The 60,918-nt window shown below is 38.9% G+C and overlaps 3 protein-coding genes across 4 annotated transcripts in view; 1 reads left to right on the top strand and 2 right to left on the bottom strand.

Moving 5' to 3' along the window:
* Positions 1–1,480, bottom strand: part of LOC108678701 (splicing factor 3A subunit 2-like) — an 8,758-nt gene extending 7,278 nt beyond the window's left edge. The window contains exon 1 of the mRNA XM_018167160.1: positions 1,454–1,480. Coding sequence (XP_018022649.1) covers positions 1,454–1,480 — 27 coding nt within the window. The remainder of the gene's footprint in view (positions 1–1,453) is intronic.
* An 11,782-nt stretch (positions 1,481–13,262) lies between these two features.
* LOC108678705 (putative fatty acyl-CoA reductase CG5065) lies at positions 13,263–42,994 on the top strand. Of its 2 annotated transcripts, none has more exons than XM_018167164.2 (8): positions 13,263–13,664; positions 20,821–21,030; positions 37,998–38,162; positions 38,538–38,621; positions 38,856–39,114; positions 40,036–40,234; positions 40,610–40,852; positions 41,053–42,994. In XM_018167164.2, exons 1-8 carry the CDS (start codon positions 13,602–13,604, stop codon positions 41,522–41,524), a joined length of 1,695 nt encoding a protein of 564 aa, XP_018022653.1. In that variant the 5' UTR covers positions 13,263–13,601; the 3' UTR covers positions 41,525–42,994. The 2 variants fall into 2 exon arrangements, with proteins under 2 accessions (XP_018022653.1, XP_018022654.1); XM_018167165.2 differs by lacking the exon at positions 13,263–13,664 and adding an exon at positions 17,726–17,794.
* A 4,101-nt stretch (positions 42,995–47,095) lies between these two features.
* On the bottom strand, positions 47,096–58,237 carry LOC108678711 (probable serine incorporator). The gene is made up of 8 exons (XM_018167172.2): positions 58,099–58,237; positions 56,571–56,738; positions 55,204–55,339; positions 53,882–54,010; positions 53,296–53,436; positions 52,348–52,515; positions 51,918–52,046; positions 47,096–51,707 (listed from the first exon to the last, which is right to left on the bottom strand). The coding sequence occupies exons 1-8, from the start codon at positions 58,153–58,155 to the stop codon at positions 50,938–50,940; spliced, it is 1,698 nt and encodes a 565-aa protein (XP_018022661.1). The 5' UTR covers positions 58,156–58,237; the 3' UTR covers positions 47,096–50,937.
* Positions 58,238–60,918: the final 2,681 nt, after the last annotated feature.

The following is a 60,918-nucleotide window of genomic DNA, read 5'->3' as shown; positions in this document are numbered from 1 at the left end:
AAAACTACTTGAGGCTCGCATGTATGTACTTCCAGTAAAATTAGTCAGCAGCTCACGCAGTCGAGGCAGTGAGTAAAATTCATAAGGCGCTGCATGCGACCATGGAAGTGGACTGCTCGCTCCTACGCAGCTTCTACGCAGCGCCTGACTTCCCTGAACATTGAACAGGCGGCAGCTGCGGGCAAGCATGCGAACGATGTTACGTGCGGTTGACAACGTACGTGAACTGCAGCACGACTCGTGATGTGCAGCAGTCGCCCCCAGCCTTCACAAAGTACGAAAATACTAAATCATCGCAAAGTAGTACAAAAATACTAAATCATCGCAATGTAATAGTTAAGTGTACGATTTGTTTGTGGCTGCAGATAAAATTATAGCGATTTCTGGAATCGTCGCAAGATACAAATCGACTCGCGCTTGGTGTATCTACGTGCTCGGCTGTTTTGTAGCTTTGACTGCTTTGTAGCTCTTATGGCTGTTTTGTAGCCTTAAATAATCTTATTTCACCAATTTTTTTTTTATGAATAAGTAAAATATGGCATCCCTGCCTACAGCCCCTAATCTCAAACATGTCTGTTAAACAAACATTTTCGTGTACGCTTAAGCCTGCTCTTATTTTAATTTCCAAGCTTGTTTTTTTGGGTTCTGGAAGCTTGTTTCCAAGCTGAAGCCTTATTGCGCTGCTAGTACACCGAGCTGCGGACTTCGATCCCTTGGGATTTCTTTTAGGCTTATCATTTCTAGGCTCGATGTATCGCAGCTCCCATCAGCTCCTACACTAACGTCAGCCCATGACTTATTTTTCAGAATTTGTGCTGCTAGTTTTTAGCGCATTTTCTCATTTATGAAAAAAAATTCAATTTTGTGCTCGCCATGTCCGTCTGTCCGTCCATCCGTCCGTCTGTCTGTCTGTCTGTCCGACCGTGACTTCACGTTTTCGTCGACGAGAAAATGCGCTCTCTGTCACTCACTGCAGTGAGTACTGAGTTATATTTTTATATTCTTTATTTACTTCAATTTTATGACTCCGACCGTTAGGAAATTATCATAAGGTTTGCACAAAATTTTGAAAACTAAGGCGTTGAGTTGTTTAACTCTTATTGCTAACATAATATTATCTCTCTCGGTTTTGAGAAATTTCGTCCTTGTTAAACTTGCATATTTAAGAACACGACGCGGATGTCGAAACTTGAACTTTCGATAGGTAAACTGATAATTTTCTTTACCAGTTGAATGCATCGAAGGTTGACTAATTTTCTCCCTTAACTGGTCTCCAATTGCATAGTTAAAATTCTACTGGATTCAGTAGATTATAACGTTACAAAATTATGCTAGTCTGACATTGCTAAAAGATAAACTACAATAGCTTGTAGCAACTGGCCTCAAACTCATGTTTAGTTTACATATACTTGCACCGGAAAAGCTTGTGCTGTTAAGAATGCACACGACATACCCTCGTATCTTCCCCACTGTCCTCCATGGTGGAGATTGGCTCGTGCTTACTTGAGGAAGTTTTATGACTGTGCATTTCCTGCTTAATGAAAGCTTTGTATGCTAAAGTTCGATATTTTGCAAATATCTGCGTCATTTGAGCAATGATCGTAAAATTGTCATGATGAGGAGGTCATATCACTTCTCAACGGATTTCATTTGTATGCTTCGTGAAGTTTCTTGTTTTGCCCACGTGATATATACGTTGTCCCCCAGAAATATATTTGAGCAGTCCATCACTGAGAACACAATGCAGCCTTTGCAACAAGAATGCAGCTTTTTACGTTATCTTCACAAGATTATTTCATTATGTTCTTTAATTTGTTGGTAAAATAATATTCCATTGTATTTCGTCAGTTGGCCTGACGACGGAAGACTCACACCTTGTTGCCGGTGTGTCTCGTGTATCCGCGAAATTTGCGCTATGCTGCCTTGAACACACACGGAACACTTGTCAGAAGTTTTTTTTTACATAATGCAATGTATCACCGATTGCAATTAAATGATTTTGTGCTGAATTAAGGAACGTTTAATGTTGCCGTAATTTTTGGCAGTGATGACACCCGTTTGTCAAGGCGGGAAACAAAAAATCTGGATTTAGCTCATAGTTAATGCGTCTTGCTTTTTTTACTCTATTTATGCATGACTAGAATTACGAGCAGCTAAGTTTGGTGATCTTGGAGCAACAAGTTATCACTCCGGAGCAGATTCTCCATCCGTGTTCAAGGACATTTATCTCTGCAGAAAGTTTGATTGTATCTTATGAGCTTTCATACTACCTCCACATTTTTTTAGAAGGTCCGGCTTCAAGTCAGATTTCCTGTGACCTTGCCGAGCTTCCTGTTGGCGTCACTCGTCGGATCCCAACCTTCACTGAAGGTACTTTTACTGTTGCTTCACACGTCCGTCCAGCACTCGTCGCAAGCGTTCCCTACGATAGTGCTGCAACTGCTGGCGAGCTATAAAGGGATTTCCGTGCGTAGGGTAGCGCGCTCGTCTGGCCTTCGCTATAATGCGCATGACATTGAAGGTTCAGTAAAGTAAATATTGGTAGATGGGTACGGGGATAATCTCGACCTAGACTTCGCACAGAAGTTGAATTATCTAGTCGTTAGGAAAATGATGTTAAGTTGAATTATCTAGTCTTTAACTGATAATGTGGTTTTAGCTGTAGGTACTGAAGAAGTTTCTGTTCATCTAAAATTCATAGCGAAGAAAGTTTCTTCGTAAAGGTTCATTTCAAATGTAAAAAACTTTTTAAAGGAAGAGTTACATTTCATGGCTACAGCGCCCTCAGCGCTATGTTCCTGTGATACGTTCAGCACATTCTGTTCAGCACATTATCTTTTGTTCAACACATTTCCGGCAACATTCAAACTCATGTTAAGTCTCAAGAAACATTCATGTTTATAAATAGTTCTTGCGCAACATTTATGAAGCTCTTAGTAAGTCAGCACGTAACGTTCACGCTTGTGCTTAGTCGTTCGTCGTAACGTTCATGTCAGATCTATGTTCATGTACAACATTTGCAGGCGTGCATATTGATTACGTAACATGCGCACCAGCTTATTCTTATGCAACAACTACTCTCGTACAGTTTTCGAATCTTTTTCTCCAGGCAAATGACGTTGAAACAAAGTCGATTAAGAGCTGATTTTGTTAAAGCAATGTTTAATGAACGTTATTTCGACGTCAGAAGCCTGGTGCGTTCATGCTTACATACATAGTTCCACCACATCAACTATACTCGATGTACTTTACTCTAATGTAATTTATGTTCTTAATTAATGTACTTGCAATTTTGTATCATTTGCATAAGTATTATATACTAACATAACTTTTGGAAAGATTACTCTGGGATTTTGAATTGAAGTGCAATCGCTGAGCTCGGCCGGGGAATTCCAACGACTGCCCCTGACCTCCCTGGAAACCGGACGACGAGCCGGTTCACCGCTACCGCGTCCTTTGAGAAGAAACCGAACCGATCTCGTTCTTACTGGTAGTAATGGGATCTTATTGCAGGAAATGCATAAAAAATTGACTCCTTTATTCATCGTTCCAAGCGTCATCGTTTGCTTCCACTTTTTACACATAGACTCGAAGATTGAAGCAACTGTTCGCGTCATCCAGGTTCAACTAGATGTTGAATATATATACCTGTGCGTGAAAAAAATTTAAATTATGTTATGCTTCGTTGGTTATTTCCCGTTTTTCACGTGTAGAATCAGCTTAAATCAGCTTTTATTGTCCAACCTACTGTATGTGTTAACAAATCATTAATCAATCAAAAAATCATCATTTTCTAATACTTGTGTGAGGTTTATTTAACGATACCGCAAACGTTTGAACGAGGAGACGCCCTAATGCCAGCTCATAATTTCCCCCAACATCAAGTTTTTTGTACAAATTTTAGAGTACGTCAAGCGCCCGATTCCGGGTTCTTGTCCGGGGATTGCACCAGTTTTAGGTGGTTATGCGCAGTAAAGATTTTTGCGGATGAAAATGAGTTTTTTTGCGGCGTAATTTCTAGTACAGCTTCGATGTAATTCAGAACTTTTTTGTAGTCGAATGAAAGGGTACGTGACTCGTCTTTACACGCCTTACATTTTCGAAATTTTCATTCGTGCTTAGCAAATGATCAAGTTTACTTTACGTATGCGTAGTTAATTTTAAATTCTGAATGAATCCAAATTTGTTCAGTTTCGGCTGCGCATCAAATTACTTCATTGCAATTATAGCCAAACGCTGAGAAATCTTACGATGCGTTTGCCACATATGGAGTGCACTCTTGTATGGAAGAAATCTCTCACGTATATAAATTCACTAATATACGGAGAAAGATAAACACTTCGTGTGTGCGACAAACATATTTGATTTACTCTAGAAGATTATGGGTACAAAGCGGTGCACATGGAATATACGTATTTACTAAATCTACAGAACCCTATATACGAGTGACTAAAACCACATTTTTTGTTCCTTTATGAAGATAACGCCTTACAATTATTAGAAATGTAACCGCGACTTTTCCGAATCACATCACTGTCGTAAACCCTCGTTTGAGGCTGCAAATTCAAGCACGGTAATCGTGACGGTTTAAATAAGTTTTGTTCCGCAAATCTTTTGAACTTATCGATGCCTTTGTCGGCTGCGTTGCGAAGGATTCGGACAACGGCCAGGGTCAGAGGAATTGATTTAGATGACGCAGCAGCACAGCGTCTGTGGGCTAAAAATTGCTCAGTTTAATCGCACAAGTCACCTTGAAATGCTGCGGTCACCTAAGCTAAAATAATAATATTAGTTTAGAGAAGTTTGTTTCGAGAATAAATGAGGTGTAAGAATTTTTATTGGCCTCAGGTAAACTGAAAAAGCGCTCTGCAAATAGCGTATCTTGAATGCAACTAAGTATTGAATTTTCGCCTATTTTTACATAATCCATGAGTAAATTATCGTTGATAGTTAAAAAATTACTCGATTTCTCGTAATTTTATTCCCATCCATTCACAAAAAAAAACTTTCTTACTAATCGGCTGATACATTCAAGGATCGTTGTGAGGCAGGACCTATACGAGTGAAGATTTTTTGGCAAGCTCGTCCTTGCATACCTTTTTGCTTAGTGCCGTCTTCGATTCCTCTGGGCCTCTAGTGAGGTCCCCATAGGTAATAATTATCAGCTCTAATGTATGCATTCTGTTTATTAAACTTCCGTGGTTGTTCTCAGATACCAGGCACGTAGGTGCAACAAGGGTGCATATGTCCGATGTCCAATGACCTCCTGACACACTTTCTGATTGGTACGGGAATCCCTGTAGGATATATGCAGTATATGCACACGTTTAGCAGCAATTCAGGTAGGATGCTCACATTGCATCAGGGGTTCAGGTAGGATGCAGACGTGGCAGCAGCGGTTCAGGTAGGATGCAGACGTGGCAGCAGCGGTTCAGGTAGGATGCAGACGTTGCAGCAGCGGTTCAGGTAGGATGCAGACGTTGCAGCAGCGGTTCAGGTAGGATGCAGACGTTGCAGCAGCGGTTCAGGTAGGATGCAGCCGTTGCAGCAGCGGTTCAGGTAGGATGCAAAACATTGCAGCAGTGGTTTAGGTAGGATGTACTGTACACGTTGCACTATTAGTTCAGGTAGGATGTGCAGAACGTTGCCACAGGGGTATAAGTAGGATCATGCAAGAAATGACAGTTTTATTGGAAGTTTTGCAGACGTTATTACAGAGGTTCAGTACGTAGCGCTCCAATACCTGCGTAGTTAATTATTTATTTCACTTACATTTATTTGGATCATACAAAATTGAAGTATTTTTTTAGGGAAGTCAAGGAATAAAACTTTTTCGGCGCAATATATAAGTTTTTAATTTACGGCGTTTCAAAATTTATTAACAATCACGTGAAAGGTAATTCATTCAGAGGAAATTTCCTGCATGAGTATAAATAAGATTTAGAACGCAATAACTCGGAAACGATGTTATTGAGTTCGAAATATGTTTCTTTTTTCCATTTTACATCAAAAACATATTGCATATTAAATAATTACTTGTATTAAATCATTACTAGCTCGAGTAAGGAGGAAGACGTTGCAGTGGAGGTTCAGTACAGGACGCTGCAGTGGCTGTAAGTAGGGGACAGACGTTGCAGTACAAATTCAGTATGTGACGCTGCAGTGGCTGTAAGTAGCGGACAGACGTTGCAGTACAAATTCATTATGTGACGCTGCAGTGGCTGTAAGTAGGGGACAGACGTTGCAGTACAAATTCAGTATGTGACGTGGCAGTGGCTGTAAGTAGGGGACAGACGTTGCAGTACAAATTCAGTATGTGACGTGGCAGTTCCTGCAAGGCAGGATGCTGACGTCAGAGCATAGGTTCAGTGACACAGCGACTTAGGCAAAAAATCTTCCAGTGAATTTAAAGCGCAAAATATGCCATTGCGCAATCACACACCATGGACCAGAGCATTGCTTTTGGCAGTAAGGCGATTAGTATAATGTCCGATGCGTAATTGTGTTAAAATCTTAAATATGTTAACTTCAAGTTAAAAATCAAATCGAATTCATCTCAGTCCAGATGGTTAGCTCATTAAAACTCGATAAGTCGAAATTTACTAGCTAAATCTTATTTTTAATTAGGCAAAAGTAAAAAATTACACGAATATTCATGAGTATTGAGAAACTATATATATAGCTTTTATGTCCAGTGTAAGTTTATAGATTAAAATAATAAACAAAAAAAAGTAGGCCCAGTGTCATTATTAAGTAGCAAAATAAAATAAGAAACGAAATAAATTCACTGAGAAGCTAAGAATTAAGAACATTTCTTACTTGTATAATTTAATCTTCACTAGTAAATCAAACTAATTGTGTTCTCAAATAATTTCAACGATCAAGATCGGAGAGAGTATCCTTGAATTAAGTGATCGCTGGAATTCAAATTATTTCTGTTCCCAAATAACATCAAGGAGAGAGATCGGAGGTATCATCCTTCAAGGGATCGCCGTGAAGAAACTGGCCCAAAAATTCGGTAGCAATTTAAAATTTTCTGAAGCCTCCGGGGCGGATTTATAAAATACCGCGTCATGGAAACTCATTGCAACGATCATCTTTTGGGCGGCAAATGTGTCTGAAAAGGATGTTTCTGAGACTCATTTGTACAACCAGTCGAAGTATATTTACTCGCGTGTACCCTTTGTCATGCACTTAAATTTCTGCATTGTGATAGCTTCGAAAATTTATCGTGCAGGAAATTCCTTCGTCTGATTGATAATAAATGTTGTTAAAAACAAAAATATTTTATTTCAAATACACGTCAAATCAAATTGTCAATATGAATTAATTAAAGGAAAAATTAGCATATGTAAATGAAGCATTTGAGTTAAACTGAAGGAATATTGTTTGATAGAATAGGGTCACAGCTCTTCAACATAAAATCTACATAGTGTAACACGTAGCTATTGCATCTATTGAAATAAATAAATAAATAAACAATTTTGCGTCAGCTCAGATTTTCAGTTTACCTCCAGCGTATGCAGACATCTTCAGTCTCATTGCATAGCATCTATCCTAAGTTTTACGAATCCTATTTCAATCCCTATATATAACAACCTTATCTGTGTTCATATTAGACTCTTCGTATATGACATGTGCTCATATTAGACTCTTAACATTAATGGTTAAGCCTTTTCCACTACATATCTTATCGCAGCAACGACTGCAACTCGCACTTGGGCCATAATTTTTTAAAATTTATTTGAAGTTGTTGATACTAGTTTTTTCGATGCTCAATTTGAAATTCCATTCTGTGTTAAGTAAAAAATTTAATTATTCACTCATTATCTCATTCCTTCAGGCCTTGTTTGGCAAGGCCATTTGTTGTTGTACTTAATTTATTTTTGGGCGGATAGATCCTGAGAATTAACTCTCATTCCAAATGGTTTACGTCAAACTCAAACTTATTAATTCCAAATCAAATTTTCTTCTACACCTGTTCACTGAAGCACATACGGAGATCAGCCTACAAAAGCAAGGTTACAGCCTCGATTGGCTCAGCGTGCTTGTATGGAAACGGACAGCTCGATTTACCTGCTAATTGCAGGAACCGAAGTGAATTGCAGCCTGAGTCACAACGAGAGGTGGAGTTGGAAGTAAGATTGGTGGGAAGTTCTTTCTTGTCTCATTCACAAAACGTTCGCAGTGCTGTGTAAATTACAGGTTTTCTGTGACGCAGTCAAGGTCAAAACCGAGACAACGCTTCAGCTATATAGAGCCAACAATGCAATAAAGAAATTGGTTAATTTTTGTTCTTGGGACTGCATATAATTAAAGGGCATTTTAACAGTGAGCGTAAACAAAAATTTTTTGAAAAATATTTTGTACCGTTTACTGTTGTAAATTGTAAAATGTTCAGCGAGTTAATTTAAGGAGATGAATTTTTTTGGTGCATCAATTAAGCAAATTTAATTTTGATGCGACACCTTCGTGCGACATTTGTTGACAAACATGACCTACCTGTTGGTGTCAGGAGGGAAGAATTGTGCAGACGTGTTAAGTGACATAGTTCTTTAATTTTTTCTTTTCGTTCTTGCGCTAATCAATTTATTTGCTCGGAACAACGCATTATTGTTGAATGTGCGGCGCTTAATATTGTTGGATTCTCATTGGATTGAGAATTATCCCTGGTATATCAAGGTTATTTCTTACAGTTAACGGTACTCACGAAGGCCCTTCTTAAGATTTAGAATAGTGCCAGTGTATGTAGATTTAAATGTTCACTGGTACGCTTTAATGTCCCTCACCCACATCTTTGATCGCTAATTCCGTTACTTGTTAATGCACGTGTACGGAATAATATTAGCTCGGTTGTTGAGCGACGTGACTGCTTGGGAACGCGGACTTCAGGCGGCAAAAACTACGAAGCCGTGGCTGTGTGCAGCAAAATTATCTTGCCGGTGCATTAGAACAATAAGCGTCGACCAACCAAAATATGCACCAAATATCCTTGCAAGCATATAAGCCAGACCTGACGTGATCTTCTGAAGGTCTTTAGTTCCGAAAATAAGTTTTTTTTTTGTCACGAGTATGCCGCCTTCATGGCGGTCTACTCGTGCTGTTTAGACTCACCGTTTAGAAGTGCTGTTTTTGTCTCAACATCTGGTAAAAACTTAAATTTGATATCTTGTCCTCGTGCATACTATATGAGGCTCGTTCGTTTCCACACTGATCGTGATGTGGTTGCACGAATCTTCGATCATCCATGAAGACGTACGTGTTGCTGCACGCATTCCTGATCATAAATAAGACGTGTAATAATAATTATATAAAATAATAATAACATAGCGGTTTCAGCATTTAATAGGCTTGAGGCCTGTCACCGATTCTTAACATTGCAGAACACCCACAGCTTGTTGCGGGCTTGAACGCGCAACTCACTGCTACAATTCTGCTGTGCTTCGCCGGTCTCCTTGCCGATTCTGACCAGAAACTGGCGCACAGAGCTGGAGGCTCGAACCCGCGCCTCTCTGCGCCAATCTTGGTACTCTGAACTTTAACCACTGGGCCACCACTCGTTTTAACACCTTAACCCACTGGGCCACCACACGTTTTAACACGTTAACCCACTGGGCCACCACACGTTTTAACACGTTAACCCACTGGGCCACCATACGTTTTAACACGTTAATTAACCCACTGGGCCACCACAGGTTTTAACACCTTAACCCACTGGGCCACCACACGTTTTAACACGTTAACCCACTGGGCCACCACACGTTTTAACACCTTAACCCACTGGGCCACCACACGTTTTAACACGTTAACCCACTGCATGGGCCACCACACGTTTTAACACCTTAACCCACTGGGCCACCACGCGTTTTCAATCAGAAATAAGACCTGCATGTGGCTGTACGCATTTTAATCACATTTAAGATATGTGGGTGCACCCATTTTGATCATATATAAGAATTGTGGCTACACTCATTTGGATCGTATATTATGTGTGTGGCTGTTTGAATTTTTAATCACATATGAGACTCGTGCATGGCTACACTCAATTCTTGTCATGTACAAGAGTTGTGGCTGCACGCATTTTGATCACATATATGAATTGTGGCCGTACGCATTTTTATGATATACAAGACGTGGGCTGCGAGCGTCGGAAACGATCCAGCAAAGTGAGGTCAGGACGGCAATATGAGACTGGCTAAATCACGGAAGCGGATGCCGCAGTTCTTCCAGGTCTTTCCGGGGCTGATGCACGTTCAAGTTCTTGCATGCGTGTTGATCATCATCATCATGCGTGTTGTACAGATCATCAAGTTTTTGATAGCGTCTAGTCTACCATGTTCAATTTAATTTTTTTTGCAACATACTTCTGAAAATCAAAAGAGGTCGAAGTCAAAGTCAACCAAGCCTACAGATTCGGTTTACTGCTTGTACGATCAACTAGTCATTAAATGGTCATTTTTTAGTCTTATTTTCCGTAAGTTTAAATCTGTATGATGGCCCTCTTGACAATAATGTCCTCCATAATTAAAAAAGCTGTTCGATAATTATGATCCAAGTTTTTGCACAATGATTCATATTTCACTATATCGAATTAACTTGCCGAGAAAAACGAGTCATCATCAAATGGTAAATGATAAAAATCACTCGAGAACTTTCAAAAGTTTTGCCGCGCCGCCGGTACCATAAATAATGCTACACGAAGCTCAGAAAACTGTTATTTCTGCAATTTCAATTGGATAAAATTTAATGTTTCAAAAATTATCTCCTAATAGGGATTTCCCCGAGAAATTTTGTCTGATGTAGAACCCGTTTTGAATCTGAACGCAACGCAACAAAGCCGCAATTATTCAGTTATTCTGGTGGTAGGCAATCTGCTGGTTCAAGTTTTGCCACCGAACGTTTCTTCTGTGCCTGTATGACGTCACTGGTATTGTATATTACATAACAGCTGCATTTGCTGATGAGATTGTTTAAAACAAATATCCACAAACTTAGTGCTCTGGAGCCACCACCATCTGGAGCCAAGGCTTAGACTATAGATGGAGATTAAAGATGTAAAATTCCGGTTTTCTGACAGCCATTTAGGGCTAATTCACGGTCAGAACATCAAACGCGTTTTACAACCGTTTCAAATTTTTAAGTGCCTTCAAGTAGATAATTCGGGCTATTTTTTCTAAAAAAATAACTATTTGCTGGGCATTTTCCAGCGAGTCCTCAATGAAGTTCAAATTATCTTTCTATAAGAAATGCTGCTGCTCATGAGCATTGTCGTTAGCCATGAAAGCTGACTATATTCAGAGCTAATGGATTCATTTGCAAGGATATTACATGTAATATTTGATACAATACCGTAAAATATATACAATTAACAGAAGTTTACTGTATAATGGTGTAGGCTTGCTATTCAGAGCCAATGGACTTATGTTTAATGTATATTACATACACTATTTATAGTTCCAAAAGAGACATATATGATATAGTTAACAACAATCTAATGCGAACAGTCATTTTATTAGATGGCTTCGTCGGTCTTTCCCTTGGGTTTCTGCACACTTCATCGAACAATGAGAACTTCTGTCGATTGAGCGATGAGTTATTTTACATATTATATTATTCCATTTATATATACCTGTTACATTATTCTATATTCCGCCACGAAGTGCTAGGTTCACAGTTACAGCGACGCTGAAGCTTATCACTGAAGGTCAACCACGCAGTCCATCTCAAACAACTGCACAATCCTATAGTCACTTCAGGAACGGGGAATCGTCCAAATACCGCATTCTTTGCTAAAAACCACTTCGCCATTTTATTATGTGTGCTAAGCTTTCCACTAATGTTTTCCGCAGTTGTAAAAATCTCATGTGTCTTTTTTCGAAAAAAAATGTCTGCTCATAACAGTGTGCGTGTGAAATGCTTTAAAATCTTTGTTAAGCCCAAAAGTTTTATATGATAAATAATTTTTCTTTTGCGAATAACAATGATTGGCAAAGGATTTATTTGAATTTTACAGTTTAACAATGATATTTTACAGTCCGAAATCAGTCTAAATTATGTTCAAGCTTGATGTTAATAACCGCGATATTTTCAACTGGTGCCGGATAAAATTTTACGATTTATTTGCCGTAATTACACTCATGATCAAGGAATGCCTATTTAAATGAATTAGTAAGAGAGAGAGAGAGAGAGAGAGAGCTATTCAAGTCAAATCGATCCAAAGTAAACGTAAACGAAGTGGTTGAAACTTCATTTGAACATGTCATTTGTTACGCTCCCAAATGCATATACTGCATCAAATAATGCGGTATTCGTATATAATATTCATCACTATTACGGTATTTAATATTTATCACTATATACACTATAAATAATAAACTATCGGATAAAATTGATTGTAAATTCATAAACAAAAGTAGTGACGAATAAGAGCAATTATACAAATGAATATAGTAATGACTTTTTAATGTTATTTTTAAAAACAACTGTAACATATAAGAAACGAGATATGTGTGGCAGTGAGCTTTAATTTTTTATTCTTTATAATTGAGTTGTCAAGAAGCGCTTTATTACTTTTTTACTATACTTTTATTACTGTCATTCGTTCGTAGGATCTTAATAGAATCATCCAATATTTATGTAGGATCCTACCAAATGTAGACTCAGCAGCGAGAGCAAAAAATGTCGTTCCCTACGACGTGCACAACAACTTTTTTTTATAACAAAGATATAATCTTTTTAGTTAAAAGGGGAGGTACCTGAGTTAGTGAGGCCTACGTGGTGTTCATTCACGTTTAGTGCTGAGTTTCGAGGACTGGATAAGTTGTCCGTCCGTGCCCGAGGTAAGCATTGTTCATCTGGCTGGCGAGTGTAAAACATCATCTACTTTGCGTGCGAGCGCAAGTCGAGTAGCGTTGTTGTGTTCGATGAACGTTATATTTCCCGCTACCATTTATAGTTGAAAATTTTCATTACTTTTCATTATTCATTACTAATTACTCATTAATTTTCATTACTTGTTACTTTTCATTACTTTTCGTTTCATTACTTTAGATTCAATTGTCATTTTTACTTCTCTCGTAAAGCTTAGTATATATAATGCTTAAATATCTTAATTTCTTCCTCTCTTTCTAAATGAAAATATTTGAAAACTGGTGTTTTAATCTTGGCCATATATATTATGCGCAATATATGTACTCACTTCAGTCCATTTCGTGTTGTTTCACCAAGTAATTTGAAATTTAAGTAATTTCCATTCCCCTTCAGTGATAAATTTGCAAAATTCTAGTTTGAATTCCAACCCTATTCTGAAAAATTATTCGTGAGAATCGTTTGAGAAAAATTACGTGGTGCTTCCTTTCGCCAATTAAACTTCATTTAAATAGCATGAATGATTTAATGCGACTTAAAATTCTCACTGCTATTTTGCTTCTATTCGACCATTTGATCACTATACTTCGTGTGTGTTTCCAAAAGCAGGCTTCTCCGTCCGACTCCTTTGAAGTGCGTGACATTTTTATCTACAATTGATCCTCTGCATCTGTTACAAGATAATCTGTTGCTAGATCATCTGTTAGACTATCAACAATTTTATCTGAGGAACAATGGAACCAAGGGATAAGAGACGTACGGGAGATTATGGATCCATGGAAGATCCAAATTATCAGGTGAGAAACGAGGCCTATCCATGTTAGGCCTTCTCAGGTTGTGAACTGTCCCGAGCTATCATTTTAAGCTAGGAAATATACTTATATTTTTTTGAATTAGTTTACAACTAAAAAGGTTTTTGAATTGCAAACTTCATGAAGGGAAAATAATTTATAAATTAGCTTGCCAGATGTTACTAGACGTTTGTCTCAACGGAGAGTGCCGTTCGTCTTCAGAAAGGTGGTGCTACGGGAAGACATCAGATTATATCGGAAACTAGTTAAACATTTTAGATAACAAGTGAGAGTTTTATCTGTGATGCTATATGCATATGCTTGGAATGCATGGAATGTACATCTTCTGTGAACAAGGCACGAAAAGGAAAAGAATCGGTGACAGGCCGCATCAGGCCTACACTTCAGCGCCGAGATCACTATGTTATGTTATGTTATGTACGGTAGCATGTTGTGCATACCTGTACCCGAAATTCAGTTTCATACAATGAATAGCTTCATACGATGTACGGAAGTATGCTCCGCACAGCTGTACTGGAATAAGGCTCATAGCTTGACTCAGGATATGAAGCTAACTCTTTATTTTACCGCCACCTTCCAAGCAACTTGACAGAACAAACGCTCTTGTCTAGAAGCTCATTCCTGCGGTCACTGAGTCAATGACCATCACAGTCAATCATTAGGTGCTTCATGTGCGGTGCTTGCCGGCGTTTCCACTGTTGCTAGTTCACATGAGCAAGAACTAAATTTTTTTTGTGATTTTAGTAATGCTTTGAATCTTAGAAATACTCGTTTTTCATGTGATGAATAGCGTAAGCTTCGCGAATATCATTAGTCCAAGTCGTAGCTTGTGTAACGAAACTTTTCAAGTGCCTCGAACGTCTTGATAAAATAAACTCAAGTTGTGTACCAAAACATCACATACATAGCTAAAAAATTGAAATAAAATACTGATAAGGTTGTCCAACCTCTAGTTCTTTTGTGATCAAAAGCTGTCGCTCAAAGTTCAAATCATATTCATGAGCTTCTTGTTACGGATAGGGTCAAACAAGAGTTACAAACGAGTATCCTTTTTTCTGTCATTCTATATAATTCTGATGATTTTGTCGAATGCATTCATACTCATACTAAAACAAAATTTCATGTTTAATGGTTCATAACCACATGAAAATAATATTTTAATTCATATTTACGAATAATTACGTAATCAAAATGCATTGAAATAATATTGTAATGCATTGAACAAATAATTGATTATCTAGAACAAACGAACACATGAAGTGAACCTCATCCAGCATGGCGGCTAAATGATCCGCTTGTACAGAACGTTCTTTAATTAAGCATGGCGGATAAATGATCCGCTTGTAGAAAACGTTCCTTAAACATGGCGGATAAATGATTTACTTGTACAGAACGTTCCTATAAGGACGTCGAGGTGTGCAGCGGCGGCGGCCGTTGCACCGTCCCACGAGGAAGTGCCGTACATCTAACAGTACAGTGCATGTAACTGTGAAAATCAAGGCCAGTAACTCGACTAAACAAAAGCTGTACTTCAACGAACGATCGTGTTTCTCACGATATAGTTTCGGTACGCTAACTTTTCAGTATTTCATTGTGTAAAAGAGAGTTAAGTTTATCCATGAGAGTTAAGTTTATCCAGCAATGCTACAGTATATACTAGTTTATGTTGTAGAGTAATTTTAAACTTGAATTTCTTCCTTGCGACTAATTGAAAGTTTTTCTATTGTTTTCTATCTAAATTATTCGTGTTTAATTGAAGTGATTTGTTAAATTGTTATGTACTGGAATGATTCGTGGTGAATTGCAATGATGCATGCGTTCGGAACTGCAATGATTCCTAGAAAGCTATAGCGATTCACGGAAAACTGTTATATGATTCGTAGGGACTGTAATGAATCGTAGTGAACTGTTATGATTCGCGGTGGAGTTTTATGATTCGTAGGAACCTGCAATAAACCGCAGTGAACTAAAATGATTCGTTACTGCTTAACGGTTAACAAACGATGGAGATACGAGACGAAACTCCTGATAAAAAAACACTAATAATGATTTTCTGATTATGTAATTCCTCTCGAGTTCAATCGATTAGCCTTTTCCTTTTGAAAAAACGGACGACTTGATCCGATGAATCATAGTGATGGATTTACCTAGATCCTGGTACCACAGATCCTGGTACCACAGATCCTGGTACCACAGATCCTGGTACCATAAATCCTGGTACCACAGATCCTGGTACCACAGATCTAACTATACAGGTGCTAGTCGTAGCCAACACAACTATACAGGTGCTAGTCGCAGGCAACACAATTATACAGATGCACACACTCATAGAAAAATAATATATCTGGAATTGGTTTAGCGTGGAGCCGTATAGAGTGAACAGCATAAACTGGATAAATTTCCAGAATTGTACTTTTTCTACGTATATATAAAAGTTCTCAGGATGTAATTGAAAATGCTAGGACAAAACAAAAATAAATTAGCAAAAATTGAAGATCTCCTACTCAGGTTAGTAATTTGACGGTTAAATAAGATGAATTTATCACTCAAAGCATTTCAGAGGAATGAGTTTCATGTAGTTCCAACAACTGGGTCATTTCCCTATCAATATTTGCTTGAAGTAATCACATGAGTAATATTTAAATTGTTGATGATCTCTTCCCTGTAGAACTCTTATGAAACTCTTCCAATCACGCACTGAATGACGAAACTTGCATGCTTCATTTCCATCGTCTACAAGATTCATTGTTTTTGCTTAGCGTAAAACACGCGTGACGTTCTCGCTCGTGCGCCGCTGCAGCTCTATACTATGCCTGCCTTATTTATTATTCTTTTCAGATAGAAGAGTTCTCTAGAGTCTTCCCGTATTTCTAGTATTTACACAGCGTCAACAAACTTCCTATTACTGTTAGTAATTACCGGAGGCCATTCTCTTACACTGCACTTAATTCGGTCGATGACACTGCACTTAATTCACTGCCGATCAGTAAATAACGTTATCTTCCTGGTCTAGAGTGCGATTTGTTTTGTTCTAAAATTATCTAAGTTTAGCAACTAAATTTAAATGTACCAGATTTTTAAATGTACTAGATAGTACATGACACCTTATAATACATGATGGTACCTACCGAATGGTGATACCAGGGACCTTATAGGGTAGAATACAGTATTTCCTGATAGCCGATGGTACCGACCACCTGATAAATATTGAATACACTATAATTCCTGATGACTGATAATAACTGATACCAGAGAAGCCCTGCTAATCCATTCATTAAAGCAATCCTTCGTGCCGTTATTACAACCTTTTAACTTAAGTTAAGTAAAATAAACAAATATTTTAATTAATTTAATTCATACTAAATTTGAGTGAATTAAAAATAAGGTTAATTATCATTTTTTATATGACTCCCGTTAGGCATCGTCTCGTTGATTCCGTAACATAGATAAAAATTCTGTATACATGGACACCGTTGGCACAGCTCCCATGCAACTTTAATACATGCACATTTTAGTGCGAATAATTCAAGCACTCTTGTGACAGCTTATAAATAGTGAATGGCGTTAATTTAGAAGGGGCGGCGACAGAAAAACTCGCCAGTGGTTGTAACGTTTCCAATAATGCGTGAGTAAGCGATGGATTTTCTTTAAAAAATTATAGATTCTTTCCGTTCATCGACTAGAAAAGTTGAAATTAAAATTCTTCCAACAACTTCTATTTTAAAAAGTTTCATTCCGTTGCGAAAAAAATTTAAAATAAACTTTTCTTTTATTTTCTTTATCGCTAACCCATTTCATAATTTACAGTACCATAATTTTCAGCATAAACAGAGGCGCATAGCAAAAATAAAATAATGGATGAAATCTCTCTTACATTGTTGTTTTTACTCGATCTCCAAAGTTCGCAAAGAATTCAACGTGGAAACGTAGGAAAAAAATCGATAAATTAAGTTTGTTCTGCTTGACCACGCAGAAAGAGACGCCTACCGATGCTCTACATATCCTCAGTGTCTTCCTTCTCCGCAAGAGTCGGGAAGTTATGCAGCACTGGTGTAATGGGAGTTGTATAACTTTCAAATTTGTGGTTTATCATCGATCGTGTGTTCTCTCTAAGGGTATGTGTTGCTTGTTTACTTTTTAATTGTTCATAGTTTTGTAATAAGCCACCAATAATTAAATCTTGTCAAATTTACGAATGGTAGTCGAACAATGAATATCGGACACGTAGGTTTTGACCCTTTGGTCTCGGATACATTTAGTGATTTACCGTTGTCAATGATATTCGTACCTAGTGGCTTGGTATACCGACTTGGTAATGGAACTTGAATTTTTAAAAAACTCGAGTCTCGAAGCTTTTCGTAGTATAACACCTTTACGGCAATAACTACCTAATACTTTTTTTTCTGTCGAATTTAACGACTGCTTTTCTACAAGCAACTTTTTTCAGCAACAAGCCAGGTACGGTACCTAAAATAATTGCCGTACCTCTCCCACGTTATAAAATTGCTTCAACTTGATCAACTATAGTCGTACTCTCAAGCCAAGCGGTTATTCGTCAGTTTTCATTTGGTTTTTACTGCACACAATAATTTCAATACGCAATTTCATCCGCGTCATGGGCGCTTCCCTTTAGATGCCGTGCCGGAATTCGTTTTTTAGACCTATTTACTTAAGTGATGCCAGACAACCGTTCGCTCTCCACCTTACAGTGCCCTAAGGACATATTCGTGATGCTTGATGATGCCTCGACCCGTACTGAAAAATTCATTCTTCGGGAACATTAGTACGAGTTTTTTATATGAACATTCTGCCATGTCGCATTGGGAATAAATGTTACACGTGTTTGTTTTGAAAAATTTCACCTCTTTCATGATTTAAACAGGTATTCAAATCACTTTTGTATGTCTTAACTTACTATCGAAGACATGTTAATCACGCAACCAGAGGCCAACAGTCAATTTTCTGCGTTTCGGCAGAGCCTACGGCGAATGTTTCCGGCACGTGCGCTACTGAGACCGAGTATCATTATGATTAATTGTTGCAAGCGACCGCGTGTCGTTCATTCGGCTATGGCTCTTGTACCGATGGTCCTAATTTTATACAAAGAACATAGTCTTGACGCTTTCAAGTCGCTAACTTGAGTTAAGTTCACCCTCCGTTTTAATTCTTCTGATGGAGTCAACTTATGGACCTGTATGTATAACCCAACGAAAGTTTTGTACTGAAGGAACCTTCTCTTGAACTGAACTGAAGTTTTGTACTGAAGGAATGGACCTGAGAATTTATTCAAACTTCACCTGATTGCCTGATTTATTTGTGTTGGTATATCTTACTCGCTCAGCAATTGTACAACGGTTATGGTTTGTGCGAATGTGCATCTCAATGGTTTATTACTTCAAAGTATTAAAATTGGGCTGAAAATTGGACATTCTGGCATTTTAAAATCTTTGTGTATATTCAGACAGAAACTTTACGGGCCACAAGAATTTGAACTTTTCAAGGAAACAATGTCCAGGCCTAATTGTCTTGTTTTGTTTTTTTTTCAAGGAAACAAAAATTACATTCTAAAGGTATTCCGTTAACATCAATAGCATTTATGCTAATTTGCTAATAAAGTTCACGTCAAATCTTGATTAGTCGCGCGTGAAAGTTGAGTTTTCATTGCGAAATTGAAGAGAGGTCGAACAGTTGAATTTTGCTTCATTTAAAAATTTGTATAAGGATCAGGTGCCCCATTAATTTTCAATGACAACCCTTTTATCTCGTGTTAGCACTCTTTGATGGCGTTCAGTTATCCTGATGGCTAGCATTCCTTGGTAGATGTTGTGCCGCATTTCAGCTCTAGGGCCAGGGATATATGTGGCCTCGAGCTTAATGAGCGTTCAGAATGTTGATCCTGAACTAGGCTTGCTAGACCTACAAGTCGGCCTCACTCCTCTGTGTCACACTGTCTCTTGTGAAACTAGTTTACTCCATAATAATTTCACACTGGGTAGAAATTAAGCTTGAATGTTGAGAATTTTAACACGCTCACGTTTTTATTGGTATAAGCAAATAAACAATTAGTGACGTAGTGCCATTTAAATATTTTTTACCCCATAGTCTGAGTACGGCTAACAGAAAAGTGGATCGACTCCGACCTAAATTTCTCTCAAAAATTTAGGTTAAAGACGGCACATGTGATGCCAAGGCCGACTTGGTCAGGGCCAACTTGCTACATCTGTGTAGTTTGTTAGAGATTTTCGGGTGCTAGCTTCATCTCGACTGGAGTTCTTTATTTTACTTACCTCTCTCAGCTCTATGTGATAAATCTAAGAAAACAAGTATTTATGCTTCGTCTGTCATTCATGAAAGTTTCAAATTTGACTACTGTATGTAATTTGACAGTTGATTCAAAATTTGATAATACCGTCTTTATATACATATATACACAAATATAATTACTCGGTAAATCATTACGATAAGGCTGATGAAATTATTTCGACTTATAGTAACATGCGTTTCGATCGATTTTTGTTGATCAATGTAGTTAAACAGATCTATAAAGATATTGAGGCCTATTGACCTCGATTGGTACACTGAGGTGACAACGATATTTAGATTAAGTGGCATTAAAGAGTCGAGAGAATACTGGTGAAAGTCAAACGAAGAGCGAGTGGCTCTTGCTGGTTGCTAGCCCTAGGCATGCAGCACTACTTTGGTCTGTAGCTGTAGCAGCCTCACCTCTCACTTTTAGTCTGGCCAAGAGAAAGGGTTAGGGGAGGGAGAACTTGCCCCTATATGCCTCCCCTCGGCCCAGGGAAGTTGCAAGATGCGCAACGCATACTGGTTAACCTGAAAGCCACTTCGTACCGGAGGAGGAGCACCTCAAGATCCTACTCCTCCTACATGGCGCTGGCCGAGACGTTCAGTTCACGAATACAAGTGCTTGATGCCGGTTGCTCAGTGACGGTCTTGCAACAGTTTCGACTCGTGACTATGGTTGCTTCAGCGAACAAACTTCTTTTATTGATTCCCTGATAGGCTTGGTCTAGAACACGACCGATTTAACACTTTTTAGAATTCAGTGCATTATTGTCATTTGAGAACAAATTTCGGATTGACGTAAAACTATAATTTGTTTGTCTGGATATCTCATCAGGTTCCGACAATGGAGTCCATTGACAACAGCGAGATATCGGAATGGTATCGGGACAAGACAGTGTTCCTAACCGGGGGCACGGGTTTCATGGGCAAAGTGCTAGTGGAAAAACTACTAAGATCTTGTCCCGTCAAGAAGATATTTCTTCTCATGAGACCCAAGGCAAATAACGACATCAACCAACGTATCGACGACATGCTCAACTATAAGGTAAGTCTTGTATTAAACCTATATTTATCTACCAATTCCAATTGCGTTTGTTTCATGTTTGTTGCTTACCAATTGCGTTTGTATCATCCGCGATTTTCATTGGCCTCTATATTTCGTCATCTTGTATTTCTATCGCAACGAAACGATTTATAGTTATTTACTGTGGATTAATCGATCGTAATCTAATGCTAGAGGTTATATTTGTGTCTTTTCATACCTAATCTCTCTTGTGGTTTAGGAAAGAATTTGAGTGACAAAAATGTTATCTCGCTGCAATATTTTCTAGGTCTATTTGCGCGCATAATAAACGCCACTTCATTCTCTCCAGCTTGACATCGATCGGCGTCACTTTATTTGTTTTGATTTCCACTTCTGAAACTTGGTATATATACAAATTACATTTTTTTTCTTGCCAATAATATGAAAAAAAAATATTATTTATCCACTATAACCTATGTTTTTGGTGCCGTTGAAACCTTCTTAACGAATGATTCTAATAATAAGTTAAGTATCGTTGAAAACGATAGGTATCATTAATACATGAAAGTATCGTAGAAGAGCAGCCAAAATTTCATAGATTTTCGTTTCTGAAGAAACCTGTAAACCTCCTTGATTTACTCATATTTGAATGTAGCAAAATGTGTAATGGACTCACTCAGTCGTGAGTGCGTTGAAGTCGCAAGTTCTTCGGCAGTAATGGAGTTTTAAATCGTAAGCTCTGTTTTCTGATGGGACCTTGAGCTGGTAAAGGTTTTTGTATTCTAGTGGTTGTGAAGGTTTGTTCCTCGGCCGCAACATAATTTACTCAGCCCAGCGAAAGCGTGCGTGTTGCTACCTGGAGCTCTTAATTAACTTGCGCTTTTCAGCCCAAAACTTTTTCCATTGTCTTAAGTCATAAAAAGCTATGAGCTCATAGTATTTCTTTGTGTTGTTTTCAGTTTTCGGACCGAAAAGACAATAAATGAGAAGTGAGATTTTTTTAATGAAATTTTCATCTGTATCTGGTTCTACTTTTTTAATTTTAAAATTACTCGGGTATGCATTAAATGGAGTCGAATTGCTAATGTATAATAATTCAAACAATATTATATCATGCAACAAAACATTGTAGGCCTCTCACATACTTAATGCTGTGTGTCTTAACGAAAATACTCGAGCGTTTTCCATCTACGAGCTAAAAATCGGCCCTTATTCGTCGATGATTTTCTCCAGAGTGGATTAAATTTTTCTCCTAAATAGATAGCACATGTAAACGTGCAACGTCTCATTGCGACTTAGAAATTTAATGTAACTCGGTTATTTGTGCATGACATTTCTATGAGAAAATCCATAAACAATTTTGGTGTTCAGTGATATTTTTTTGAGCATCAGAGGTCGTTTATAAATATATCAGTAAAAATTCTCTCGGGCTGGAGTACTTCACGTGTGTTGAAACATCGCCAGTACATAAGCGTTATCACTTGCATTCATACGTCGTCGAATGGCAATCGTCTAGCCTATTGTATTGTTCAATGAGTACATACATCACTCGATGTTCGAGTAAGCCAATGAGCGGATCACCGCGACTGAAGATCTCATCTCTCTCCGCTCAATTAAATTCACCGCTTGACCGGTCCCTCGAATTTTGTAACACATTCATTTCCCAATTCCGCCATCCAACGATCACTCTCATCTTCTTCTGACTTGACAATATTCAAGCATAGTTCATTAATTGTTATATCAACATTATACTTACCGCAAAATTGTTAGCATCAATTAGTATAGAAATTACTACACTATCAACCGTCTTACCGTCGTCGGTAATTGGCAAGTCTGTTAGATCGTGAGCGGCCGCTTAGCGATGGACTGCTGGCAACGATGCGTGGACCGTGCGACGCTTCCTTGTCCACATGGCAGCTCGTGACAGTCCATTCAACCAGAGCGCTTACTGCTCGTTGCTCTATTGTTGAAGATAATTCGATACTTAAAATATGGGTAGTATTCTTGTGAGAGCCTTTGTACGGCATTTGTTTGGAGATGCATTTAGTTGTGAAACTGATTTACATCAGAGAAGAGAGATCAAAAAAAGTTATATAAAGCAACGTCAATATAATCGAATTAACTTGGGAGTTTTCAATGTTTTTAAGGTCATCTGATGGTACTACTATTTACTAGTTTATATATTCGTTTTCTTTGATGGCAGTCTCTTTAAACACGATCCTGATATTTGTATTACAGTTAAATCAATTTTTGTTTTTTACGACGGTGATGGTTTTTAGGCTAGCATGGAATGAAATAAATTACAATCGTAGTGCCTCAAAGCTGCCTAACCATCGTTGTATTGGGCTTAATTGATTAGACACGATTGAGTTTGCTAATAAACACTAATAAATTGCTGTGGTCCAATCTTAATTTCAAACATTTCTAGCCACCAAATTTCGAATTTGACCAATGCTGTGCTTGTAAAATGAAAGGTTTTGCCCAAGAATATAAGATCTGATGATAACAGGGCATTTAATAACTAATAACCGAGGAAGTTGTCTAAGCCGTGCAAGTTTGCTGCAAGTGTGCGCGCTAGGCCAGGAGCTAGTGAAAGGCTTGACCTTCTGCTCGCGGCCTCGCGATGGCTCGGCTGCACTCCAAGCTTGTTCAGTGGACGCCAGCCTTAAACCTTCGTTATTGCTACATTGAGCTCAAAATTATATTACTGCGTTACTTTTTTGTTTGACTGTCATGCACTGAATAATGGCTGGAAATAGAGTTTGACCGATGCACCAGAAGATTGTGGGGTATTATTTTGATTGAATAGAGGAGTTCATGAGTGCAAATTTGTAATAACTCTCGTGTAAATTGAAGCGTTATTCATATCTGATGTAAATCTCTAATGGAGGTAATGTTTGATTGACTTATACTTAAGCCTCTTGAGGAACAAGTGAATCGCAACGATGAAACGGATTTGTAAGCCGTTTTCTTTTATTTGAAATAGTCTTATGCCTGACGTATGGTGTATTTCGAAGCATATGCACGGAAAAATAAATTTCATACTAGTTTTAATACCGACACATTATTTTCAGCTTACTTATTGAGATATAATTAAATTCGTGATATCAATGAAGTATTTTCGAATATAAATGCATTCTAATGTGTTGAACTTTCTGCTTTAGTGTACAAAGTAAACTAGATTAACCACGCTAGCAACAATTTTTGCTCAAGGATGGCAGCAGTTCCTTGTTACGTTACATGTTACTCATTCCATGCTGACATTGTACGCGTTTCTTACAATGCACTATGGATAAATATTCTTGATGTAATTACGCTATTGCAAACCGGTACTGATATACGGCATTGTCCTTCATATTGAACATCCTCATCGAAGCTGTAAGCGAAGGACAGCAACGCCTGATAATTGATCATATTGCGTACATATATTGTAATATTAATGCCTTTAACACTGAATTTGAGACAGACTTTTTTTGCTCGATTTAGAAACGGATGCTCTTAATTTTATTATTTCATTGATTAGGCCATAAATCGCTTTATATCAAAAATTTTCAATCCGGCTGATCGCACTACGCATGAATAAAATTATATCGTCGAAATACGAAAGGTAGACAGACATTTATCTTCCTAATTTTGCAATTAATTTATGCTTGTCGGCTTAACAACGAGTAATACTTCAGCTTCGCTGCAATTAGAGGTCGTCAAGAATGCGTTTTGGTCCCGCCAAGAAACGCGGGTTGCGTAAAGTTTGCAGTCAAAGAAAGGCAAGTCAATTCGGGTTGAATCTATTCTGATTTGCAGAGTCATGTATCCTGCCGCATCTTTTCATGTTAATAGCTAATATGATACTCATCATCAAGAGTATCGTAGCCAAACTTCTGAGCGCTTTGAGAGAATCTAACCAATTGAATTGGCGGTTACATCTATAAGGTCTGAAGCGCTAGTAATCATAGGGTCACTAAACTAACTAACTATAAGGCGACCTCAACGCTGCATTGGTGGTGATCCATACAAGCTGTCGCAATCTTTGCTCCTTAAGAACGATTGGATAACAGGACCACAGCACGATATGGAAGCCAGTGCGTCATCCAACTATGTCACAATGTCGTGTACCGTCTGTAGAACGTTAAGCCTTGACCGGATTTAGCTCTAGCATGTAGAATGCTTGGTCAGAGATTGTCATTGAATTGTCTGCCCTTGAGAGCCACGTGACCATAGATTCACACGACTTTCCAATGCATGATGCTGTTATTGCGCTTGGTGTGATTTACACACGCGACGTCTTCCGTAATGCATAAACTTGTCCTACTTTTCTTGTCCCGAGTGGGGCTAATATCTCTACCGCTTGTTCTTTAGATGACTCGTGTTTTGTTTAAATTTGATTCTCGACGGAGCTCAGCTTGTAGATATTTCAGTGGGTTTCCTTCCGCATTGAGATATACAGCAGTTTCTACGTAGGGGACTCATCTCTACCTGATTTTATTCGGTATTTTACTTACTCTACAATGACTAGAAGACACGTTCGGAAGCAAGTAGAAACCTCATGCAGACTTGATTAAGTAAAAACCTCAAACAAGTAAAAACCTATGTGGGTGCTGCTAAAGACTGTAATTGAAGGTAAATCACTTCACCAACAGCGTTATTATCATACGCTTTAACCAAGGCATCCACTTTACATTGATTCATTCAGTTATAGAATTGCGTCATCGTTTTACCTCGTATGTGATTGACTGGACTGCTCTTCGAGTTTAGTCTAGTTTTTTTTCATTTCAATAAGTTTAAAGTTATTTGGACAAAAATGAATGGTGAGAATTTCATTTATAGGATAAAATTGAAAGAGATTTTGAGAAAATGCTGTAGTTGAATCATTTTTTTTCTGTAACCGTACGTGTTTACCAATTTAGCCTTCATTGTAATTAGTTCGACATGATCTAGTCCGACATGATCTAAATTGATAGCCATGAACTGTAAACAAATAGAGCAATAACTGTTAGATTGCCATTTTCGAGTCCTTTCTCCTAACAGTGAAATGCATAGGCAATGCCGCTTCTAATATTTTGCACAAAATATATACAAGTTTTAATTCAATTTTTGTGAGACCAATTGATGAGCTGTAAAATGACCATGAAAGGGTCATGTCAGGTCTAGGTTAGGTCAAGTGTTTTCTGTGAATGGCTGAACCTTGGCGTACTGCACTACGTATATTTGCTCAACATATGAATAGTGCATGCGAATAATTCATAATACATTACATATATGCTTACTATTGCTTAGCAGCTCTCTCGCGCTGAGCTGTTCATTTGAGTTCAAACATTATCAAAGTTGATGAATCATGCTACGGCATATTATGTGAAGATTTGATTAGATATTTCGTTTTAAAAATAACAGATTACCAAGGTAGTAAAAAAATAATGAACCTATTTTCCTTTTAGGGTACTCTTATTAGAGCGAATGCTTTGTGCTTGGTTGCATTCTGTTTCGCGCTATTCCAAAATTCTGCAATAAGTGTACAATATAATTTGCAACTCCCCACTAAGTTCGAGAAAAGTTACTTGAAGACTGTCTGTTTTATTTTAAAATGTTTTTTTAAAAGATTGTTCTTTGAAATTGGTCTTGGAATGTTCAACATTTTCTAAACTGTCACCGTTTTCAGGGAATTTACGATTCACGTTTTAACAGTGAAGTCCAAGAACATTCATTGATGTAGTTAAAGGTTGCCTCGATTATGCTTCCTTCACTTTTTTCGTACAAATGCGTCTAAAAGAAAATGGATTGGTATCAAATTTTGGCCTTAGGGTATAATATTCTTGTTTTACATTTTCTATTTTACTGTAGAATTTTGAAATTCCTTGTTCATATGCGATTTAGCTGTCAAGTGATCTTAGAGGAGACACTTTATTGCCAGGACTACAAAATATATTATACATTTTGTGCTAAATTAGGTAAAAGCTCTTATTCATATTTTGAGCAACGTCATCTTCATAAAACCTGCTTAAAATTTGTAGCAACAAACGTGAATATGTGGAAGAATATAAATACAAGTGGATTATAAGCGTTTTCATTGTAGAGTTGGCAACATGGCTGGCCAAAGACTGGCCACTTTCACTGCTTTCTCGAGTCAATGCCCTCCCTCCGACGCATACCCAAGCCTTGCTGCTCCAATGCACGGCTAGCTGCACGGCTAGCGAACCTGCAACTAAATTCAACACTACGTACCATCGCAATTTTAAGTTTGAAAACAATCTAAACTGTAATTAGGAACGCAACTTTTATAATTGGTAGTACGCGTAAGCAGTTCACTTATTTGAACAGTTGTGATACCATAGTTTGAACGTCATCGCCGTGTTAGTAGTAGATTCCTGTTGTTTATAACATCCAAAATCAAGTTGAATTTTAGTTACTTATGCATTTTCCTTCGATGTTATGAAATATTAATTTGGATGGTTTCGCAGTATTTTACCATATCTCCTCAATTTCATTGCGCATCATTATATTGATTTTTTAGTAGTAATATTAATTATTTCATGTATTAGTAATGATATGTGTCATCCAAAACGTTTATCCGGATAAATTTTGCAATACACGTACCTATGCAAGGATGATTATCGTTTGAAATGAAGTTGCGAGCTCACCATATGTCGTCTTGCGTTCTAGCGAAGAGCATTACGCTTGAAATTTCACTTTCATTCTTAGCGTCCATTCATAGCGTCACTGTGCCTGTGTGGCTAGATTTTTTATTGCTCAATGCAATATCCTCTATATTTTTTAGGCTTTTCCTGTGAAATCGAGAGTGATCCCACTGCCGTGCGACCTACTTCATACCGAACTTTCACTGTGCTGCTGCTCTCAAGTTTCTGAGACCGCGGCAGCTGCTATCATCCTATAGCGAAGACTGAACGCGAGTCGTTGATAGTGTTGAACCATGACCGGATATCGCGCTGGTCATCATAGGTAACTAGTAGTCGTACCATGACAGTGTGCGAGTCGTTGATAGTGAGGCACTTGGACCGGACACTGTTCTGGTCATCATTGGTAACGGGCTTACGTTGTCCTATTACAGGATCTATTCACTTATATTGAGGCACCATGACCAAGAATAGTGCTGGTCATCATTGGTAACGGGCTTACGTTGTACTATGATAGGATCTATTCGTTGATAGCGAGGCACAATGACCGCGGGTATCGCGCTCATCATTAGTAAAGAGCAGACGCCGTATCATCAGATGCAACGAACGATGTATTGTGATCTATCATTAATTTATTGCACATGCCCACATCGTTCAGAAAGTAAATATTCACAAATAAATTTGAGGGTTATGGGACGTTATGCATATGTTATGCTACATATTATCTTTTAATTAAGGAAATTAATGGTCAGTCGATGTCAGAATATAATGACTGTCAACTCAACATGTAATTATCGATATTTTCATATTGTAGAACCATCTTTTAATATAAATTCTATTGTATTTTTATTCTTGAGAAGGAAATTTTGAGGCCCCATCTTTTTTTGTCAACACCGGAACTACACTGTAATAATGTCTGCGTTTACTCCAGAGAAAAATATTCTAAGCCATATTCAGCTCAAATACAAACTTGATACGTTCAAGACGAAAACTTTCTACATACACACATACTTCTAATCACCGACATGTGGAACAGCCTCCCCGATGACATCTTTGGCGCTCCAAGTATGAACGCGTTCAAGAACAGACTAGATAAAGCTATGGAAAAATATACGCTCAGATTTGAAATGCCTAGCATCATATCGAACCCGTTGGAAGGCGAGTAGCTATTTCAAACTTTCGTCAGTCATGAAAAGATCCGGTCAAATGACACGATTTCAGATTTTCTGTGAACAGGGCACGAAAGAATCGACGACAGGCCACATCAGGCCTACAATTCAGCGCCGAGATCACTATGTTATGTTATGTTATACATAATTCCTTCTAACCAGTAGCCTGCAACGTAAAAATCTGATATCTGTCACTGATGGATATCGGTGATGGATAACAGTTCAGGTAGCCTGATGTTGGAGCGGAGTAAGAATAACCTCAGGAAATCTAGTATGTTTTTAACATATCCTTGGGAGCCCTATTTGTCAGTCTCCACGCACACCATGATATTAATTGATTTTCCATGGCCCTGAGTTTATATTAAGGCGTGACTCGTCTTGCAAGGGAGCGGCGTCAGACATTTTACTCGGTGGATATTGACTGCCGATATGAAAAATAATGCGGACACCCTTTCCTCATTTGGATCTATTAACGAACTAGTAGAAATCTAACCAATCAGGAGTTGTTGGAGAGAACCGTCAACACGCATCTTATATTGAATTTGTTACATTATATGTCGAGCGGCGCATGGTGTAACCAGTGCGCTCCATCACGTGACTTTAGCGGAAGCCTTTGCCATGAGTTGCTTAACTAACGAATTGTGCTGCGATGTTCACCTCGATTGTTCTTCTTAGAAGGGTCCGTGTCCTACAGCGTAAAGGTGACAGAGCGTGTGAAAAGCACATGGGCTGCCTGCGGTTGCAGCATTCGGGTAAATGAGTAACGGGAACGACGAGCAGGTTACCTCTTTTCTTAAGCTTACGACACCAGAAGACGCAGTTTAGTGGGGAAGTTACTCCGAGCGTTCGAACTGCCTAGTAGTTAATGCAAATTTGTTACTCTATATATGGTTGACGAGTGACGTCATCGTGCAAAGACGAACATTCCTGAAAAATTTTTATTTCATGAATATCGTCAATGTCATGTGTTATATTGTTCTCAAGGCAAATGGATGCGCCATTTCTTACGAGAAAGCTTACAGCGCGCTAATTCTTTGTAAAACTGTATTACTTAAGCTCGTTACTTTATAGCCGTTGCCGAGTCCGCTCAGCGATCGAAAAAAAAACAACTTTTGTCGAAGACAAATTTTAAATAACAGTGATCATAAAGTGTTGCGTCGGCGGCCCACATTCTGCTGCTCTTGGCCCTAGTCCAGGTCAAGGGTTTGGTAGGCGCAACGACGCTCATACGCGCAGTTGGACAGCTTTGCGCTTCATCCTTTCCCTTTCAGAGCGCATGCACTAGACTCTCTTGCGCTACATTCATCTTTTGTTTACGCCTTAGCGGTTGAATTTTTTCTTCTGTTTCTTTTATCTAATTTTTATTTGTTACCGCTTGAATGTAGCAGGAACGATCGATACCTGTTGTCATTGAATCATGTCCAGATTTTATAGAAAGGAGTGTTTATATAGTACACAATCGTCCACTTGGAGCTGTTAATGCTTTTTTTATGTGGGAAGTTGATGAGGCGGAACAGTCGATTTATTTTCCACGACTCTTTAGTTTACCGTGACTACCGTACGGAGATCGATTCGTATTACCTCGCTTGTGATCATCGTTGCAACCATTAGTAGCCATGACGAAGCTACGCAATGATGATCCATTTTCAAGAATTATTCCATCATTATCGTAGTGAAATTATTCTATGGTTCAATGAACTATAGAACCATTTAAAGTTCTATGGTTAAACTGAATGAAAAGTTTCCCAGGAATCGAGAAATTACCAATCGACATGAATGTAGGCACGGATGCACTGAATTTCTAAAATGTTACTCGTGGTAATGATATATTCTTCTCTTTCCAATTCCTCTTGTGTTGGGGCAACTGACCCATTCAAAAATAAATCGTATAATAATTTGTATTCAATTTTTTTTTCGAGCGCTGGATTGTTTGCAGTAATTATTTTTAATGAATTGATTTAATTTTCAAAACCAGCGCATTTATTTCAATTATTATATATATAGTTGGTCCCTAGAGTAAAAGGAATATATTGTTGTTGCAAGAAGTCGTTTGGTTAGTTTTTGCTTCCATCGAACTGCCCGAGGCTCAAAAGTCCGCAGCAAATCGAACTTCTCGTTGCTGGCCGCTGCACGATCTCTGCTTTTTTTTCTCTAATGGAAATTGGCTTATGTGCTCGGTGTCGAAATTTGATTTCGTTTGCACAAATCTAGAAATGCTAAAATTTTCTGATTCACATGATGCAGATATCTTCATGGCTATTTCACTGATTTTGTTACTTTTATATTTAAATGCCTACTTATTGATTTTCTTCATTTTCATTTCCTCCACGTGGCGTAATTTTTGAATTGGAAAACTAATCAAAATAGTTTTGCTTGGCGTGTAAATATTTTTTTTTCAGTTACCATATGACGGTTTGTGCGAGCTCTAGATGCTATAAGACCTGTTTTCTAACGTAATTGCCTGCCTGCATGAGCTTGCTAAATTTTGCCATCACTTTCAACAGCAGCAGGAGCATAGGCGCCGAGTGCAGTCTCGGACGAAATAGGTCGGCAACTTCTTATAGTATTCTTAGATTTGTATCACTAATTGCACGGTTTCCTAGGTTTTAAATATAATTTTCTAACTCGAATTTTTGGGATTTTGTTAGTTTTTCTCCATTACTTAAGGAAGGAGCTATGTCGTTTTTCGTGTTACATAGTTGCGAAGTATTTTCTACTGGAAATGGCTAATCATTGTAAAATCTCCGCCCTAATACCATCACAACAAATTTTCAATAGATTAGCCGTTTTTCTATTTCGAATTTTTATTTTATTTTGCTTATCGATAATCGATACCTTATTTTCGTATTTATTTCTGTTGACAAATTACGAATCTGCACTACCGATCATGAACTATGTCGACATTCCCACTGAGCTCTTCAGCAGAACCCCTGCTCATGTGTTAGCTGCCTGAAGTCCCGGATGCGCAGTGCACAGGAGAAAGGCGTTCTACCCCCTTGCTGCTTCTTGTGGCATCTGACTCCCTTCTCCATCGCGCGACCTTCTCATTTATGACAGAAATTTCTCTTCCTTCTTCTTTGAGAATGCTCCAAATTTATGGATGCATAAGCAAATGCTCAATGTAATCTAATAGTTATTTTCAGTTCTATTTATATTTACAATCGATATAATTATGAAGTATTGTTTTTGATTCTACTTCTTATGTCCTGTATTGCTTAAGCTGTGGATGAAATCGTTCTTTGACGATCGCCCACTCTTCACTCTTCAGTGATCCAAGGAAGAACCATTAGATAATCTAAAGCTGAGGAGTAATGGTTTATTTTATGTTTTATATCTCAAAACCTTGCATTAATCTTCGCTTCCCTCAATCTTTTGCATCCTCCCAATTATATTTAATTAGGTTTCCTGGAAGGAATACTTGTCTAACTCCGGATCTAAATTGTGTTCGCTCGTCCTTACCACTACAATAAGTAATTGTAGCTAGATAACACCACTTTGCATGCAATACAGCGCGCTCATTAGTAATGAAGGTCCATATTAACAAACAGTACCGACGAATGGCAAATACATAATGATATTACAGTCAACCGTATTGTCATCAATTCAGGTTCAAGAATCTTCTACATATTTATTTATACGGAGTCTTTTGAAACGAGGAAACATTCGTCTCTCCCATGATGCTTCTCACTTGAAAAACATGACTGTATCACATGAACATAGTACAACTGGTTTTCAAGTGCTAATTATTTTACCCAGTACTACTAATGCGTGAATTTTATTACAATTATGAATTAGTGTACTTCAAAAAATTTTCAATCACTTGTATGTTTGAAGGCAGAGCAACTGAACCTTTACTACACCTGTGTTCCCGAGAGTGTGTACGATATCAGTGTGGACTACTTCTATATTAAGTACAAGACAGTCCACTTGATCAATGTAGTAGAAAGCGATGCAAATATAGAAGTATAAAAAATAGAATCATTGGGATTGAAATAGACAAGCAATGAAACTATTATTACACATTTTTGCTTCTGCATACATTGTATTAGATATCGTTTTAAAGCAGCATAGAGAAGATAAGAGTAATTGAATTCACTATGATTAATGATTGAATATCATTCTAGTTGGTTCTAGTTGGTTCACGTTCACCCAGGTTCATCTAGCAAAACCATAATCAAATAATGATAACGTGCATATTTTTCTTTCTTGCCTTCGATGTGATGCATGATCTGCAACGCCCTAAACTCTATTTTAATTAAGTTAGGTTTCGATCTTTCGCATATTCTCTACCACCGTAAACTCTAGCATCATTATGTTGACTTTTTATCTTTCGCATGTTCGCTACCACCGTGAAATCCAGCACCTTCAAGTTCTTTGACCTAGCGAGTCTCGTTTACTCGGACCAGTGGTTACGGTAAATTAAGCCTTGCCCAGCATGTCGCGCGATCAAAGCTCGGCCATCTGTAATTGCGACATCAACTTATGCGACTCATCTTATGATAATGTGGGTCTAAAATATGGAGAAGTCTTTCTGAAGGCTGGCATGAGCTCACCCAGTAAAATTAACTTTTGCTCACTCTTTGGAGGAAAAAAAATGCTCCGATAATATTTTTAGATTCTTTGAACATTCGTTTTGTTTTTGTCTGGTACTGGACAGTTATTTTGCACTTATTTGATGAAACTATTCTAATGCTCGTCATTATTAAACGCTGGGAATTAGTAGAGGCAAGGCTCGAGCTGCAGCTATGCCTTTACCGCCTCATCTAATCCGGACCCGCTTGCCTCATTGTCAGAGCACTATTATCTGAATATTTAAACTTTCACATAATAAACCTAGTACTTGGCTCAAACCATTGGAATTGATAAGTTTTACTGTTATAGCCTCTTGAAAACAGCCTTCCATGAGGGTCCCTGTAAAAAGTTATCGCATCCTACGTACCACAGAGTCTTGCCACAAGGGTTATGTATGGAAATTACCTATTGCAGGTAGGCACAACGCAAGCCGAACTTACGCAAGATGAGACAGTAGTGCGCATGTCACTTGTTTGTCCTTGTATGAGCCTCTCCCCAACAAACCTTTCTTCGGTCGTATGCCCCACATACGGTGTCACTCCTCACAAACGTCCTTGTATGTACAGTTGAAATTGACATGCCATTCTTCGTCAATGCTGTCGGTCGCTTGAAGTTCCCGCATAGATAATGTATGTGCAATATGCGTTTCATAATCCCATGATTCAGCGACATAGATGACAAGTTTGTCGTAATATACCCTTGATAAATGTCCTTTAGCTTCTAACACATCATTGTTGACAAGTTTTTTTCATTCACGTTTTCTTTTTCTGTAAATTCTACGTTTACCTTGAAGAGTGCCCAATAGATTCCAAGACGCTTTCACCAGGATCCTTGAATTCGTCGGATTCATTATACTCTCACACGAACTCTTCATTATCCGGTGCATGCTCATGGAATAGAAAAAAACGTTATGAACTTATTTTCAAAAATGTATCACCGCAAGCTATAAAGAATATTGGTATCAATTCCTGCATTGGGAGATCAAACTTCCGCTGTAACTGTAAAATGAAGCCAACGTTTATTTCATCAAAAAAAGCGCGGTTTCCCGTCGAGCAAATAAACATTGAAGTTTGCCACTGCTCGATCCCTTGAAATTAAAAAATTGTAATCCTTTCCTCCGATGACCACTGCAGGCACTCATGATTGGCAGGATGATAAACCGGTTTTGGCGAGGTTCGGATGCGACTTACGTCGCATACAGAGTGTATCCTATGACATGAGTACGTGTCACTGAACATATAGCATGACCCTGCCATTTGTAAGCTAGCATCATGAGAGAATTGAGAGGTTTCATTCAGAGCCAGTCATGGATTTGCATACGATCTGGTTTTATAATAATTTTTATCTCTATCAGTCACTGTGTGAGAGTTATTCAAACGTTCACTCTTTCGGTCTATATTAAGATTGATTATTATAGACCATGGAGATTGTCATGCATGATTTAAAATTTTTGAATTTGAACTGTCTAATATTTTGTATGCCTAATTATTGCGTTATTTACTGTCAGGTTGGCGGTTTGCGTAATCATATTAGCATTCACCTGCGCCTGTGGACGAATGTCGATAACTACTGAGAGGAATAAGTAAAGTCGATATATTGTTTACACGCAACCCTCAAGTAGCTTAAGAATTATGAAAGTATTAATCACAGTTTCGATACTGTGTTTAAGAACCACATCAATACAGTAGGAAGGGTACAATCGTCAAGCTTACGCACTCCCTCAATAGTGAATATTATTACTGTCGCTACATTGTTACTACTCTGATGATGGTCTTTTTTTTGAACGCTCAGTTTATTGCAGGCTTTTCTCAGAACGCTCTGGCAAGGTGCTTTCGATCGTCTCGGGATGAAGTTCCGTTCTCATGACACCTTAGCTGTCAAACCAGCGTCTGAGACATTACAGTGGCTCAGTGAAGTCAGTGCAAAAGAATAATATTGAGGCGAACAGAATATTCAAATTTAAATATTTATAAGTCTTGGTAAATATTTGAGGAAAATAGCAGCCTCAACGTGTCTGCTATCCATACTCGGGCCACGATGCACGGACATTATTGGCATCAACAAGCAACATCTGGCTGTACTTCTGAGTCTTGATGTAATTAGTTTTTAAGTTAACTGATAAAATTAACGAATTGTCATTGTCCGCGGTAAAATAGACTACTACCACTTACGGCAGCAGTAAAAATCACCCTTTATGAGCGTTTTCTTCGTCAGGACCAAAGCTTTCCGTCCTGCAGATGATGCGGATAAATATTTGCGGCTATTTTACTTACACAGTATCACTACTGAATGCACTTAGGTAATAAGGTGCTGAAATACTGTAATGATATGCAAGCATATTGCAGAAAACGACAACATACGTACAAAGCAACAAGCAGCTTACCTAAAGCGTGGAGGGGAATCTCTTTCTCCGAGATTCGCAATACCTCCCAGCACGCATGGCTGGTGATCGGATTAACTGACGGAAGAAGCCTGCTGGCAAGTATCAAATCGTGAATTGCTTGGAAGAAAGTTGCGAGCTGCATCAGCTGTTGCATAATTTGAAAGGAGATGACCGCTTATGTATAAAAAATACTTGAAACGAAAAGGAGCTTTCGGTTCTTGACGTTGATGTTTCGTATAAGGCGTAGATAACAGGCTAATTTTATGTGTAGCATCTGTTCATTCGCGTTGATCGGGACTCGTATAGAAGTTTCTCTCGGCGAGCAAATGAATTCATAAACGCAGCTACCATGACCTGAAAGCTTCCCAATGAACACGGCGTTGCTTATAACAGCAGTTCTTCTCCTTGAATTAATGTAACGATTATTGTCTCCAAATTCATATATAATAAAAGTTACTCATTATGATATTTGCAATCTTATATTGATGTTCTAACGTGAAAATAGGGTGCATATGAATATGAATTCATTTTTAATTGGTCATACTGTCAGCGCACAAATCACACAACCACACTACTATTAAAATAATAATTTCATTTATGTTGTCGAGCAATGGCAGCAATGTCATGAGCAGTTCACTCCAGGAAATAAATCACGTGCCTAAACAGGCTATTGGAGATACTGCAGATGACTTTCTGGAGAAGAAGAGTTCCAGCATATATTTATCGCCAAAGTTAGTTCAGTCGTTGTCCCTCGTAACAGGCTTATTGAGTTTTTTTTTTGTACTCGGTACTATACTATATTTTTCAACTGCTCAGCATGAATAAAATATTTTCGTCTATGATAATGGTGGAAAAATTCATTTAAGATTAATAGGAGTTTCAAATGCATCGTCCATATAATTAGAATAACAGATTTTTTCAGAGTATATTATTTTTTTACAGATTTAAAATAAATCTGTTATTTTGGGGCGCTTTCGAGGCATCATGATTCTTCTACCTGTGTTCCATCAATCTCATGGATAGAGCAACAGGAATATAATTTGGTTGCCAACTGAAGCGCCTCCTGCGATTTGTTGCTTGGCAGTGAGAGGCACCTTTTGAATATATTGTGATTGATGTTATGAAGCACAAGTCCATGATTGTTGATTTTCAAGCGATTAGACCTGGAAATAATAGTTAGATTAAAAAGCCGCGTAAACATCCGTGGCAATCTCTCTCGCCGTCTGTGCGGTTTACCGCAGTGACTTGCATTTCGTTCTCAATTTGCCAGTCACTGCAAGAATGACTTTTGGCTGCTGCGTTAGGCTGCACTTTGGTTGGGCATTTGCTGGCAATACAGGAAGACCACTCTTCATACGGTGATGGAATAGGAAAAGAGTTTGAACCCGGAAGGCGCTGACCTATGTGAGACAAGACAAACTCTTGCCTGATATCTGACCCTGAAAAGATTTCCTCTATTGATTTATAGTTTGAACGCTTAGGAGGCTTCAAGAGTTTCATAGCTTTAGTATTTTTTAGCACGAGTCCAGTCTGCGCTTAGGTCCGAATGCAATGCAATATATCTGCAACTTCATCCAAAAATTTGATGGTATTACCACACAAAATCCTCAACAATTTGACGGCAAACTATTTTTTACTGTTGTAGAAACCCTGCAGAACACCCGTGCAAGATTCGGCTTGTTATGTAATCAGATCAGTAAGGCTTGTTGCGCACATAAATGAATACGGTAGACCTTCAAAATGAATTCTCACGACATGACGAACGAAGACAGAATTTAATGCGAACATAGTTAGATTTTTATGGCTTTCAACGGTCATTGCTCCTCGCGTCATCTTGTATGTTACAATTTTCTTCGGCTTTATTTACCTTGTGTGGAACTTGCGGTTTGGTGGGCACCAACTAAAGCCGCTTTAACGCCGATATCGAAATGTCTCGCTTGGACCTTTGTAATAGTATGATGTGTCCCTGGTTTTATACTTGTCTTGGTATCTGGTTGCTTAGGTATTTCTGTCTCCTTCTTAACTATATGGATTGGATGATTTCGAAATCTGAAATTGTTTAGAACAGAATCGAAGGACGATAGTAAAAAATACAGTTTATACAATATCTAATAGCTAGACAAAACCGCTTATCCGAAGAAAAATGACCCATAATGTAATCATTTAACTTTGATTATTCTTACGTCTTGCCATGCATTCAATCTTGTCTATATTAAAGTGAATGGTCTTTTCCGGCAGCTTTTCGACAAATTGAAGGCAAACAGACCGGAGTTCTTCCAGAAGCTTCACCCCGTGCGAGGAGACATCACTCACGAGGGTCTTGGGCTCTCGGAGGAAGATGAGAAGACCCTGGCTCAAGAGGTGGAGGTGATCTTCCACGTCGCTGCCACCATTAACTTTCAGGTAATTTTTCAACACGACGCCAAATCATTCATTAAAAACGACGGTGCAGTGACCGATTCATTGAGATTTGAAATACTGAAAATTTCCTAGTCACAAGAGACGTGCAAATTCAAGTTTATCGATATTTAAACTTTTTTATATACGCATTTCGGTTCACAAGTATGCATTATCTAAATTCTCATTTCAATGAGTTTCAAAAAAGTATACGGATTATTTCTTAGAGATTGAGCTAAACTTAAGCCTGTAGGCTGGACAAATTTCGCAGTTGATCTTCACCCTCCATTTATGATTTATTTAACCTCTACAAAATTAGGAACTGTCTCGAGATACTATACTCTTCTTCGAGAACCCTACGAGATTTCCTTCGTGTTGCAGGAGCCCATCCGAGTTGCTGTTAGTATGAACATGCTCGGCACGAAGCGTGTGGTCAACCTTGCAAAGAAAATGACTAAACTGAAAGTGAGTTTTATATGAATGTGAATCGAAAGTACACTTGGATGGTTCTAATGATTTACTCGATGGTAATTGTTGATTTAATTCACCTAATATTTGGAAGGTTCGGGACATCACTCGTAGTCTGACTCTACTTTTGTATTGTTGCATATATAAATTTTTCCTTCTATTCAAATCAATAGTCTGTCCTAATCATGTGTAACGTACTTCTCTTGGGATTGATAAAATAATTTGTTCCAGGCTTTGGTGCACGTCTCCACAGCATACTGCAACTGCCACCTCCAGGAAACGTACGAGGAGCTGTACCCCGCTCCCATCGAACCCGGCCGTCTTATCCAGCTCACTGAGTGGTTCGAAGACGATGTGTTGGAGAACATCACACCTCAGTTGGTGTCACCGCGGCCAAACACTTACACATTCACAAAAGCCCTCGCCGAGCACATACTTGTGAACGATGCCGAAGGAAGGATTCCGTTTTCAATTATTAGGCCTTCAATAGGTAACTGGGCTTCCAAACGACAGCCTGACGGGTCCACCTCTCGAGAAGACGCCTCTTGCTGATGCCACCTCTGCATCGGCGATGTCATTTACGACAGACTTTTTAGTACTTGCTTACAGTTGCCACATAGAACTGCACCGACTGTTTGACCAACGGAAATGCACTTCTATTTATTAAATTGAATTCGAGATAATTTTCATAAATAAAGAACGCCTTTTACTTGTAATGCTAGCAGGTACCATGACGATGGACAGACGGACTGGACTATCTCGAGAGTGGGCTTCCACCCTTCCCTGAGCCCTCGTCCGCATCTAACACCAGCTTGCCCGAACCCTATTGATCAATCAGAATATTTAACTGGCTTTATTAAAGTCTTTAAAAGTGTCCTAATCTAACACTTAGTTTAGGACACTTTAGGTCCTAAAGTGTCCTAATCTTAACACTGAGAAGTCCAATTATTTATTAAGCTCTTTTAGGTTATTCAATTTTTGCTGTACGAAATCATTTGCTTTGAAAATACATCAAATTCACTTTTCAGCAATGTTTCCGTAAATTAGAATGATTTATAGCAGATTGTTTGTTGAAGTTTTCAATTTACCTCATTTTCACGAAGCATTTTCTATTTAACTCTGTTTAATGATCGTTTCAATTCCTCCATGCATTCTCGGCTTCTCGATTATAAATTCATAAATAATTTGAACAATCTCCTACCGATCCCAGATCCCATATCCCAATATTTGATTCATGCGTTAACACTGTTGAGTTGAATATTATTAAATCGAATTTTTCTCAGAACATCATGTGCACATTTTACACATAACATATGCACACATAACATATGCACACATAACATATGCACACATTACATATGTACAAATAAAATATATACACATAATAACATATGTACACATGTTATGTCAGTGTGCGGAGCCTGGAGGGAGCCGGAGCCAGGCTGGGTGGACAACATGTACGCCTTCACTGGTCTGCTGGTGGGCATGGGCAAAGGTGTCCTCCGTACACTCTACATCAAACAAGGCATTAAACTCGACTTTGTTCCCGTCGACGTCCCCATCAACCTCATGATAGTAGCTGCCTACAACACCGCAACCAAGAAGTTTGCGTGAGTGAAATGAAAACAGAAAATTATAATTTGGTGCATGATTCATTTGAAACCCGTCGTTCTGGCGAATGAAATCGCTTATTTATTATTCAGTTTTGTAATAGATTAAACCATTGAAAGTGAAGCAAGGCATAGTAAGGTCCAGTGGTTATTAAACTCTTACATTTTTGCTGACAAAGTCATGAAGGGATAAATAGATCAAACTTCATCGATAGGCGATAAATAACAAATCAACTTTACCCTTAACACTCCGTGTTTGAGATTTTTCCATGCTGAATTTGAAATTTTATACTAGGAGCGGCGTCCATGTGTCTGAATTTTTCAAATGCCTGTGATTGATTCCACGAGCCCCGAAAAAAATTTTTTATTCTGCAGCACAAGTACGAACGTGCCGATCTACTGCTGCTCCACGGGCTACCAACAGCCCCTCACCATCGAGGGTCTCAACGATCTACTCAAGGACACAGTGAGGGTGATCCCTCAGGAACACCCGATCTGGTTCCCTGACGGCTCGGCCAAGACCAACAAAACCTTGCATACCATCCACCTGTACATCGCCAACGTTCTTCCTGCTTACATTGCCGACTTCTTCTACAAAATACTGGGCAAAAAACAAATGTAAGTGTTTCATTATTGCTTAGAATGTATATATTATGCGAAATATTGAATTTTCTTGTATACAATTCTTGAAATTAATGTCTTTGCGATCATAATGTGTTTTGATATGAAAATAACCAACATGAAAACTCACGCCGAATAATAGAACGGAATTAAACGCACAAACGAACTTGCGCGCATTTACTTCTCATTTGTTTCAGAGCCGTGAAGATGTGCTACCGAATGATGAAAGCTATCAACGCACTAGAGTACTTCATGCTCCGAGACTGGACATTTCACAACGAAAATGTGCAAGGCCTCTGGGCTTCACTGTCGCCCGCCGACCGACAAATGTTCCACTTCAACGTGGGAGACCTGGACTGGGCTCAGTACATCGACAGATACCAGAGAGGATGTAAAAAATTCATCCTCAAGGAGTCAACCTCTGATGAAGCTCTCGAGAGAGCACACAAGAACATGAACAAAATGTTGTGGTTGCATCGCATCCTGCAGTTTGCTCTCATGTACTGCGCATGGTATCTTGTGTCATCGGACATCTCTGTGACGTGTCTGTCGACGCTCTTTAACGAACTCATCAAATGGTTCACGTTGTACCCTCTCGAGAACATGGACGATCACAGCTCGATGTCTTCCCTGCCAGCACTACCCGAAGAAGGGTTTATAAACTCTTAGGGATCTAGTACGAATGAAATAGACGAACATGAAAGACATGACATTGTGTGAACATTAGATAAGGTCCCCGGTAGTTTTCCTTCGCGATTTCCATCATAACTTCATCTTCCCATGAACTACCTCACTATGGTAATCACTTTAATTGATGTACACACATAACTTTCTTCGGATCCATTGTCTGCATTCCCAGCGTTTTCACTAAGTAAAGTCGTTTCTCTTTAAATCTCGTCTCTTCGCGAGATGCCTCGAAGAGACGTCAGAGTCTCGTCCCTTCGTCCTTATCTTTGTTAGTTAATAATTTCATTCATCGCGGCAAAAAGGAGTTATTTTTTACAATAACTAAAGGAGTTATTTTTTACAATAACTTCACATAATTACCCGTAGCGGAATTGAGGAATGTTGAGCAGGATAGATTGTGTCTTGGATACCAGTTAGAATATTTGAGGGACAGGCAATAGTAATTTTAATATTCAGTTGGTACCCTGGTACTCAATGCTCCTGTCTTGAGTTATTGATTGAGCATGTAGCTTATTTAGCCTAGTTTTGTACCGTCAAATATAATTCTTCTGCTCGGCATCAGCCTGGGCAAATGATTCTTTGAATGAAGGCAACCCTTTGTTATTTATTCTAGCCGAGACCCTCATTCTTCAAAGGTCAACGATGCAGTCAAGCCGCATCGGGACAACTCCAGAGAAATGAGAACCTTTTTTGCCGATGCAGTAAGAAACAGCCTGTACATATTTTGTATATTTTTCATAGTTAGTGGTATCTTTTTTTTAGTTCAGTTAATACTATACCTATACCTGTGTGTTATGTAAAAACATTTGCGAAATGTCCCTAGATGCCAAATGTTCTTCCATCACCACCGCCCGCATTTTGAGATGATCAAAATCAACGCGTTTCGGTATTAGGTTAAATTGAAGATCATAAATATAGGTAGTTCAGATGCAATAGTTTTCTTGGAAATTAATTCAGTTGATCGAATACAACGCAAATTCAGTTGATCGAATACAACGCAAATTTCTGAATAGGACTCCTGGATAACGGACGTTAAGACGGTTGATTTGGGTGAGCAGTTGATACGACCTTGTGGGAATTTCCCGAGTATTGGCAGAAAATTACAAGACAATTCAGCGGGAGTTATTAGTCTTCATATTTAATCTGTTACATTTAGTTACATAGCTGAGGAAGACTGAACTTCGTGGCATAAGTTAGGCTTGTGCAATGTTGAGCTCGGCTGTGCCGGAGTGCGAATTTTTAGGAGTGGGTTTCTTCGTGATGGTAAACTCAAATTGGGTAGAAGTGCATACAGTCTTCTATCTTACCAATTTAGAATGCGTTTTTCGTTATCTTGATGGATAAGTGTAAACCTAGCGTTGATCGGGCTGCTCCAATTAGATTACGTGAGACGGCGATGTTAAGATTGCAGTGCGCGAGGTTTTGTTTGTTCAATCTGTTCCACGACCACCGGAATATTGGTAGTGATGTCTTAGTGACGTTCTAATCTGCCAAGAAACTCAATGGTCAGCTCGGAATAGGTAGCAAGCATTTCGAAGCGGAAGTTAGTAAATAAATTAGTGTTATTGGATAAGAATTCACGTTGCTGGTGCCCGTCGGAAGCAATAGAATTATTTTGATGAATATATTGTACGGGGAATCCTGTGCCTAGCATTCGACATCCGTTGAGGGTAGCCAAGATATTACTTCGAACAGGCTAAGGAACTGGTGTGTATTGTATCTGTAATGCCATTACATACTCTATATCTATTGATTATGCCAATGTTAAATGCTAGTTGAATAAATTACGGACCTTTTGTTTGTTTATGTTATCACTCCCATATACAGTGATTATAAAAATAATTTTTTGGACTGAAGAAACATGCGTACGTAAGACATGATTTATTTTTCGTCAACGGTACTAAACCATATTATTCCGACATAAGCGATAAGGTGCATATGGCGATCAATACAGTGACGCAATAGCAGGACCTGTGATGTATGGAATGCAAACAATGTCAACATTAAGGAGCAACTTAAAAGTCTTATCTAGATGTACTACCCACCTCAATGTCAAATGCAATCATGAGACGAATAAATTTTAAGTCTCGCTAAGTGGACGGAATCGAAAATTTTATGAGTGAACCTAACTACATGAAACCACGCACCTCAATGAACCGTTCAAAAAGACCATCCTGAGGCGTGTATAAGCGTTTTTCAACTAAAGATATGCGTGTTTCACTTCGCAACTAACGACGCGTTGAATAGGTTTTTGAATGATATGTTACAACAAGGCTTCTGCTCTCAAATTCAGACGACGGAGTAATGGATCATATAACACTGAGAAGAACGGCTAACACTGCCCTCGTCATGAGATTTATATTTAAATATACTGAAGCGCAACTAGGAAGCTTGATAAGGCGACACTTGAACTTGCTAATAGGGTAGAGCATATCAGATTTTCGCCTTATGCAAGACCTTCAAAAAAATATATCCATACAAATAGATAATAGAAAGGGATTAATAATCAACTAAAAAATGTCTAAGATTACACCATGTTTGTTATTCGCAAATGAATGAGGTACATAAGAAGTGCGATCAGGCACTGAATTGAGAGAACAAGCTGAGAGTTAGTATTTGATAAATTTTCACGTTACGATCGTGAGCTTATTTGTCAGAGACTCTTTGCAGAGACTAAAGAATGCAGGCATGGGGGCATGCTCTACAGCCAAGAGATCTTGTTTTGCGTCAGCGACGACGCGAGTGTGACCGTAAGTCCAGTGATATATAGCGTTATCACCAGGCATTCCGAACCTGTCTATCGCTATGCGGTTTGCGGCACGAGCGGCTGCAGGTATATTGAAAATCGGGAAGTTAAAGGCTGCCTGCGCAAGGTCAATGCGGACCAGGGCACAGCTGAACTCGTAGTCAAGTGCCCTTCCCACCATCACATTCTGTGTTTGGGGCACAAATGGCACGTTTCCCTCGCTGGCAGCTTTGGAGATCGGCCACGATCCCGTAGTGCGCTGCACAGCTGGTGTGAATGCTTCGTCAAGAATGACGGCACATAGGAAGATAGCTTCCGGGAAACTGTGTGTGTACTGAAAGATTCCTTCAACCTGCCTACGGCTAGAGAAACCTTGAATCTGGTTCCCCGCCATAAGGGCTGAGCTCTTGTAGCACACGCGAGTACCAGTCCAAGGGATACCCATGGAGGCTGGTATCTTAGACATCAGGTTAAGCAAGCACCCACCTCGCGTAAGGTGAGGTATTTCAGTACCCCACGCATCGAAGTGGGCGCGTTGGCCGTGTGGCTGTCGCGAGAATCGCCAGAGCACATGCTCTGACCTGCGAGGCAGTGGTACCTTAAAGATACCATCCACCACTCGCGCAGCTACTTCCAACATGACGTCTTTAGCAGCCTGATACCGGGCACTCTTGAACAGTAGGTTCGCTGTGTCCAGCAGGTGTACGTTCTGGAGAGGCTGTCTATCTACAGGCAGCAGACGAACAACGTTGCCGTTGACATTCATCGCCTGCAAAGCGTTGGCCTCACCGTATGCGTACATCCGGCCAATGTTCAGATGTGGTGCCGCGGTTTGTGCGTACTGATTAGTGATCAGTGCGCGAGAATCAGGACTGTTGGTTGTTGGCAATTCAGTGTAGCTGAACGGTGCCAACACCCTGTGTGACAGTCTGGGTGTAGGGAGGGCTAGCACATCATAATAACTGAACCCAGGGAATAGCGTCCACTGGGCAGCTAGACCTACGTTCTCGATGTGGCGGTGCTGGAGCATTCTAACGGCTATCTCGTAACCGCAAAGCCATGCCTCCAGCTCCCCCTGCCTACGTGCTATCACATTGGATAGCCGAATAATCTCGGAACCACGAGGCATAGCGGCTGGCCAGTCCTCATTGTTCCCGTTATTCGGGATCAAAGACCCATCAACAGTGTACGATGAGTGAACGCGATTTGGGGCGTTCGCAAAGGCAACGTCTTCTGTCACCGGGTGGTACACTATAGGCGAAGCAGGTGCCTGTTGTTGGTCAGTGATCGTGATATGATACGCCGGATAGTTCGCACTACCTAGGGCGTCAATCACAGCGTGCCGCAGGTCCAGCTCCCCACCGAGGTAGACACCATTAATGGCGCCTGACTTCATCTGCTCAATCCAGGCTACGGCGTTATCCACATCAGCTTGCTGCTGAGGGGCGCCTTGTATGGACCTTTTTCCGGCAGGCCTTACCTAGGTGCCCAGTCTTGCCACACGAATTACATTTATAATTCTTGAATCAGCATGTTGCGGCGGTGTGGTTTCGTCCATTGCACCGAAAACAAGACTTCGGTTGCTTTGATTCCGGGTCGCTAGGCCCGCGTTTCCGAGTCACATTACGATTTTTGCCTTAGCCGAGGTTAGGTATATATATTGCCCCTGAAGACATTGCATTAATGGCGTCGGCCGCCGTCGCTTCCAGTACTTCTCACCACATGCAGTCCTTGCATTTCCTCGGACGTTTTCACTGTTAATTCGTAGGCAAGGGCAAATTCAACAGCTGTCTTGAAAGTTACGTCGGATTTTTTTGAACAATTCTCGCTGTAGCGTGGCCTCTTTGACTTTGAGACCTTCAATGAACTTGTCTCTAAGAGATTCTTCAAGAAAAGTCCCGTTATCGTGGCGCACACGCCGCCGCAGTCTATACATGGCTACCACTTCATAATCATAGAGCCTAATGTGATCGTCTAGTTCGGCAGTAGGTACACTAACTTTTTTGCGGAGGATAAAAAGCAAGACAGTAATTTTCGCCGTTAAATTCATAGACTTTACACTGTGTACATGCGACTTCCACCAACGGCTTCCACTAACTCCCTAAGCCCTAAGGAGTAAGGACCCTAACTCGTATCGAAAAACGACGAAAATTCTCTCTAACTACGGACGCGTCGTTCTTCAAAGAACCATTTTTTCAGTTCTTAAGTCTAACTAGTAACTGAGAAAAATACGTTGAGAATAAATAAAATTAAAGATGAGCTTAGAAAATTTCAGAATTGCAGAATAACAGAGATAAATAAAGATTCGAATAAACAAACAATTATTATACGGCTTGCCGATCACAACACCGTAGTCACATGTACTGGCACACTTCTTAAGCTGAGCTATACATACGCTGAGACCGTTAGATCTGGCAATTGATTGCATCTGTGAAATTTGAAACGTTCTGCAATCTTGTTACGTTTAGGCGCGTACTGTTTCAAGAGTCTAGCCGGAAATACGTCAAATGACTGCTCACTGGGATCTTCAGGATGAAGCAAATCACGAAGAACTGAGTAGGTCCTCCCTCCAACTAGTGTCAAAAACACAGAAGCTTCTTTAGCCTCTGACACCGTATTCGCAGTGAAGAACAACTTCATGCGTGCTATATACACTTCAAATTTGTCCTTCTCGGGATCGAACTCTGCCATAGTTCCAATATATGGTGCCATTGTGCAGTTTTATCTTCTCCAGTCGAATCCAGTCCAGTCCAGTCAGTGTAATGTATGAAGTAAACGCGCGTGAAGGCGGGAAAGAAAACGGCAGCACGGAACAGGCTTTATTGTAACCAACATAATGAACACGAAACAAGAACGAAGGCTTACGGAGCACGAATTCTTAAACGTGCTTATTCTTAGTGGCTAATTACTAAGAATACAGGAAACTTGATATGCTACACTGATAATGGGCAAGCAGCACGAAAACTGCACGCATTAATTTTAGCATGAGGGCTCAACAAAAAAAAAGAGAGTGACCTTGATTTTAGAATACTTTGATGTTCATTAGAATTGTTTTGCAGACGCAGTAACCGAGCCATGCAGCAACTAAAGGGCGCTTCTTTGTACACTCCAAAAGGAACTATTTTCAAAAGTTCTTATGACAACGCATTACATACGAAAATAGTCTTCAAGGCAAACCTCATTCTCACAACCAAGCAAAAGAACGATGACAATATGTCTGCTGAAAAGAACAATGTCTACAACAATCTCGCATTCTAACCACAATGTCCATATACATCTAATAAAGTAAGGACAGTGCGTGCTCTTCTTATACAATAAGGACCAAGTGACCTAACAGCCAAACGAACAAGGAATATGTCAGTAAGGAATACAAATAATGTTACGAGGCGTGTTCGTGAAGTATACACTGCATTGACATAATAAAAATATTTTTGTTTCCAAAAATAATTTATTCACTTGAAAAATCAACCGCCAAACGCGCGCTCAGAGCTTCAAATCTTTCCGAAGCCTATACATGGAACGCGGGGAGTTATGGGAATGGTGTAAAAATGTACACTCGAAATTAAACTCGAGCATTTGGAAGACAAAAAAGTACCAAGGATATGAGATCAAGAGCTTAAAATAAACCATTTCTGCCCGAATATTGATGCGTAACCGACAGAGGTAATCATTAGCCGCCGTAAGAGGTACAGAAAGAGAAATGCAATGTTCATTTCTGACGTAGTAACCCACAACTTTGACCCTCATTCTGATACCAGACCATACAAAATATCATAGGTCTTCTGAAGAACTCAATCACCCGTCGGTAGACAGACGGGTAGTATAGAGAATAAAACACGATGCGCAGCCGTTAGCTGGAGCCCAGGATGTCTGCAGGGTGAAAGCAAGAACTGTGACGAAGCTGCCATTGAGCTGAAGCAAGCACAGACTTTTTGGACGGAAACGCATGCCCTCGCAGCTGCAATAGAAACTGTACTCATAAAATCACATCAAGTCATAGGAAAAGCCAGGCTTCATTAAAAGATGGTAAGAATGAAGACAGCTGAGGACTCAGCAGCAACAGGCGTCCGTGTTGACCCATTCGACCATAGGCGCAGCGTCGGCATGCGGAGGCGCGACGCCGAATGCTTGTGGAGGAACCTTTGGTGGAGGAGCGAGTCCTTCGTGACTCTCCTGCTGCAGGGGATGCGGTGCTACTTGACTTCTCTTTCCTGACGGGTAAGATGTCTGTGAAGGATTTCTAGTATCCTGATTGATTCCTACTCGATGAAACAACGCTGGCTCATTTCCTATGGCACGCGGTAATCATTTAGTCACTTGTCACAGTATAAATTGTACAGTACCAGCGCTACTGCAAGTCAACCTACATAATCGTACAACATTCATACTCTAATGAGATAAAACCTTCACAAAATATTTGTACTGAGAAAATACGAAAAAATTCATTAATATTCATTCATTAATTTGATCGGTTGATTGCCCTGAGATTCTCAAAAATTAATTAACATTTAGTTTATCGGAATTATTTATTTAGGACGGAACATCACATGCGGTAAAACTTTCATGCTTTTATAATGGCAATCACAGATCGATTGCTCAAATATGCGAGGAAGAGATCCGACATTTTTGTCAACATTTATTTATTGCACACGAGAAGTTGCCGATTATAGCAATAATGAGTCATCGCTACGAAATTAAGGAATTTTCCATGCACATTTTGCAGACCTAGTAAGGCGACTAAAATAAAGATTTTAAAAAGTGCGATACAACACAAGCTTTACATATGTGCTAAGAATAATGTGTGGAAATGGGTCACAAAAATCAATGCAAACCCCTGGCAGGAATTTACACTATAGAATTTGATTATATATCGTGACAGAACAACAAAACTTGAGCGTTAACAATTAAGAGGAAAATTCGTTTTTTTTCATGAACAACCGTGGCACACAGAAGCCAGAAATATATTAGATGGCAACGCATTATTGTTGTTGTTACGTCTCATATATCTAATTGATTTGCGTGTCAACAATCATTTTGGGAAACTAAACTCAAATGAATTTTAGTTTCCCAATTTTTCAAGTAAAATTTGAGTTCATATTTGTATCCTTAAATTGTTAGGCTGAGTCTCCATAGGACGATCGTTAAACAAAACATCTCGGCTGTACACTAATAATATTCAAGAAGAGATTCTGCCTTATTAACTTCTGAATGAAATATTATTCAATCCTGGGTTCCAAAAAAACTCCTCAAATTCATAGTTGATAAACATGCAAACGATTCAGAAGCTAAACATAGATCTATGCTTACATAACTTATATTCAAGTCCATTTCAGTATGGTTTTGCTAGAGGCAATTTATATCATAAATTACAACAATTTTAGAAGCTCATTAACCGCAAACGTAGAACAAATGTTCAATATATTAGAGTGTGCGAGAGCAGCCTAACTGCACCAAGGGAACACTGACTTAAAGCTCTTATTAGCTAGTTTAAAAATATGCTCATAATAAAGGTATCATTTCTGTGAGTTTAATCACGTGTTAGAGTTCTTAAAAATAGATCAAGTTGCTCCGGATTGCATGGAAAATTAGTAAACAATTCTCCTTTTTACTTAAATATAAAATTTCTAAGGCATCGGCACCATCAAGAAACACGATAAACTTTAACCGAATTTAACATTAACCCTAGGATTGGACGGATCAGATCTCAGCAGAGGAGAGGTTTTTGGAAATAAGAGGTGGTACTTGCCCATGACCACCAAATGCCATGCACAATATCCCTACACGTTTCGATGATGCCACATAAAACCAGCTGTACGGTATCTCACTGATCTGTAGGATAAACCATCGACATGAATGAGGATGTAAGCGTAATGCTAGAAAAACGCTGCTACTTGCTAGAGCAATGCTGCTACTCTGAAAAATGGTCTAAAATAAATATCCTCTGCAAAATGACAATATTAATAAACTTACGTAAAAATAATTTATGCAGGAGTGGCAGAACAAGTATAGAGCGAGAGCAAGGCAACCTACAGCTAGTTGTGCAGAGAAAATCTTGACACAAGAAAGATGAGGGCATGATTAAGGCACGGATTAGCAAGCAAACAACAATTTAACAGCTACTTTATTAGTTACGAGATACTCAGCGTACGAATATCAGGCCACAACTACGATAAAAAAGCTGCCTCATAGACTGATGCAAATCGAAGTCTTAAAGATACATGCTTGGACGGAGTAAAACTGAGATACGTAATAGTTGCAGATGTAAATGCAGTAGACATATATTGGCTGCATACATGTTTTAACACAACTGTAAATATATAGTTCACACAGGGCAATTGAGATTCAACAGTAGAGGGTTGCACCTGAAACTAAAAATCGAGGAAAATTGTACGTAATTCTACAAGAATTATAATTAATTAAAATTCCATTACGATAAATTAACCGAGAGTGAATATTACACATTTTTAGAAAAAAATCTGTGAAGGTTGATACTTAAGTGCACAAAGATGCAACATGGACGGAGTAGAGTTGACGGTACATAAAGGACGGTGCAAAATTGTGACGGTTGATAATTGCAACATTTACGGTGCGGCACAAAACAACATGACGAGTAAAACTCTCTTTCCGATGCAAAGCAGAGAACCACGCGCTACACGGTGGTCTCCTGGTGACAAACGATGGTGGGCGGACGCTCACTGGGGGTGAGAGGCACGGCGTCTATGGAGCTCTGATGGCTGGCGTACTGACTGCTCTGACTGTAGCGTCGAAGTCGCTCTGAAACGCTCAGGCTGACGCTGCTGCCAAAGTAGCCACGTCCGATGCTGCGGGTGCTGCCGTTGAGCGGGTACCCACCAGCGCTGTAGCAGCTCACGCGGCTGGGGGCCCTGCTGAGAGCTACGGCCTGGGTTACCTCAAGCAAGGGTTGATATCGCTTGGGAACAATTGACGGGAATAGCGTCGAGAAAAGGTAGATCAGTAAGCATAACCACGATGAAGCCATCTTGATCCAAACTGAAGACCACGAGCGACCAAATGTTACGAGATTGGCTTTCTGAGGCGTGTACCAGCCTGTGAGACTCATCATCATAAAGAGAGTGGCTAACGCAAGCATTATGTGGAACAGTGGATAGCTGTAGGCAACACCGAACTTTTCATTCCTGATTAGTTTTTGGCCGCCTGTGTCGTCCGCGGGAGGTTGCTGAGGTCGACCAGTGATTGGGCAGTCAGGAAATTTCAAAGCATTGCAGTTGTCAGGTCCAGAGGTGCCGATACTGCCGCTCACCACAGTAACGATCATGATGATCACGCTGATGTATGGCATCACAGCATCCGTCCACATCATTTCATCCTTACCAGGGCCGCAGTAAAAGCGCTGATGAAAGCTGTGTGTGTTGAAACTTGAAGGCCACTTGCTTGAACCTGAAGGCATAACACACTAATAGCATGGCGAGAAACTTTCACTAAGTGAATTATCGCTGTATGCATCGAACGATCTTCTGACTAAAAAAATATATAATACCTATATAAAATTGTCAATTCACTAATAAAACGTTCATTTTGAGTGTACTTTGCACCACAAAAATTTCACTTTAACGACACCAAATTTTAAAAGCAATGAGTGTCGCTCACCAATAATTGGCGCAGCGATGTCAGCCTGGAAGCTGCGGGGGGCGCTGCTGAGGGCGTTCCACGTGAGGTAGTGCACATACAGGCAGATCATCGACGACTGGAACAGCCGCACCCCCAGCGTGTTTTTGCCTGCACAAGCAATACGGAAAATGACAGTAATGATACACATCACTACAGCGACCGTTTTATTGCATGTCAATAACATTTGGAAACCCAGCATGCTTGTCTTTATTAGTGATCTCTGTAAGTTTTTTAGGACGAGTTTCTAAGATACTCTATTGAATAGAAGAAAAGGAATAGTTAAATCTTTTTGAAACATGCCTCACTAATTTGTAATCAATACAAAAATGCTGAAACATAGTTCTTCCTAGAGATTCATTAGATTCGTGGTGGCACCGCGTGTTTAGTGAACTACGTGGTGAAGACTCGCCTCTACGGCAGGCAGCCACAACGGAGACGACGACACACGCCCCGAAGTTGACGAGGATAAACCATTGGTTCTTATGGCAGTTGCGGTCCCAGGCGAAGTAGTAGTAGAGCAGAGCCGTGGCTCCCACACACGCACCGTATGAAGACATCGTCGCACCCGCCATCACAACTGACCGACGTCGTAAATAAATAAGTTGCATACAGTGTCTCAGGAATGGTTGATGTACGTTAAATCGTACCATAAATCTGGGTATTTTTATCCTGGGGGGAAATTAAATATGTGAGAAATATTCCTCATGAAATTTAGATAATGATTCCTCATGACCAATGACTGCTACCATGAAAAGACATAGACACGGACTACTCTAATCATTAGTCTTCTTCCATTACAAGCTCACAAAAAAGTAGGAGCAAAGAGTATTAAAAGTCAGTCATATATTTATTGAGAACGTTCTGGAGATCAGCCTCATCATCATTCCCAAAATTTAGACAATATTACATTGTAGTTGTACCCTCTAAGTTCTGGAACTAATGATGGAGCTTGTCTCCAGAACGTTTTAGATGAAGATAAAATACATTTACATGACTTTTCTTAGCTTTTTACTTCTTGATGGACATCTCATGACCAGTGTCCACTACTGTGGAAGAGGTGAACAACTCCTGACCAGTAACAGCAGTAGTAGCCATGAGCCAATCTGGTGTCATGGCTGACATGCCTCACCTCCATACCAGCAGCAGGGAGACCAGCCAAGTTAGTGTCATGGCTGACGCGTCTCACCTCCATACCAGCAGCAGGGAGACCAGTCAAGTTAGTGTCATGGCCGACACGTCTCACCTCCATACCAGCAGCAGGGACACCAGTCAATTTAGTGTCATGGCTGACACGTCTGACCTCCATACCAGCAGCAGGGAGACCAGTCAATTTAGTGTCATGGCTGACGCGTCTCACCTCCATACCAGCAGCAGGGAGAGCCTCCATCATTGACCCTCCTGACGATGGTGTCAGCCCAGCCATGAACCATGAACACCAGCAAAATCATCTGGATTATAATGAAGAGGCCGGCGCCAACCATCGCCACATACATCCATACTGTAATAAAACTCCATGGATTAGATAAAGCGTGGATGAGGTTTGAACTCAACGCTTGGTGAACTAGAATTCAGTATGTGCCTCAGTAGTAATAGTGACTCTTATGGCAATAGCAGATAGACAGTTCTGTCCATAAAAAAATAATAAGCTGACAAAATTGACAGAATTCATGTTCTTAGCATTACACTCAAGAGAAAAACGTACAAAATTTAATTGTATTTAGAATTCAATAAGTTCACTACACTTTTCATTACGAATCAAAGCAGCCCAATTTGAAGTTAAAACTCAAAACAAATACTGCGCAACAAATATCCACAATATGAGTTTTGTACTCAAGGATGAGAAATAAACTCCAGTATGCAAATTCAATTTGAACAGGAAGATGCCTTATTACGAAATTCATCAACAATGATGCCGCCTGACGGCTACATCATGAAGAGCTTGCCTCTTATGAAGTATTCGTATGGGTCGGGGATGATAAAGATCGCCACAATCAGGCCAAGCATGAGCATGACTTTGTAGAACCACATGCCGTTGTGTATGGCAGCCCGGCAACCTCGGCTCTCCTTCACACCTGCAGCAAATATTACACATAGAAGAGGTTGATAATAGATACGTGATTTTAAATTATCTTACTGAATATAGTTTTACGATGAGATAGAAGTTGTTGGTGATTGGGAGAAGTTGAGTAACTCAAGTCAGGATATGGAGTTTTTCTGAAGGATAGAACTGATGTCAGGATACGATCAAGACTTTTGGGCATACCAAAGCAAGGAAAATATTGTATTCGGTACGAAATGGGCGTGTCCGGTGTTGGAAAAAGTCAAGGCAGAGTGTGGCATGGAAGAGTTTGTACATTCTAATACACCAGAAAAAAATCTGCCCATGACATATGCAAGAGGATGTCGGCAAGGCCTGCAGCATAGGAAAGTTTCAATGACCGTTGCTGACGCAAAGAGCAACGTCAGTCGTCAAACAGACTGACTGGGGTGTGCAGCAAACAACTCGGAGCTAGGGGGAGCAAACAAGTTTGGTTGAGTTATGGGGAGCAAGCAAGTTTGGTTGAATGAGGGGGAGCAAACAAGTTTGGTTGACTTAGGGGGAGCAACCAAGTTTGTTTAAGTGAAATAGAACAAAAAAAGTGCGGTTGAGTGAAGAAAGCTATCAAGTGAGGTAGAATAGAGATGTGTCCAAGTATGACTACCGTACCACACTCAGGGACAGTACAATGGATCATCAACATCTTATAATACAGTAATAAGTTAGAGTGATGTAAAAATTATAGATGTTCGACCAGGAATTCATTAAAAAAAGTAATTTTTCTGTACTAGGTAATAATTTTGTGCACACTAGTAAATGCATATGGTTCCTAATATAATTTTGAGTGTATGCAGCGTTTTTTAGAATCCATTCCTTGTCCTATTATATCACTGCTTCACAGCAAGCTTCACTTTGATTTTGTTATTGCCTCTAAACAATCAGGAGAAAGTCTGTTTGCAAACATTTCTCTATCCAACAAAGTAATCATAATTACAAGCTTTGCACCTCTAGGAGGAATGTTTTTTATGGTTAATTACAGGTTATTGGTCAATAAAAATTACATTCATTAAAAACAAATTAAAAATATTTGGAGAGGCTTAATGAAAAAAGCAGTTACACTATATGCTTTACTAAAATGAGTATTCCGGTTATAAGTTTTGTATGATTGGATACTTGTAACATTGTTTAGCATTGAGTGAATAAGACTGCAGAATAAATAAGACTCACGGAAGCTGAGGGCAGCCAGCAGCAAATGGTAGAGCATGATGGCCAGCCCCAGCCTATACACAGCCATGTAGCCCAACACCTGCTCGCACTTCTCTCCAGCACCAATGTAGGAGCACACGGCGTTACGGTTCATTACCTGATTAAAACGTACATGCACTCAAAACTCATTCAATTAGAGCTTTTATTTGATGTTAATTGTAATTAACAACATGTTTTGCTTTCTTGAATTTAATTTCTTACAAGCTATCCAGTATTGTTCCAAGTGTAGACGTGATTTTAACCATTTTGTCGGCAAGCATAGAAATTTGCAGAGATTCAAAAGATATATTTATTTTGTATTGTATTCTCCAAAATTTTGGATATTGAAGGAGTAATTTTCAGTGGAATAAGTTATTATATAGGTATTAGCATTATTCAGAATAAATTTAATATAATTGAAATTTAAATATTTAAATGAAAAGAGCAACTAGCTAACCACAAACAAATTTAATTTCATCAAATTACATTAATTAATTGAAAAGATATTGCCCTTCTTCCCCTAAAAAATGCAAAAAGGCATCAATTACATTTGCCAAGTCGAAATTTCGAGTTAAACGCTCTAATTTTAATTTATGGGAAGGTTAGGGAATGATGCTATGTATGGAGCAATGGTAAGATGATTGGTGATTGGCAGAGGCATGATAATGAAGCATTGAACAATAACTGATGATGCTATGAATGAAGCAATGGTGAGATGATTGGTGATTGGCAGAGGCATGATAATGAAGCATTGAACAATAACTGATGATGCTATGAATGAAGCAATGGTGAGATGATTGGTGATTGGCAGAGGCATGATAATGAAGCATTGAACAATAACTGATGATGCTATGTATGAAGCAATGGCAAGATGATAGGTGATTGGCAGAGGCATGATAATGAAGAATTAGACAATAACTGATGATGCTATGTATGGAGCAATGGTAAGAAGATTGATGATTGGCAGAGGCATGATAATGAAGAATTAGACAATAACTGGGGGCCATGGTTGGTTTTTATGGGAGATTTGATTAGATCACAAATGGCCACTTACCCACAAAAGGGAAAATGAGAAGTTTTCTCATCAGTTTGCATCATTTGGACAGAAAGATAGATTGGGTGTTCAGACATGCATTTGCTATGTCATGCAATGTAACAGCTGAGCATATTTGTATAACTTCATTAACAAATTCACAGACTTCATCCACAGTTTGGAAACTGTTATATTTGAATCCCTAAAATATAGACCTCAGGTCATTAGATCATAGAAAACAAATTACACAAATTCATCAAACAGCTACACACATTTTCTGTTAACATATATGATAATTTCAATAGGCAAGACTTACCTTGTCCATGACATATTTTTGGACAGTGTCTGACATCATGATGATCATGACACCAATGGAGAGGACCAGGAAGAAGATATAGGAAGCTCGAGTACTTGTGGACTCCCGGACACTGGGACACCAGTGGCAGCAGAGCCGACATGCACCTCCACCACACAGACATTTGCACTGCATAAAATTGAAAAACTTCATTACAACATTTTTGTCATAGCATTGAAACTATTGAAAGGAGACTAGTCTACCGGCAATAAATAAATGAATAGTGTAGAAGAGCATAGGCATTGTAATTAAACTGGTTAAAAAATCAATTTTAGTTGATAATATACTAGCAATACCGTAGACAGAAATTTTGAGAATTTTTTTTTTACAATTTTCATGACCAACTCTTATTATGGTACATAATTAAATGCATGAGGTTTTGTCAAACTTCTGATTTGCAGTTTATGTTGAACTACACAAGTTTGTTCAAAACATTTATTTACTTATACTAATATCATTTGAAAATATAAACAACTGGATGTTTTATTTAAGGCCTTCTTGAAATATTTAAGACTTCATCAATTCATGGACTTCTGTTTGCATTTGGTGCTATTTAATAGATACAATCACAACTATCATGGTCATTATCTTATAAAAATAATGTTAAACATACAATTTCTCAATAAGGCTGCCATAAATGACAAAGTCAGCTAAACAGCCCCCAACTCATGGCACTGGGAAAAACTTTCAAAAATATAGATTAATTTACTCTCCAAATTCCTCAATGCCAAAAGTGTAAAAAGAAAGCAACAAATTAAAAATAGCAAAAACTCTGTTATTAATCATTTGGTGGGCAATTAACCACATATAGGGTGATTCACAGAAACTTCCTATTTGTATTTTGTGCAAAGCAGCCAGATGTTTTAGAAAAAGGGCGGGATGAGTAACCTATAATATCATGCCATTAATGGTCGCTGTCAATCTGAATTTTATGCCATATAGTATATACACATGTTATATCTTACAAGAATTGAAACCTAATCCTTCAAAGAACATGTGGCTGATGCACCAAAATTTATGCCTTTTTTGCATTTTCCATCCTGGAAGAAGGAATATATATAGGTAGGTAGTATCTCTACTGGTACCTAGTATCAACAACTTGATAATCTTACATCATATTAAGTTTGAATAATTTTCCATTGCATTAACACATAAATTTTTGTAATTTAAAATTTTTTAAAATACATCTGCATCAATTTGTAGCAGCAATCTAAAAAATTCAAAAAGTTTGTAGGTAAATGTAGCTCAGAGTTGGTCTTTCTTTCACTAGTGTTGGAAATTTGACTTTTTAAAATTTTTCTATATCGGTTTGTTTGTGCATTAAAGATTAGACAAGTATTAGGATTTATCTGTAAGATTTCTTCAACTTAACATGGACTCTGAGAATTTATTTTTCCAAGTAGAAGATAATGTAGAGAGTCTGCAATGATACATTTTGAACTTTTTCAAGTTCATATTACATAGAAAACAAACTCATGATTAAACTCACCTGAGAGCGAATGCAGGATCTATCAATTTCAGAGTAGGGCTCTTCAGTTTCATCCATTTTTATAGTTGGGCTAATCACAGTCACTTTGGTCTATCTGCCTTCCATTTATTCAGAATAACAAACCTTAAGCCACTTATCTGTAGAATTGAAAAGAATGAATTATGCAGAATCCAATAAATTAATCTAGAATTAATGCATTACATTACCCATAATGCTATCATATTTGTTAATAAAACAAAGTAATGAAATGTCTTCTGTGATCTATGTTAACCCAATTACCCAAAAAGAAAATGACTACACTTGCTGCTTGGCCTGAAGGCTAAATAAGTCTCAATAATTACAAGCAGATGCAGTCATGTCATACAGCAGGCAAGGAATATATCTACTTGGCAAGCCCACAGTGCCACGACTGGATTTTTTGAGCCATGGCTTCATGGGTTTGCCAGTCGTGATTCTCCATATCTTCAAAACTTGAGCCATGAATTTCATATCTTGGCCGTGGAAAGCCATTTACACGCTGTGAACTTGTTATTTAGAAAGTCCAATGCATGTTTTACCCTACACCTGCAATTTTACCTTAAAAACAGTCACTAGCATTTGTCTTCACTCAGTGGCAACTGAACAAGTGAAAACGCAGTCTGACTGCTCTGACATGACCGCAACTACGTAATCTTCAAGGAAACATTTTGAGTTGACTTGTTATTATGTTCTGCATGTTATTTTAGCAGAAGGCAGGAGCATTAAACTAGTAGCTATATACCTATACTGTGGATTGTGGAATGTAAAAATTTTATGAAACAACATGTTGGCAAAGTGCAAACCGTGATTTTTTTCAGTCAAACAAAAATTTATGACATTAGAGCCACAAGATTTCATATCTACTAAAATTATAGGTATGATATTAGAGCCTCAATATTTCAGAAAAATTATGACTTTTCTAGCCCTGTCACACAGCTTTGAGCTTTCCAACATCAATATTCAATAATACTACAGTCTCTATAAAAAAAGTTGTATTAACATTATTCTTTAATATTTTTATTAATGATACCGTCAACCGGGGCTACTCGGGACGGTTTTGAGCGTTTTTTGTTAATAACTTCTTACGATGAAACATTTCATAAACAAGTTTAGGCTCATTTTATAGCTCTTTGCGAGGGCTATCGAATGGCATCTTCAAAAAAATTCCATATGCTATTCGTAAGGTGCCAGAAGCAAAAAAAGGTGCCAGAATAAAACTTCATTTTAAAATATTTGAAGCATGCAGAGCATACTCATCCATTACTAACAGTACTCTGAAGTCCTCCTCTTTCATTGTAGACAATGTAGAGGTAGAATAAATGACATTTCCTGTGACTTTTACTAGTTTTTCCTTCACTGATATGATATTACCATAAACATTAATTACCATCAACTGGGGTGACTTTGGCTGTGTTTTTGATTCATGCTGGGGTCCTAAACACAGGGTCGTAAACGTCTGGGTCATAAACGCCAGGGTTGTAAACCAGGTCATAAACGCCTGAGTGACTTTGGCCACTGTTTATGACCGTTTATTACCCCACTTTCCCCATCATTATGAACAGGGCAGAATCACCCAGTTGACGGTACCCTATTATTGATGGGATATTACTGTATTATTGATATGATATTATGGTATCCATGAACATGCCATTGATCATTTTCAACAACCTTGTCCACTGTAAGCTTCATATCAGCAGCATCATAGCATTTTTTCTGTATCTGTAAGCTTACAGGACAGAATCACCCAGTTGACGGTACCCTATTATTGATGGGATATTACTGTATTATTGATATGATATTATGGTATCCATGAACATGCCATTGATCATTTCCACAGTGCCATGACTGGATTTTTCGAGCCATGGCTTCATGGGTTTGCCAGTCGTGATTCTCCATAGCTTCAAAGCTTGAGCCATGAATTTCATATCTCGGCCGTGGAAAGCCATTTACGCGCTGTAAACTTGTTATTTAGAAAGTCCAATGCATGTTTTACCCTACACCTCCAATTTTACCTTAAAAACAGTCACTAGCATTTGTCTTCACTCAATTAAGTGGCAACTGAACAAGTGAAAATGTAGTCTGATCGCTCTGACATGACAGCAACTACGTAATCTTCAAGGAAACGTTTTGAGTTGACTAGTTATTATGTTCTGCATGTTATTTTAGCAGGAGGCAGGAGCCAGGAGCATTAAACTAGTAGCTATATATACTGCGGATTGTAGAATGTAAAAATGTTACGAAACAACGTGTTGGCAAAGTGCAAACCGTGATTTTTTTAAGTCAAACAAAAATTTATGACATTAGAGCCACAAGAATTCATATCTACTAAAATTATAGGTATGATATTACAGCCTTAATATTTCAGAAAAATTATGACTTTTCTAGCCCTGTCACACAGCTTTCAGCTTGCCAACATCAATATTCAATAATACTACACAGTCTCTCTAAAAAAAGTTGTATTAACATCTTAACTTTCATACTAATTAAATTAAAATCTTTTCGATACAATTTTTTGAGTATAAGTCAAGGTGTTATGCAAATGCCACCATGAATTTTGAATAGGGTAAACGCAGTGTATTCCAACACATTAAGGATGCATCGAGAAATGAAAAACTATAAAAAAATAACCATATGTGTTAACCGTACTCGAGTTCTGTTTGCTTCATGTGACTTGCAAAACACCGTACTACGCGCCAGCAATGATGAAACATCACAAAATGTTGCCATATTTATTTAAAAGCCTTTGGAATGCAAACCTACCAAATCCCTATATTCTGACACTGAGTGTGGCAATATTCGGCA

This window comes from Hyalella azteca, unplaced genomic scaffold, assembly GCF_000764305.2.
Source record: "Hyalella azteca isolate HAZT.00-mixed unplaced genomic scaffold, Hazt_2.0.2 contig502, whole genome shotgun sequence".
Classification (NCBI taxonomy): Eukaryota; Metazoa; Arthropoda; class Malacostraca; order Amphipoda; family Hyalellidae; genus Hyalella; species Hyalella azteca.
This window is presented reverse-complemented; position numbering and strand designations above follow the sequence as displayed.

What these genes read in the sequence shown, in the direction of transcription:
- LOC108678705 (XM_018167164.2), top strand. Translation starts at nt 13,602, where the DNA reads ATGGAACCAAGGGATAAGAGACGTACGGGAGATTATGGATCCATGGAA. An exon ending in ACGACATGCTCAACTATAAG is followed by an intron (nt 21,031 to 37,997) that starts GTAAGTCTTGTA and finishes CTTTTCCGGCAG; the next exon opens with CTTTTCGACAAATTGAAGGC. An exon ending in AGAAAATGACTAAACTGAAA is followed by an intron (nt 38,622 to 38,855) that starts GTGAGTTTTATA and finishes AATTTGTTCCAG; the next exon opens with GCTTTGGTGCACGTCTCCAC.
- LOC108678711 (XM_018167172.2), bottom strand. Translation starts at nt 58,155, where the DNA reads ATGGATGAAACTGAAGAGCCCTACTCTGAAATTGATAGATCCTGCATT. An exon ending in GATCCTGCATTCGCTCTCAG is followed by an intron (nt 56,739 to 58,098) that starts GTGAGTTTAATC and finishes AATTTTATGCAG; the next exon opens with TGCAAATGTCTGTGTGGTGG. An exon ending in ATACGAATACTTCATAAGAG is followed by an intron (nt 53,437 to 53,881) that starts GCAAGCTCTTCA and finishes GTTTTATTACAG; the next exon opens with TATGGATGTATGTGGCGATG.